This window comes from Podarcis tiliguerta (assembly GCF_965153285.1).
Source record: "Podarcis tiliguerta genome assembly, chromosome: 12".
Taxonomy (NCBI): Eukaryota; Metazoa; Chordata; class Lepidosauria; order Squamata; family Lacertidae; genus Podarcis; species Podarcis tiliguerta.
Genome location: NC_139545.1, coordinates 11,725,760 through 11,797,848, shown reverse-complemented (window position 1 = coordinate 11,797,848; position 72,089 = coordinate 11,725,760).

Genomic DNA, 72,089 nt, shown 5'->3' with positions numbered 1-72,089 from the left:
GTGCCTGGCCTGCTCTGGTCCAGGGGGTCACGAAGAGTCAGACACGACTAAACGACTAAACAGCAACAACCCCTGGCCATTAGGTCCAGTCGCAAATGACTCTGGGGTTGTGGTGCTCATCTCGCTCTATAAGCCAAGGGAGCCAGTGTTTGTCCGCAGACAGCTTCCGGGTCCTGTGGCCAGCATGACTAAGCCGCTTCTGATGAACCAGAGCAGCGCACGGAAATGCCGTTTACCTTCCCGCTGCAGCGGTACCTATTTATCTACTTGCACTTTGACGTGCTTTCGAACTGCTAGGTTGGCAGGAGCAGGGACCGAGCAATGGGAGCTCACCCCATCGTGGGGATTCAAACCTCCAACCTTCTGATTGGCAAGCCCTAGGCTCAGTGGTTCAGACCACAGCGCCACCTGCATCCCTAAAGTACTGAAGTGTTAATAAAAAACCATCTAGTACAAGCATTGATGCCACTAGCTGTTTTTTGGGGGTGGGTGGGGGATAGTTTCGCATACTACCGGACTAAGGAAAGCATCTAGCCATTGACAAATATAGTAGGATTATGAATTTTGCTTTCAATTACTCTTCATAGTACAAGAAAGTGTTTTTCTTATCATAGGATTGGTCTTTGGTCAATGGTTTTATGCCTTTTTCAAAGTACCTGTTTTCCTCCCAAAACGAATACAGTACATGGGAGTTGTTAATATGATGTAATGTAGTCATTATTTGATTCTTTTAATTGTATTTGATACATTCTACACAATTAAATTGCACCGCAGCCTGCAAGAGTTCTTCCAATTCAGTTGGACACGAGAGTTTAGGAGAAATGGTTATGATTCCTACTACATACACAAAGAACTGGCGAACAAAGAACATTGAAGAAAATCACCCAGACAAGAACTTAAGCCAGATTCACACCCACTCATCTGTTGCTTAACTTAAATCAGTCTGAAAGCAATTCAGTTTGTAAGACAGTGACATATTAAAGCCAGTGAAATTGGTGTGAGTGGTCTGTCATAACAAAACACATTGAAGAAATATGACCTTGTGTACTCTCCCATTTTGGCATGAGTTCAATAGGCTTCCCCGGCAGCACTGTGAACTGAAGGCCACCCGCTAACAAGATCCTGATAGAAAGAAAAGAAAATGGAACGAATTCTTTCAGCAGCTGATCAATAGCATTGACTTGAAGGTGTTAAACGAATGGTGCAAAGCCAGCTCATGTCACACCTAATTGCCGTGGCACCCTATCAAGACTGATCTATGCAATTCAAAGTAAAGCATATATTAAGCTGCCATTGATTGGAATAAAAGTGCGATCTCCTAAGCATGGCCTGCTAAAAGTACATAATGTATAACCCCAGCCACATGGAGAGCAACTGAAATAATAATAATAATAATAATAATAATAATAATGATAATAATAATAATGATAATAATAATAATAATAATAATAATAATAATAATAATAATAATAATAATATTTTTTTATTTATACCCCGCTCATCTCGCTGGGCCTCCCCAGCCACTCGGAGCGGCTTCCAACAGAATATTAAAATACAATAGTCTATTAAACATTAAAAGCTTCCCTAAACAGGGCTGCCTTCAGAATTAGCTTATGCTTGGCACTGTCTCCATGCTGTGGCACATAGTTCTACACATGGACTGCCAACGCAACTGGAGGGTGTCTTTCACACCACTACCGGAAGCCGTATTGGTGATCTAGACAATGCAGAAGATTTTCAGGGTGATCCGTACCATACTTTACTTGTAGAGCAAGAATGGGGAAATGGTGGCCTCCAAATCTCATAAGCCTCACCCACACAGGCGGCAGAGGAACCAACCCCAACCGCAGGTTGCCAGGAACAGATATGACAAGAAAAGTCCTAACCATCTGCTTTTTATTCAATATTTACAGAGAGACTTGAGAATGTAGCTTCTTGGAATAACGGCGTTGTCCCGAGTAAATCTCCACCTCCCTTTTCTCCCACTTCCTCATTCGTCAACAGCACCACCACCCCTATGGTTGCCACTTAGGGCCATCTGTCTTCAAGCTCTTTGCTCTCCTACTTTTAAGGCTCACCGGGTTCTGAGAGATGGTGGGTCTGGAATGCTTTCTAATGATAACTGGCTCCTCCTCTCCCATTATTTCCCAACTTTCCCCTCATCTTCCTCTGAGCTGTGACCTCCCTCAAACCCCTATTGTAATTCTGAACTATCTTCTTCTCTGCAAGGGTCAGGCTGGGGAGGTGGTCTCCACCATTCCTCCTCTGCCCAGTCCCTGACACCATCACACCCAAGGAGAGTTCTACTTCAGCAACTTATGGAGAGCCACCAGGTAGCCATTCCTGGTGAAAGCATGGAGAAGTCACCATGTAGAAACTATGTCAATCAGCCTAACTGCAGAGTCTACCATTTCCTAGAAGAACTACAGCTTTAGCTGTGGCAGAGGCTGGTAAAAGAGAGCGAGTGACTGAGGTAGCAAAGCTGAGTTGCCTACTGCCTAAGCACCAGCTCCCCAGCTCAGCATCTTACCTTAAATGTTACATTTCTGTTCTGCTTAGAGATGGAATTAGTGACTCTGTGAGAAAAGTAAGGTTTCTTCCTTTCGAGGGGTGTTGGGTGTTTGAGAACAAACAATTCAGGGCAAATGCAAGCAGGGGATCAACTGGGAGAAGGAATCTTGAAAGGACAAACTATTTGCTGGGGGGGGGGGGATCTGTGAGGGATTGCTTGAGAAACGATATCCAACAATAACATGCTCATTTTGGATGGCATTTGAACTTCAGAAAAACTTAATTGCAGGTTGGAGGAGGGGGGCACTTAAGTACATGGAAGGCCCCTTGACATTACGTCAAAGATTTCTATTGAAGCAGAGCTCCTATTAAAACATCATGGTTAGGTCTTAGGAGCTCCAGAAAAGAAACCATTGATCCTCAGTAACAGCCTTCATATTTACCCAAAAGGGGTCTCATAATTATACCTTCCTAGGTCTGAGAGCACATGAGACCATTGCCATGCAGAAGCTAAGTCAGAGTCTAGATTGGTCGTTGCCTAGGACAGAGGCGGAGTTAGCCACCGTGGGGGCGGGGCTAGCCACCCGCTGTGAGCGGTGAGCATCCTGGGGGGGGGGTGTGTCTGTGATGGGCCACCCCCACTGCAACCACCTTCCTCCACCACTGGCCTAGGAACCAGTGGCGTAGCGTGGGGGGTGCAGGGGGGGCCGGCCGCACCGGGCGCAACATCTGGGGCGCGCGCTCGCACTCGCAGCTCTCTGCCCCTACCTGGCTCACTCACTCTCTCTCACTGCAGTGCTGGCTGTGTGTATCCGATCCGAGCCGCCGGGTCGCCGCCCACTGTGGAGGGGAGGGTGCCAGGCGTGCGGTGCAGTGCGGAGAGAGAGCGAGGGACTATCTGGGGGAGGGACAGTGCAGCGGGGGCGGGGCGCAAATTACTTGCCTTTCCCCAGGTTAGGGGGCGCAAATTACTTGCCTTGCCCCGGGTGCTGACAACCCACACTACGCCACTGCTAGGAACTACAAGTCTTTTTTTTAAAAAAATATTTTTTTATTAGGAATTTTAGCATAACAATTTATCAAAAACAAATCATCCCCATTTCCCCCCCTTTCCCCCTCCCCCCAAAAAAACCCACCCACCCCCACCCCGACTTCCCTCAGCTCCTCTCTGGTTTTTCAGCATATGTTATTCTCTGCATGTTATAAAATTGTAAAGCTCCTTAATTTATCTATCTGTATGTTATCAATAATAAATTTGTTTATGTTTATTCAAAACCTGCCATGGAGTCCAGTTCATTTTGTTGCTTCTTTAAGTACTTGGTAAAAGGTTCCCATTCTTCTTTAAAGTCACAGTTGTCCTTATCACGTAGTTTGTACGTCAATTTCTCCAGTTCCAGGAACCACAAGTCTTCTGCAAGGTTCCTGATGAAAGAGAGACAGAATATAAGGCAATAATACATATAAAAATAACGTTGGGGAAGAATGTCCTGAACCTTTCTCAGGACTCAGAAGAACATCTGCCTTCCCTTCTAGGGTAAGAAACAGAAGGTCCCATATGGCTTCTCCCTCCTTACTTGATAGCTGAATGTCAAGAGGAGATAGAACATTTTGTTTTCTCTGATCTCTCCTTTTCACTCTGGAAATGCATATATTCTGTAAGTAGTGACGAGAGAGAGAGAGAGAGAGAGAGAGAGAGAGAATAACTAGTACTTGCAGATTCTGTTTCATGATGTTGCTAAAGATCAGCCACCCCCCAGGATTTAATAAAGATGTTCTAAGGCTGCAGTCTTATATACACCTAACTGTGGAAGTTAATCACAACGGGACTTAATTTTGTGTAGACATGCATAGGATTGCACTGAATGTGACTTCTCCATTTCTCCTTAGATATGCAATATAAGAAAGCTGCATCCTGGCTTAGGATCTTAGATGAAGTCAGGGGTGGCCCATCCCAATTTGCCACCTGAAGCAAGATGCCTCCACGCCTGGCCAAAGCCTCACTTTCTGGGGTCGGCTCTGGAGAAATGAGAAGAAGCAGTGGTGGTGATGAAATCTTGTGAGAGGCCCACAAGATCTCACCGGATGTGAGATCTGTTATTTCTGCTGTTACTTCTCCTCATTTTTCAAGGGGTGGTGGCGGGGGCAGGCAGGGCATGCATGGAGGCGCTGCCCCTTGGCATTCTGCCACCCGAAGCGACTGCCTCAGTTCGCCTCATGGGTGGGCCAGCCCTGTATGAAGTAGACTACCAAGTACGCTGGATGTAGGAGAGAATGCTTTCTTTTTGCTGCAGGATAGCTCTGAGCCTCTAATCCATAAAAAGAGGGGAGAAGTTTAAGAAAAAAAACTATATTAAGTGCCTGGGAATCTTGCTCAATGCCAGGTTGGTTTATTTGTTCATCTGTTGTTGTTGTTTAGTCGTTTAGTCATGTCCGACTCTTTGTGACCCCATGGACTAGAGCACGCCAGGCACTCCTGTCCTCCACCGCCTCCCGCAGTTTAGTCAAACTCATGCTGGTAGCTTCGAGAACACTGTCCAACCATCAGGTCCTCTGTCGTCCCCTTCTCCTTGTGCCCTCCATCTTTCCCAACATCAGGGTCTTTTCCAGGGAGTCTTCTCTTCTCATGAGGTGGCCAAAGTATTGGAGCCTCAGCTTCAGGATCTGTCCTTCCAGTGAGCACTCAGGGCTGATTTCCTTATTTGTTCATCTACACAATATTAAATCTATTCTGATTGGAGTCACTTGTACTGGCTCGTATTGGCTCTCCAGCAGAGGTCTTTGTCATCACCATGACCTAAACATGGAAATGCCAGGGACTGAGACCAGGCCTTTTGTGCTGCCAAACCTTCAGCTCCACCACTGAGCTGTGGAGGAGACCAGGCAGATAACATTTGCTTCTGGGCAGGAAACATAAGCATGTTTTAATTTCTGTGAATAGTCATACCGTAGAGTCGCAAGCTGCAATCACGCAGTTTAATGGCACTGGAGATATTGGAATGTTAAGGCATTTCTTCTGGGCATCATTTACATTTACTTTTATTCTCACCATAATTCTGCTCCTTTACTAGGCTGTCACAAAGTCCCTTGTGAAACAATAATAAGCTGAGCAAACTGTAGAGCCATTTCTTTTTGCAGTGGCTCAGGTGGTTACAAAAGAAGTCAGATCTTGGGGGTGGAAGTTTGGGTGAAAACAACCTAAGTTTGCTTTATCGTTTACCCTCTTTCTAGAGGTTTCAGTTGTCTTGGCTACTCTGGCAAGGCATAGCTGGGATAGCTCTTAATCTGAGGGTCATGGGTTCCAGCCCTACACTGGACAAAAACCCCCTGAATTGCAGCGGGTTCGATTATATGACCCAAAAGGTCCCTTCCAACTCTACAATTCTGTGATTCTGTGATAGCTGTGGATTATTGTTGGAAGAAGAAGAAGAGTTTGGATTTGATATCCCGCCTTTCACTCCCTTTAAGGAGTCTCAAAGCGGCTAACATTCTCCTTTCCCTTCCTCCCCCACAACAAACACTCTGTGAGGTGAGTGGGGCTGAGAGACTTCAAAGAAGTGTGACTAGCCCAAGGTCACCCAGCAGCTGCATGTGGAGGAGCGGAGACTCGAACCTGGTTTCCCAGATTACGAGACTACCGCTCTTAACCACAACACCACACTGGCTCCCAGAGCCAGCAGGTACAGAAGGAAGAAGGGAACTGCAGTCAGTTTAAGCTGGGGAAACTTGCAGAACTGTCCAGATTGGATGCCATTTTGAATCAAGATGGCAGACAGAACCTTTCAAATCCACACTGATTTTAACTACTGATTTCAAAGCTGCACTATTTTTGGGGTTTCTCAGAATTCGCAAGCAATGCCAGGACTGCTAGTTATAAATACACCTTTGTTAAATCTATTCCATATTTTGCCTGCCTTCTTTGGTCCAAATGCATCGGTTAATTTAGCATTAACAACTTATTTGTGCATTTGAATCTCCCATTCTTGTACCTTAGCTATTGCTTTTACCCTCCAATACTGAGCATATCCTGCATGATAACATTTATTTATGTTTTCACCTAAGTCAATAAAAAATTAGCAATAGTTCCAGGCTCACTGCCATTCTAGTTATTCTAGCAATTGCTCTATTTAAATTGGTGCAATATTTTTGAGCCCATAGGCGGTCCCACTATAAACTCTTAAAGGAATACTGGGTACTGTAAATTACCACTTTCAACTTACAGTTCCAAGCCACCCTTAACAAACAGACCCCTGTAAGTGAGGCTTTTTCCAGATGTGGAGGCAGAGGCAGGAAAGCAGCCAAAATTGTACCCTCCAGTTTTTTGGGACAAACACATCATCCCTGACAATTGTCCATGTTATCTCAGGCTGAATGCACACCTGGAGGTTATCAGGTTGGCCTATGCAATGAAAATGATCAACTCCCACCCGGAAACCTGTGTCCCCACTGTGGAAGGATGTGTGGATCCAGAACTGGCCTCCACAGTTACTTACGGACTCACTGTTAAGACCATGTTTTGGAAGACAATGTTACTCGGCTATGAGTTTATCACCAAAGAAGATTGGATCCTTGGGAGGACTAGTTCCCCACTCCTGCCTAGATGAAGTGACAACGGAAATCTTACTTTCTTGTGATCAAGCAAAATCAAGGAACACAGTAGGGCTCACTTCACAGTAAGCATGCATGGGTTTGTATCAGGGACCGGCAATGTGCGGCCCATGGGCTGGATGCGGCCCACGAAGACCGTTTTACCGGCCCACGAGCCGCCCCTGAACCGAGCTGCCCACTCGGTGAGTTCCCCACACGCTGCACTAAACTGGCACAGAGTGGTGCGGTAACTCGCCGAGCAGTGCTGGAAATCATGTCTGCGCATGCGCAGATACTAGAAATTGCATCTGCGCATGTCCAGACGCCGAAAATCGCTTCTGCACAGGTGTGGTTTTTGGCATCTGGGCATGCGCAGAAGCAATTTCCGGCACCACAGACATGCACAGACGTGATTTCCGGCATCGCGCTGTGCCAGTCCGGCCCACGGACGATCTCCGTGGGACTGATCCGGCCCATGGCCAGTAAACCTTGCTGACCCCTGGTTTATGTCTTAACCCTATTAACAACATGGAGGGAAGAGAAACTAGACAAAATTCACCCCTTTGCCTCTAAGTGGCTGTTGTAGAGTTCACATGCGCTTCAATAGGGAAATACAACAAAATTTGTAATAGGCAACAAATGATACTCCTAACACTGTAAGTTCTCTGTGTGTCTACACAACAGAACTGTGCTTAATACTGGAGACTGATGCTCTTCCTTTTAAGAAAAGAAAATCACAGACCCTGAGAGATAGGACGCCTATTGACATTGTGATGCATGGGTCAATTATTTCAAAATATTCAATTTATTAGAGGAGGTTCACAAAAGGTGTGACAGTGCCTAGGCACAATATTCAGAACAATCCTATGCATGTTGACTCAGAAGTAAGGCCTATTGAGTTCCATGGGACTTCCTTCCAAGGAAGTGTGTGTAAAAGGTAATGGGACCCCTGACCATTAGGTCCAGTCATGGCCAACTCTGGGGTTGCGGCGCTCATCTACCTTTACTGGCCGAGGGAGCCGGCGTACAGCTTCTGGGTCATGTGGCCAGCAGTGCATGGAAACGCCGTTTACCTTCCCGCCAGAGCGGTACCTATTTATCTACTTGCACTTTGACATGCTTTCGAACTGCTACGTTGGTAGGAGCAGGGACTAAGCAATGGGAGCTCACCCCGTCGAGGGGATTCAAACCGCCAACCTTCTGATTGACAAGTCCTAGGCTCTGTGGTTTAACCCACAGCGCCACCCGCGTCCCCGAAGTGTGTGTAGTAATACTCTAATATTGCAGCCTTCGAATGAGTCTTGGCAATAGAATCTTGGATGGCACTGAACAAAACGACTCCATGTATATTGGTTATATTTCTTCTTCTTCTTCTGGTATATATTGCTTTAATCTTTCCGCAAATCTTGGCACAATCGCTGGTAAAGAGAATGTTTTATGACAGGATTTTTATTTGCTATAAAGCAAAAATGCAGGACTGAGAGAATGGTGCTCCAGCTCATGTATCAGGGGAGGTAAATGCTTGAAAACAAATGAATTTTTTAAAACTTGGGTTTTCTCAACAGCTATCTTGAGATCAGAGCAGGCAGTTTTGGACCTAATTAGGTTTACAGAATAAAATGAGTGTGTGTGTGTGTGTTAAAAGATGAAAACAAAACAACAATGTTCATTAAAACTAATAAGGCACCAAGGCAGGCCGCTGTGACTGGGGACATTAATGCTATATAAAGAGTTGTCTTTATTGGGGGAAATTTCCTGTTTCATCTTGGACAGCCCTTATCTGATGCCCACCATTTTGCCAAATGCCCATGCCATAGGTAACTCGCAAACAGGGATGGGGTGGAAATCTGATACCGTTCACATTTAAAGGTGAACGTTCCTAAGTCAGACTTTCTAAAACACTATGTCATTTATGTCCATTAATTTTTATGGGTCTACTCTTGAGTAGGACTAGTATTGACTACCACCCAGTATATTTTAGTCCTTGGCACACCTTGTTTTTTGTTGGTGTTTAATGCTATTTTCGAATGATTTTTGAAGCTTGCATTGATACTATTATCCTACAATATTTTAACTGTGGGGTGGCAGTTGGCGTACTGGTTCTGAAGGAGGGGAGGACAGGTGACCCCACCTAGGCCCGAAGTCACCCCCCCCTAAAGCAGGCTCAAAGCTTCTCAAAGCTTTTCAAAATCATTTCTCAGCAGCTAAGCTTCTGCTCATTTGCTCTGCTGTGGCAAAGCCAAAATGTTACCTTTATCAGTACGAGAAGGCTTCAAAAAGCTAATGAATAGACTCTGTCAGAGCAAGCCTGAGAACTGACTTTTATCTCATTCAGTTGCAACATCTTGGACATGCTGAACTGCAAGGCTCCTCGACCCCCTTGGCTTCTCACCCCCTTTCCTGGGAAGAGTCCAAAAGAGTCCCAAGACAGGAGCTTTCTGTTCATGCTCAGAGGAAACTCAACATGGGGCAGGACTCTTGAAGAAGAGGAGAAAGGGGAGGGAACTGGAAGGGGAATATATGCTCTGTGCAAATGACTGTGAACCCACGCTTGTTTTGTGAATCTATCACACTTGCTCCTTCTACCAGTTCATGGATGGTAGAAATAAAGCTTTTTCTCTGAAACTATTCCTTGAGTGTCTGTTGACTCCCATCTCCCTCTCCCGGGCGCAAAGCTCTTCTCACCCGAGGCTAAAAAGGCTACAGTTCAGGAAACATGAATTAGACAAACTCAATGAATTCCTTGCCCCATACTTATATGGGTCAGCTATAGGCCTACATCTTAGTCGCTTTTTATGTTAGGTTTTGCCTTGCCTCAGTCATAGATTTTTAAAGAATTTGCAACAAGATACTACTTTGGTTTGTGACCCGCAGTGAATTTCAAGGGATTCTGTAATGTTAAATCATATAAGATATAATGTAATGTTGCCTTAGTACAATTTTCGGTGTCTTGAGTAAAGTTTGCATTTTTCCATGCACTGAGGGAGGAGGTTAGGAAGTGGGAAGAGACATTGGGGAAGAATACAATGTTCTTACAAAAGCATGCCTATGGCACAGAAGGGAAAAAAGCGATAGGTATTTCTTTTACAAATGCAGATTAATTCTATATAGCTTACTGTTCTCAGTGGAGGAGAATGAACAAGCGCCAATCACAGTGGTAGATTTCCCAAGGGGAAAAGATGAATATGACAGTTTGCCAAAGGAACTCAGAGTCACAGTCAAAAATATTGCCAAGCTTCAGAAGATCGAATGGATCGGCTAAAATGAACTCATTCCCACAGATGAAAAAGAAATGAAATGAGATTCACTCCTGTATTGATAAACTATAAAGGAACTCTGGACAAAGCAAGAACGAAACTTACAAAAACTTACAAAATGTCTAAGGGGGTATAGAGAAAGAACTCATTAGTTACTGAAAAAAGTGTTCAATATTGCAGGTGAGGGGTAGATGTTAGGAGCGTGAGATTCAGATCGGAAGATGTATTCTGCTCTGGTCAGACCTCACCTGGAGTACTGTGTCCAGTTCTGGGCACCACAGTTCAAGAAGGACACTGACAAACTGAAACGTGTCCAGAGGAGGGCAACCAAAATGGTCAAAGGCCTGGAAACGATGCCTTATGAGGAACGGCTAAGGGAGCTGGGCATGTTTAGCCTGGAGAAGAGGAGGTTAAGGGGTGATATGATAGCCATGTTCAAAAGGATGTCACATAGAGGAGGGAGAAAGGTTGTTTTCTGCTGCTCCAGAGAAGCGGACACGGAGCAATGGATCCAAACTACAAGAAAGAAGATTCCACCTAAACATTAGGAAGAACTTCCTGACAGTAAGAGCTCTTCGACAGTGGAATTTGCTGCCAAGGAGTGTGGTGGAGTCTCCTTCTTTGGAGGTCTTTAAGCAGAGGCTTGACAACCATATGTCAGGAGTGCTCTGATGGTGTTTCCTGCTTGGCAGGGGGTTGGACTCGATGGCCCTTGTGGTCTCTTCCAACTCGATGATTCTATGATTTTCTTGATATGGGGTCAAGTGTTCATTTACTGTGGGGCATCTGCATTTGCCAGCCTCTCGCATGAAACCTGGGGGTGTGGGGAGAGAGAAAGCACACATTACTTACATTTCTTTGGGGGCAACTTCCTATGTATTAGCAGCCATGCCTTTTGTTATGTATTGGGTTTAACACGTTTTATGTTACAAGGAGCATTCTAACCAATCGTAGAGCGTTGGCAGACGAATGTTCTAATGGCAAGTAAGCGCATTCTCTTTCAACTGTCAATGGTCAGTTCATGCTTGGGATTATTATCGTGTTGTCCAGTCAGTTTGGTTCTTGTGTTCCTATGAGTGAGCTGTTGTCACTGACAAATGTTGAATAAACTTAGTTGAGGAACTTATACTGCCTTCGGCTTCTGACTTTTCCTGAACATTTAACACCATTCTACATACAGGCCACTCTCCATGCAAACAGATAAATGGATGCAAATATGACGTCAGAAACAGCAGCATTCTGAAACCAGTGGGTAGACATTTCCAGCTCTCCAGATCACCCTGTTATTGATAAATTGATCACCGCTGAAGAAAGGAGATACCAGCATGAATCACCACTGAACTTATTAGGAAGTTCCATTCTATCACCCAAGGAATGGAGATATGGTGTTAATTGGCTAAATGTGACCTTTTCTACATGGAACATGCCCACATTTCATTGGATGTCTCACTTCCATTCTGAACAGGTTGAGAGAACTTCTGACTGTGATCAAGTGCAGCAGGAGAGGCCAATATAGGTGCCCTTTCCCCCATTTGTGGAGCATGCCTGCAGCACTTTGTGGCCCTGTCTTTTTCCCTGCTCTTTTAGAGGTGGCAGCCATTTTGTGTTATGCCATATCACAACGTCAGCCATTTTGTAATCAGAGCTCCCAACCCTTTATGAGCATGCTAAATGTGCCTACCGGCACAAAAGATTAGTGGTCTCTGCTTCACAGAGCCACGCCGTATTTTCATGCTTCCTCTGTTTCTATTTTTGTGGCCCTTGGGGGAGAATGGAATAATATTTTCTTCACCACACCGTGCTAAATAGCAAACAAGTGATGGATTTACATTTCCCCATATTTTCATGTTCAGGTGCATTGCCATAAAAGGAGCAGGGGCAAGGAGAAATCCTGTATCCTTTGACACAAGGACTGTCTTAAGTAGAAATGATTTCTTTCTTGTTTACTTTCCTTTCTTTCTGGCCATCGACAGGTCTCTTCTTTCTCAATTTGCTACTTTCTCACAGTATCTTGAAACCAAAAGGTACCCTTTAAGGTTTGTTCCTTCATCTTCTTTTAAACTCAAAAGGTATGAAAGTGATTGAAAGTTGGAGATTGCATATCTAACTGTGTACACACACAGGAGAGGAATGGTTTGTTTTTTTTTTTGGCTTCTGGACAGATATAGAAAGCTATTCTCAAGTTTCTTTTGTTTCCTTGGGGAATTGATTGTGTCCACCTCTTGTCACATAGTGTGCAACCTTATTCCTTTCTTTGCTCAACCAAGTTGAGAAGTTCCGTTACTAATAGGGATGTAAGACATTGTTTTCCATTCCGCTCTGTATCCGTTGCATGCACCACTGCTTCCATTCCACTGCAGTTCATCTTCTGCCAAAAACTACATCATGCACCTTGCTGTGCACTGCGTTGAAATGACGCCATTTATGTAATAAATTACGTTATTACTTTATTCCAACCCCATTCATTTCGGTGCAAAGGAAATGTAGTGCAAACGGAGGCAGGGAATTTAATCAATTACATATTGGTGATAAACAGAACCTCCAGGGTCAGTAGCAGTATGGCTTTGAAAACCAGGTCCTATGGGTTAAATAGTGCCCAGAATAATTGGTCTGGACATTAATGGAAACAAGAGGATTGAACAAAGCATCCTCAAGCATTTCAGTTTGCCTGTTTGAACAATCCCCCGTCTCCTCCTCATATGCCGACAAGGTTTGTTGGGTGAATTCCGCCCTATAAATATTTACGTTTCTCAGTAGCTATATACAAAAGAAAGAGTCGCGAAGCAACTGGACAAGATTAAGCAGAGTTCTTATGAGTCTTTCCCACACTAGTGCTGATTTGGGAAGTCTATGGCACCTTCTGATCTCAGATCTTTCTTGTTATGTATTCAGTGGTCCGTAGTGTCTTGCCTCGAATGCGTCGTGGGAACCCACCTACACTTCATTTCTTACCCACAGAATTGAAATCGACAGAAGCATGAATATGAAATTAATGCAAACACTGAAGCATTAGCTTGCCAGTAACACTACTGAGAGGAGGACTTAATTTAGAATTATGCATTCAGCCTGGTTTGGTGCATTTTACTTTTATGTTTTTCCACTTACTCATGCTTCCCTGAAGGAGATATGAGAGTGGTATCACTTGGTCACACACACAACCCCACACACATCAAGCAGAATAATTTCTGGGAAATGTGACACCATTTTTGTTTGGAGAAAGATAGCAATTAGATGAATAAAAGTAAGGTGTCAACTGCCGAATTTGATGAAATCCGCTCAAACAAGGTTTGGGATGAGGAAAGTTAAGCAGGATATTTTTTTAAACTGTCCCAAATAATAAGCTATAAAATGGAAGAGTGATTTGGGCTGTCAACTTATACGGTTGTAGCCTTGGATCCCAAACACCTTGTGAGTCGAACATTCTGGCTCCTGAATGCCGCAAACCCGGAAGTGAGTGTTCCATTTTACAGACGTTATTTGGAAACCGAACACCCGATGAAGCTTCTGCAGCTTCTGATTGGCTACAGGAGCTTCCTGCAGCCAATCGGCAGCCGCGCCTTGGTTTCCAAATGTTTTGGAAGTCGAACGGATTTGCGGAACAGATTCCATTCGACTTCGTACCACTCTATATACTTACCTGAGAATGGAACTTGCTTCTAAGGAGACACATCTAGGATTGTGCTGACATTGAGGCAACCATGTGTCCTAATTTACAGGGAACAGACCCCTGTTTGGAGGAGTCTTCTATCTGAAGGCCTATCTGGTTTAAGTCCACTTTAAAAGATAAAGGAACCATAAGAAGGGAGAGATGGAGGGGATGGAAGTTGCCTTTGACAGCAGACTGAGTAAGCACACAGGTCGCCTGTTCTCAGTGTTCCCCACTATGGGGAGAGGTATTGTCTTTCTATTTAAATTACAGTAATTATTTCTCAATTTGCATCTCTCTATATAAATCAACACACGAACACTTTATGCAAGCTACTTTCCTTCCTTCCTTCCTTCCTTCCTTCCTTCCTTCCTTCCTTCCTTCCTCCTTTTAGGACCAAAAACTAGGTCTGAAGAACTGTGGTCACACAAGCCAAACGAAGCCCATGGTGGCTTACCAGGGCTGGGCGGGAGGACATTCTCTGGAGCTACATGCAGTATTTGGCACAATACATGACTGGCTGGCTGATTTTAGCATGGGGAGGGGGATCGGATGCTGAGGAAGCAGGAGTGGGAAACACCACCAAAAGATTATAAGCATAGATCTAGTGAGCGATAGAGAGCAGCTGCAGAAGTGGGAGAATTGTACCAATTAGGAAAGGAAGAAATGCTAAAAGGAGAGGAGCTTGTAGAAGTGTGTTGAGAGGATTGAAAAGTGACGAGTGTCACCAGGCCTGTCTGTGCAATATACATTTAAGGCAGTATCATGTCACTTCAAAAAGTCATGCCTTCAGTCAAAGAATCCTGGGGATTGTAGTTCGTCAAGGGTCCTGGTAGTTTTAAAAAAAGATAAAGGACCCCTGACAGTTAAGTCCAGTCGCAAACGACTCTGGGGTTGTGGCACTCATCTCACTTTACTGGCTGAGGGAGCCGGCGTTTGTCCGCAGACAGTTTTCCCTGGTCATGTGGCCAGCATGACTAAGCCACTTCTGGTGAAACCAGAGCAGCACACGGAAATGGAGTCACAGTTCTCATGGCGCTTTAACAGTCAATCCCTCTTCCCAAGGAAGTCTGGGAATTATAGCAGAACAACTAATATAAAGCTGAATGATGTGCAGATGATCCAATAGAAACTCAACACTTACACACTATTATTGCATCAACGGCATGTTGCAGAAGACACCCGCCAGAAAACCCCACCAGCTTGGAGGGGCCCCAAGTCAAATTCTGCTGCTTTCGGTGAAAATGAAAATTTGTGCATGTGGGAAAGGGGAATACTGATGGTGTATTCCACAGATTATCCTCAACTTCCTCTGGCAACTGACTCTTGCTTCTTTCCTGACAGGAAACTCGCTCTATTATTCCACATGAGTATACCCTACGTGAACTCCATGGAAACATTCTGGGAGTTTAATTCCACCAGCTGTGCTGCATCGTTAATGCTCAATTCCCTGTGAAGTCAATTAAAAAAAGCAAGACTTTGCTAATAGGCTATGACTGTGTCAACAGAATGGCATGCTTTTGCTTTCTGTTTCACTGGCCCTCAAGTGCACTGAGGAATTTTCTGTGGGACTCTCGGAGGACAACAGGAAAGGTCTTCTGCACCTGGCGATGCCAGGGCTGGTGGGAATGCTGTAGCAAAAACCAGGGAAGCACCACCGAGCATTTATTAACCTGATCCTAAAGAAACAGGGTGGCCTTGTGTCCTCCTTTACGAGGCAAGTCCTCCATTTGAAGCAATGGCGCTGCCTTTTCCCCAGGGCCGTGTGACGTCAGCACGTCGTGTTTGCAAACCCTGTGGCATGTGCGCATGACGTCAGCACACCCCATGGCATGCGTGAGTGATATCAGCATGCCCTGTGGCATACTCGCGGTGCGCACCCATGCCCCACAGTGTATTGATGTTACTCGCCCATGCCACGGGGCATACTGAAGTGTCGTGTGGATCCCCCTTGGTGTGCATTCGCAGCTGCTGCAGAACTTGGGGGGGGGGGCAGCCCTTTCATGAGAAATATTGAAGGGGCTGTGGCTCCTGGCCCCTGCCCACCTGGCACCTATGATTTGAAGGGTTGTCTCATCTGAGTCCAGGTTAAAAATCCAGTGGTATCTTGGGTTAAGAACTTACTGTATTTTTTGCTCTATAAGACTCATTTTTTCCCTCCTAAAAAGTAAGGGGAAATGTGTGTGCGTCTTATGGAGCGAATGCAGGCTGCACAGCTATCCCAAAAGCCAGAACATCAAGAGGGATTGCTGCTTTCACTGCGCAGCAATCCCTCTTGCTGTTCTGGCTTCTGAGATTCAGAATATTTTTTTTCTTTGTTTTCCTCCTCCAAAAACTAGGTGCGTCTTGTGGTCTGGTGCGTCTTATAGAGTGAAAAATACGGTAATTCGTTCCAGAGGTCCGTTCTTAACCTGAAACAGTTCTTAACCTGAGGTACCACTTTAGCTAATGGGGCCTTCTGCTGCCACTGCGCTGCTGGTGCGCAATTTCCGTTCTCTCTCTCTCTAATTTTTTAAACATATAAATTCCAAAAATCATTTAACATAACTTCTTATCTTATATAATATTTTCGACTTCTGTCAACAACCTCTGAAGATTTTCCATTCTTTATCACTTGTTCTGAATTTCTTAATTTCTCTATTACTTTTAATTGTCCTTAACTAATAATTCTTTTCAAAGTCTTTCTTGCAATATTTCACAAGTCCTCCTTACAGAACTTCTTGCAGTCCTACTAGCATAATCTGTTTATCACAATTGCTTTTCAAATAGTTCAAATATTTACTCCAGTCCTCTAAGAATTTCTGACCCCACAGGTTTCAAATCCTTCCTGTTAATTTATCTAATTCTGCATAGTCTATTAATTGCGCGGTTTCCATTCTTATCCTGGGGCAAAGTTCTTAACCCGGAGTAACCACTTCCTGGTTAGCGGAGTTTGTAACTCGAAGCGTCTGTAACCTGAGGTACCACTGTAAAGATTTTTAAGAACCGTTACATGGTCAGCATTCTTTGGCATAGAGTCAGAGTTCTTTTGCCAGGGACTAGATGCTGTGAGAGCCATGCGAATGAGTGCCACAGTCATCTCTGCTTATGTATTATGGAGACTATATGGCAGCAATGTGCTTGTAAAATATAAAAACACTAACTTTCTACAAAAAGCCTGGATTCTAAATAGACTTTTCTCCAATTCAAATCAAAGAGAAATGGTATTCAACTAATGGTTTATGAGGACGTTTGCATATAAAACCTGAGTTAAACATGAGTTTAGACAAACTAAAAGCTGGTCAAATGTTTGGCAAGTTCATAAATTGCCTGAAAACGGTAAATAACTTGTGAAAAATAACAAAATGTCACTCTGCTGTAAAAATATGCATTGGTTCAGCAAAAAACATTATAAACCCGAGGAAAGATTATTGATTGTCCCAAACACGGTCTCAGCTTCCTTGTTAATAATTGGTAGATTGTTGAAATTATGAGCTCTTCAGAAAGTAAAGTTTACTGCAGGTTTTAATCTTTTTTTATTATTATAACCACTGCATTTAAAGACCATTGGGGGACTTGTCTGCTGTTTGTTATATGGTCCTGAGCAGATATAATGTTTGAACTTGGAGCCCATAGGAAGAAGATATGGGGTGGGGGTGGAGATTTGATTCAGATCACAATGAAAGGAGAACCTTCCTAATCCACACTTTTCCAGACAATATGCAGCTGAAAACACAGCCATCCTTTAAGATTTGCACACCTCCAAATTTTCAGTGTTGTTCTCCAGGTAAAGCAATGTGTACAAAAATACCTATTGTTGCAAGCCACCCCAATCTCTGAGTGGTGCAAGTTTCCAGGTGTTCTAGGCACACTTACCCAGGGTCTGTGATTCTTTTAGGAAATGAGGCACAGTGGAGACTGTGGTGTCTTTATGATATATGATTTATTTACACTGAGCCTGCGATGGAGGGAGTCACTGCATTAATAATCCAAGATTATATTAGAGGCATTTGCTTTGCAAAAATATTATTATGCATATATTAGGCAAAATTTACATTAACTACTGGTGATTTTTCACGAGAACCTTTTTTTTAAAAAAAAATATATGCAAACTTATGTGGAAAGAACTGAAGACTAGTGAAATGGGAAATTAGGAGAAACCAAAACTGTCAGATTCACTCATTCCTAGTAGGAAGATCTCCATACTTTTATCTGTTTTAGTATTTTAACTTTTGTATGTTTTAAAGTATGGTTGCAAATTTTCATCAGTTTATTGTTTTATCTGCATGGAGGTGTTTTTTCTTCTTTTTTTCAATCAAGAGGTGTATACTTTTTAAAAAATAAATACATATGTACACTAGCAATGACTTGCAGAGTTCCCAAACATTGTGGAAACCATGATATCTGACAAATTATACCTCTTTTCAGGAAGCTAAATTTATTCCTTCCTATGAGAACTGGAATCTAGTTGCACAGAATTCTGCATGAATTCTACTTGGGTTCCATGCTAACTTTGGTGAAAAGTCTCTTCCTCTACAACCAGTGTGGAAATTCAGCAGTCTGGCAGAAAGGAATGGATTGCTCTGTGCTCCTTGCACTAGCCTAGTTGGGTGAAGACAAGTATTTTTTTACTAACCTGCTAAGAGGTAGGAGCCAGCATTTCTGCACTGGCTGTTGAAGAAGGGATGCCCCTCCTCTGCAGACAGCATTCAAATAAATTTATAAGACCCTTAAGGTAAAGGGACCCCTGACCATTAGGTCCAGTTGTGGCTGACTCTGGGGTTGCGGCGCTCATCTCGCTTTATTGGCCAAGGGAGCCGGCGTACAGCTTCCGGGTCATGTGGCCAGCATGACTAAGCCACTTCTGGAGAACCAGAGCAGCGCATGGAAACGCCGTTTACCTTCCCGCTGGAGCGGTACCTATTTATCTACTTGCACTTTGACGTGCTTTCGAACCGCTAGGTTGGCAGGAGCAGGGACCGAGCAACGGGAGCTCACCCCGTCGCGGGGATTCGAACCGCCGAACTGATCAGCAAGTCCTAGGCTCTGTGGTTTAACCCACAGCGCCACCTGCGTCCCATAAGACCCTCAGGAGGCTAGTAAATGTTTTTGGGTGTTGTTAACTTTTGTTTGCAAGGTTCTGCTGATGGTTTAGTGTTTGAACCAGCTTGAGGGAAGGGGAAATTTTCAAGCAAAAATATCATACCTGCTCCTGTTCACAGCCTAGGTTTTAATTTGAGGGAAGAGAATGAGATGAATAAGGGGTCTGCACTTCCTTCAAAGAAAGGCATGGCCCAAATTATTTGTGATGTGGTGCTCCAGAAAAAAAGTTGGCTAGACTTCTGAGCACGTTCTTGGTTCCTGTGCAGGGACCATGAGGCCAAACTGGCCTGATTCAAACTGCCCCACACAAACTGAATGGATATTCTAGAACATTCTGCAACTTCATGGAATTTGCACAACAGAAAAGTCGTCAAGGAAAGAGTTCCCTCCGGACAGAAATTTGAAAAACTTTGGCCTAGAACGGTCTACACCATAAGGTCTTAATGACATTCCTCTGTCTTGTTTTTGTCATCTATTACAATATTCGCCAAAAATTAGAGCTTCAAAACACGAATAAAGATTAGGTCTCTTTCTGCTCATTATGTAAACAAACACTAGTTAAGGCTCTCTATGCCCAAGAGAATATTTGTTTTAGACATTTACGAGAACATAATGCCATTACCAGCAGATGGTTATGGTCCATATGTCACAGCTGCAAAAGGGGGAAAATATATATAAAACAAGTTGAACATTGTAAAAGTTTCTCTCTCATTTGCAAGCAAGGTCAAAAAAACAAGGCTCAGGGGAACAGCTATTGTGAGGGACTAGTTTGCAAATTAGGTAGAATGATTTTGTGGGGGTAACACATTCCTTAATTTCCACTCAAAAACGAGCCCAAAATCAATTTAGTTCCGTAACAATGGCACCCCCCTGCCCTCAAGCTCTACAATTAGTGCGTTGCAAGAGACAGTTGCTAAAACCCTTGTTCATAAAGGTAACTGAAATATACTCAGAGTCGCAAAGTGATTTCATGCTCTTTATTCAGCTCATAGTGGTGAGGAGGGAATGGAAGTCCCCTCAAAGTATCTGCTTTATATACATTATTTACACAGTGGGCTGCACATGATTGGCTAATTCCGGAATTCTCCTGTAGGCCAATCAGGTTGTGGATTCACTTCTATCTGGAGCTGGATTGGGTGGCTCCTGCCGACCAATCATACTGCTGCATTGTTCTAGGACCAATCAGACTGCTGCATTCTGAATCCTATTGTTCTAGGACCAATCAGACTGCTGCATTTTGGATCCTATTGTTCTAGGACCAATCAGACTGCTGCAGTTTGGATCCTATTCAAGTCAGTACATAACAGTAACGTAGACAAGAGACTCTCTCACTCACTTGCCCACTTCACATGGTTGTTATATATAAATATATACAGTGGTACATTGGGTTAAGTACTTAATTCGTTCCGGAGGTCTGTTCTTAACCTGAAACTGTTCTTAACCTGAAGCACCACTTTAGCTAATGGGGCCTCCTGCTGCTGCCGTGCTGCCGGAGCACGATTTCTGTTCTCATCCTGAAGCAAAGTTCTTAACCCGAGGTACTATTTCTGGGTTAGCGGAGTCTGTAACCTGAAGAGTCTGTAACCCGAGGTACCACTGTACATGGTAGCAGATCACTTCTTAGGTGGAAAAGCTTTAAAATGCTAGTGCATTCTAGTATAGCTCTGTTTTTTTTTGGGGGGGGGGGTATATTATTCGTGTTCACAAGTCTAACAACTGGCCTATTGTTTCTTATGTTTCAGTGACACAGTGCATCACTGCATATTAATATCTGTCCTGGAGGTCTGAGCTGTGCTGTGGGGGCCCAGATGATAATGATGATGATTCATTATTTATACCCCACCCATCTGACTGGGTTTCCCCAGCCACTCTAAGCGGCTCCCAACAGAATACTAAAAACATTAAAAACTTCCCTAAACTGGGCTGCTTTCAGGTGTCTTCTAAAAGTCAGATAGTTGTTTATTTCTTTAACATCAGGGGGGTGTACCTGTCTGCCCACATGTTGCCTCAAATCAATTTCGGGGCAGCAGGGGTGTTTAATTAGGTGGATTTAAATATATAGGGAGTATAGACATCACCTTGCCAACAAAGGTCCGTATAGTAAAAGCTATGGTTTTCCCAGTAGTGATGTATGGAAGTGAGAGCTGGACCATAAAGAAGGCTGATCGCCAAAGAATTGATGCTTTTGAATTATGGTGCTGGAGGAGACTCTTGAGAGTCCCATGGACTGCAAGAAGATCAAACGCATCCATTCTTAAGGAAATCAGCCCTGAGTGCTCACTGGAAGGACAGATCGTGAAGCTGAGGCTCCAATACTTTGGTCACCTCATGAGAAGAGAAGACTCCCTGGAAAAGGCCCTGATGTTGGGAAAGATGGAGGGCACAAGGAGAAGGGGACGACAGAGGATGAGATGGTTGGACAGTATTCTCGAAGCTACCAGCATGAGTTTGACCGAACTGCGGGAGGCAGTGGAAGAGAGGAATGCCTGGCGTGCTCTGGTCCATGGGGTCACGAAGAGTCGGACATGACTAAACGACTAAACAACAACAAAATATATAGGGAACACAATTGTGAAGCAGAGCCCTGCAGCCTTCCCACCCGACGACCCATTTCCTGACAGATTTCCTGTCACTACCGGTGGCCTGGCCTAACCCAGGACAATCTGGAAGTGCCTTGGCCCAACTTGGCCCAAGTCTAGCTCTCCCTGAATCAGTTCAATTTGGATCAGGATTCAGCCAAATATGGTGCATTCAAATACAGTGGTACCTCTGGTTAAGCACTTAATTTGTTCTGGAGGTCTGTTCTTAACCTGAAACTGTTCTTAACTTGAAGCACCACTTTAGCTAATGGGGCCCCTGCTGCTGCTGCTGCTCCACCACTGCACAATTTCTGTTCTCATCATGAAGCAAAGTTCTTAACCCGACGTACTATTTCTGGGTTAGCGGAGTCTGTAACCTGAAGCGTATGTAACCCGAGGTACCACTGTACAATCATACCTTGGGATAAATACGCTTCAGGATAAGTATTTTCGGGTTGAGCTCTGTGGCGATCCAGAAGTAACAGAGTGTGTTACTTCCGGGTTTCGCCGCTCACGCATGCGCAGATGGTCAAAATGACATCACACGCAGGTGCGGAAGCGACGAAACACGACTAGCGCACGCGCAGACACGCAGTCGCGTCTTACGTTCTGTTCAGGATGCGGATGGGGCTCCGGAACGGATCCCATTCACATCCCAAGGTACCACTGTACAACATTTCACCTGAATTTCGTTTTCTGCAAATATGGGTAGCAAGGCCCACTCCACCCTGTGGAAAACCCTAGGTCAGGTGAAAGCAAGAGAGGTTGCTGATGGCCCTGGAATTATGCGATGGTTATGGATGATACTAATGGGAAAATTGCCTTTGGCCACCATCACGTAACCTGGCGAGAGCTTGGTTGTCTGGCAACATCTGTATCACAGTTGATCCTCTGGTGTAAAAGGCAGAGGAGAAATGGACTTACTTGCCTGTTGTGGCTGAGGTGAGGAGGTGACCCCAAACCCTTCCCACTGAGTGAGTGCCAAGGTTGTGACTATACAGTTCTTGCTCTTATTTGGCTCCCAAATTCAATTCATGGGCGTTGGGCTGGGGGCTGGGTGTGCACTGGGATAAAAGAATGCAATTGGCTGTAATGATAATGCTGATGATCATGATCACAAAATTTTCCCAGTCTGTATATAAAATAGTAGCTATAATGAAACCTGCCACTTTATAAATGATCGATGGTTTATGTAATTCTTCACAATTGTATAAGAGTGCAGATCTAATGGCTATGATTCCTCCGACAATAGCATGTGCTCATTCAGTTATGACACATTCTATTATAGTCATCTTCGTTTAGTTCTGCTTTTCTAAATGAAAGCAGGATGCAAACCTAGATCTGTCACAGCTGATGAACTTATTATTGGGCATATAAATTTCTGCATTTAATTTCTCGCTGTATGTATTGGTTCCTCTTTTTTTTGCATACATTTGCCCTGTCGTTATGAGAAAGATTAAGAAAGGACCATCAGTACCAGAAGCTGTGAGTGTTGCTGGACTTGTTCTTGCTTTTTTGTGTTAAGGGGTGGCGCTGTGGGTTAAATCACAGAGCCTAGGACTTGCCAATCAGAAGGTTGGGGTTCAAATTCCCACTACGGGGTGAGCTCTCGTTGCTCAGTCCCAGCTCCTGCCAACCTAGCAGTTCGAAAGCATGTCAAAGTGCAAGTAGATAAATAGGTACCGCTCCGGCGGGAAGTTAAACGGCATTTCTGTGCGCTGCTGTGGTTCGCCAGAAGTGGCTTAGTCATGCTGGCCACATGACCAGCTGTACGCCGGATCCCTCGGCCAGTAAAGCGAGATGAGCGCCGCAACCCCAGAGTCGTTTGCGACTGGACCTAATGGTCAGGGGTCCCTTTATCTCTACCTCTGACCTCTTTTTCTTTGCCTTTATCATTGATTTGCTTTGATGTCATAGTGATCCTAGTTATGCAGATTTGTCATAGACCCACCTCTGAATGCCATTGGTTTATATGCTCTGATGTCATAAAGCGGTTTATCAACTTTGAGCAGTTGCACATGGTGGCTAATGAACTTCTGAGAGGGCCCTGAATACTAGGGTCCATGAGCAACTTATAGGAATGAACATCCTCATCTCCGTATTAATATCCAAAGTGCCTTTAAAGGTCACTTTGGAGATATTCAATAGTTCTGACATATTTTGATGAAAATAAGACAGTTTGGAGACTTCAGCTGGAGCAGAATTTGGTGACCACATTGAGTGTTCTTTCACCGATCCTGGTCCAACTGCACTGGCTGCCAATTAGTTTCTGGGCCCAATTCAAAGCGCTGGTTTTGACCTATAAAAACCTTAAACAGCTCAGAACCATAATACCTCACGGACCACCTCTCTCCATCTGAACTGATCCAGACCCTGCGATCATCATGAGGCCTTTCTTCATGTGCCTCCTCCACAAGAGGTTCAGCGGGTGACAAGATCAAGCCTTTTCTGAGGTGGCTCCCCAGGGAAGCTCAACTGGTGCCTTTATTACATATCTTTAAGTGCCAAGTGAATATGTTTCTCTTCAATCAGATGCCCAGCTGATTCTATGGCATTCTAAACATGTTTGTGGCAGGGGTGTTTGGGGTTGTTGTTATTATTATTATTATTATTATTATTATTATTATTATTATTATTATATTTTGTATTCTCATTTTGTATTTTTCTGTTGTGAGCCACCCTGGGATCTTCAGATGAAGGGTGGTATAAAATTTGTTTTTATATACGCTGGAAGCCACCCAGAGTGGCTGTGGCAACCCAGTCAGATGGGCAGGGTACAATTATTATTATTATTATTATTATTATTATTGAAATAATTTTTATTTGATTTTACAAGTGTAGAGTTATAACAATACTAAACACATATCCATATTTAGAGATTTCTCTGAATCTCCAGATTTCCCACCCTCCCCTCCATGTCAACATTTTTCAACATTTTCAACCGCATATTATGTCATAAACCATATTTTATGTCTCTCCATATTGTCCATAATATTTGTTGCATTACAAGTGTTATTTGAATCCTGCTAATGTTTTCATCTGCTTAAAGTGGTCTCCTAAATAAATTACAAATTTCCCCCATTTTTTCATGAAGTTTTGTTCTCTTGATTCCTACGTTTTCCAGTCAGTTTTGCCATTTTGGCATTGTCCAACAGCCTGGTTTGCCATTCCTCTCCAGCATGTATGTTTTGACCTGGATGATTCACTTGAACAAGAGAGGTGTCTCTTTGGAAAGGGTTAATGTGTGAATCAGACTTGCACTCTCCCCAAAATATTTTGTTGTTTCCTTTGCTCTTTGCCCCTCTGCCCTCCCCCTATGCTGACACTAGAACCACTCCTGGTCTCCTTAGATGTGAGTCAAATCAGCAGAATGAACCTCAGTGAATGAAGTGTTGCTTAAATTCTGCTATCAATATCCCCCCCCCCCCCCCCGTTTAAGAAAAGGATGATTTATGAGCTGTGTGACATTTGGTGACAGATTGCCTCTCTTTGCTTTTTAACGAAATCTTTTATTGCTTCCCAAGGATACTTCAGTGACCAAGTTATCACTCTTATATTTTATCCCTAGAGTTGCTCATAGTTGAATTCATTATTCCCTAGGGAACTCATTATAGCAGAGGGGTGTTTTTTTCTGGTTGGAGGAAGCAAAGTGGCCACTGTTCATTCTGCTCTTTCACATGTGTTGCATTGCAGCAGAAAAAATACTGCAGTATTGCAAATGGAAACTGAGCAATGAGACATATTGGATGGTTACTGAAGCCCAAAGATCTGAAAAAGGAATTTGTTTCAAACAGCCTGTATTATGAGCCTTTTTACATATACAATAAGCTAGATATAATTCAGTCTTGTCTGTATTAGGCTGCAATCACATGCACATTCACCTTGGAGTAAATCCCATTAAATTCGGCTGGACTTGCTTCTGAGTAGGCATGCCTAAGATACTGCTTTCAGTTAAAAAGAACAAATTCAGTTCCAGCGCTCACAGAAGAAAATGTATTTTTAAGGCTGCAATCCTTTGCACAGTTATCCGGGGAATAAGTCCCACTAGACTCAATAGGACTTAATTCTGAGTAATTTGATTCAGTTCCCATTTAAAAGCAAATCTATCTAATTCGTACTCGCTGAAACAATACACGAATTGAAACACAGCCATCCTTTGAAATCCCCACTTCTTTGAATTTTGCTCCAGCTAAGTAATGTGTACAAAGATACATATACTATCGTTAAGTGGTGAATTTTCTTGAGGACTTTAACAAACAATAGTAAACTGATGTGGAAATGCAGAGAACTGATTTTAAGACTGGAAAAATGAGAAACTGGGAGAAACTGAAATGGACAGATTCGCCTATCTCGGCTTCTGAGTAAACATATAGGGAGAGAAAGAAACGTTGCTATTATTTTTCTAAAAGGAAAGGAAACCTATCCTTTTCTGCTCCGAAACTGCCAGGGGCTCTGAAGTGAAGCCGAACTGAGTGAATAGATTTCAGAGAGAGAGAGAGAGAGAGAGAGAGAGAGAGCACACCTCTAAGCTTTTGAGAATAACTGTTCCCTTTTGTAGTTTCCATTGTTTTCCAAGACAACCGTGATAAAACACACAGTAGGGGTTTTAAAAGAAAAATATATAATTTGTGATTGCATAAAACGGTTCCTCTGTATTAAATATTTTCCCCTTTTTCGAAGTCGGTGCATTAGCTTCTTGAAAGAATATGCAATGCATGCATAAACCGAAACCTGATATTCCCAGAGTGGATGCTGCTAGCAGCCTGCATGCCAATCTGCGCACTGTTCCATTAATATTAAAGACTTTTTGGCATAGATTTTCAAGTCTCAGCTTACATGCCAGCTAAACACACAGGCACTCCTGCTGGGTGTAAACAGAAACAACAATGTTTGTTTGCTTTCCAGATATATATCACTTCAGTACAGGGTTAGGAAACTACAGCCAAAGTGCAGCACCTGCTCCTCTGCCCAATTTCATGTAGGTGGGATGGAAGGAGAAGCAAGAGAGAGGGAAGATGGAACCAGAAAGTGGGAGGGAGAGAGAGGGGTATATGTGAATGTAATGAACCAGCCCTTCCTCGACCATCTGGCCAGTATTCAAATTGGGTTTCTTCCAATGTAGATGCATTCAGCCCTAACTTAGATGAGTTGCATTCAGATCAAAGCAATGCAGATAAGTTGTGTTCTTCAAGTTCATCCCATCTATTGCCTCGGGGTTTCCTTTAGGTACATTGCAGGGGGGGCGGGGAGAAATCTGGTTCAGTGCACACTGGTGGGCCAATCTACCTAATTCATTCTTTCTGAAACGATTCGCGAAACAAAGCCCAACCTTTCCTTCAAAATTTGCACCTCTCTGAATTTTGCCGTGCAGTTCTCCTGAAAAGTAATGCGTACAAAAATTCATATACTAGGGTAAAGTGTGAAAATTAGTGAACAAAGCATAAAAATAATTGTATAAGGGTTTTTTTCTTTTTTCAAAAATGTGTATATTAGGCAAAATGCGTACAATGGTATTAGGAGAAATTCACACTAAAATGATGCTGAATTTTCATGTAGACTTGGTTTGGTTTTGTTTTTTAAAATCATGTGAGGGCAAATATCATTTTGTTTCAAAATTAGTAAATTAATATTTGCTGTGACTGTTTTAGCTATGGGATCACAAAATCAGTGTTGGGTGGGGGAGGGCACACAATTTTAAGCTGATCTAACTTGGACAGGACACTTGACAATGTGAGTATCTTTGCATAATGGTGATCAATATGCTAACATTTGCTTTGTTCTCAAGCATGAGATATGTATTGATATAGGACTGTCATAAACGATGGATGATGGGTCGCAGGATTAAAGAGCTAAGGTAAAGTATCCAGGTCTTAGGTTTGTTCCTTGCTTTGATCAATTGTCCTACATGATGAATGGGAAAGTTCAATAGTAAAGCACATCTATATTCTATAGTAATATTGTTGGGATAATTTAGTTACACAAGTAGATGGGCTGGTTTACTGGTTTTTTTTTCAGGGTCGGAGGCTGGTTTACTTTAATCATTCTGGTTATTCACTTTAGTATATAACTCGAAAGAACCATTTTATTCAACATTCTACATGGAACTAGTTGAAATAAGATTACATGCTTGGGTTAAGAACTTAATTCATTCTGGAGGTCCGTTCTTAACCTGAACTGTTCTTAACCTCAAGCACTGCTTTAGCTAATGGGGCCTCCTGCTGCCACCGCGCCACTGCTGCATGATTTCTGTTCTCATCCTGAAGCAAAGTTCTTAACCCGAGGTACTATTTCTGGGTTAGCAGAGTCTGTAACCTGAAGCGTCTGTAACCCGAGGTACCACTGTACTTGAAAGTATTTCATAACATTTGAAAATGTTCATTGACCATGGTCTGTGGCAAAAACAGAGGCCACATTTACATGGAAATAAGTTTTAAATGTGCACCAAATAATTCAACATTAACAGCAAATGTAAACATAATCACAAAAGCCATTCAAATATTCACCCATCATCATCATCATCATAATTTATTTATACCCCGCCCATCTGGCTGGGTTTTCCCAGCCACTCTGGGCAGCTTCCAACATAATATTAAAAACACCATCAAACATTAAAAACTTCCCTAGACCGAACTGCCTTCAGATGTCTTCTAAAAGTCAGATAGTTGTTTATTTCTTTGACAGCTGATGGGAGGGTGTTCAACAGAGCGGGCGCCACTTTGGTACCCATAGGAAGTCTTTGTGTGTATAAACACTATCGTGGGGTGAAGGAAAGCATGAAAAGGATTGTGGAGATCTCCCAGGGAGAGGAAGCCACTACAGAGAATGCCCTGCTATGTGTCTCAACCAACTTCATATCCAAGAAAGACAGAACATGGAGCAAGGCCTCCCTATCTGATCTGAGGGTGTCAGAAGGATGCTGGACAGTGTAGCATTAAGTCACGTGGAGATATTTAGTCATACAGAATAGACATATACTCGCTGTGGGATCGCATTCACCCAGTGCTATACCAGCTGCTCTGGCTCCCAGTGGAGTACAGGATCAGGTTTAAGGTACGGGACCGCCTCTACTGGTATGTCCCACGGAGGACCTTACCGTCTTCAAATAAAAACATCTTGGAGATCCTGGGCCACAGGGAGGTTAAGCTGGCCTCAACCAGAGCCAGGGCTTTTTCAGCCGTGGCCCCGATCTGGTGGAATGCTCTGTCACAAGAGACTAGGGCCCTGTGGGACTTGACATCTTTCCGCAGGGCCTGCAAGACAGAGCTGTTCCATCATAGAAATCTGGCCCAATGGTTGCCATTAATTTGACTCTGAATTGATTTTAGAATGAATTGATTTTAGAATGTATTTCAATTAATTGATTGTGATTTTATGTAAACTGTGTTATTTTTATTGTTGTTTAGCTGCTCTGAGCCCGGCTTTGGCTGGGGAGGGCGGGGTATAAATAAAATTATTATTATTATTATTATTATTATTATTATTATTATTATTATTATTATTTCCTCCCTCCCTCCTCCCTGCAATATAGAACATAGGAAACTGCCTTACACTGACTAAGACTGAGCAATATCAGCTTTTCAACATTGTGATGCATCACCAGCCAAACATCACAATATAGCGATACATTGGAATGTTGAAAAGCAGATATTGCCCAGTCTTAGTCAGTGTAAGGTGCATCAACCCTGCAAGGCACTGAGGTGAACCTGCTCCAAGTCCCATGGCAGGAGCAGCAGCAATTTCACACTGGCAGCTCACGGGGCCGGGGTTGATGCAGCTTGTTCCTTCCTCTGCCCATCAGGTGCTGGTGGAGGAGAGACTCAGAAGTGATGGCAGTTTCAGCCGCAACATTCAACCGGGTGAAGGCGCCATTGTGCTCTGGCCGTTAGGCCGGTCCTGGGCAACGTATCAATACATCACCCAGGCCTAATACTGATTGAGGTCATTGGTCCATCTAGTTCACTACTGTCTACACTCGTGGTGGAGAACTTTCTCCATCTTGAAGGCCACAACCTTCTGAAGACCATTTGCCAGGGGTGGGCAGGACTAGAGGCAAAAGCAAGGAAAGCAACAAAATCAGATTTTACCTTTGTATAGCCGGCCACCTTCTACATACTCTCACACACTCTGCTCCATCCTCCAGCCAGACAAGAAAGAGGCAGAGAATTATGAGAGCTCAAGGACACATTCCAGCTAGACAAAAATGAGGTGTGTGGCCTAGGGAGAATTTTGGGGGCCAGAGAGAGGGGCTTCGAGGGTTGCATTTGGCTCCCTGGTCTGTGGTCTCTCCCCCCCCCCATTCTACACTGCCTGGCAGCAGCTCTCCGTGGTTTCAACTCTGTTTGGAGATGCCAGAATTGAATCTGAGACCTTCTGCATTCAAAGGAGATGGTTTATCACTGAGCTGCAGCCCTTTCTCCGTGTGGAAAAGGGCATGTTAGGAACATCATTCATATTATTTCCTTCCATAATTTTGTGACACACCCACATAATTGTCAGGAGCTTGTCCTACTCTCGAGTAGGACCCTGGCAGAGACACATGCCCGACTGGCATGTTCTCTCCCTCCTGGTCGATCGTTCGGGAACTTCAAAAGCTTTCTTCAGCCTGAACATCACAGCAACCGATGCCAACCAACACGGGCACACTTGGGGATCTGCAGAGTCTTCGCAGCTTGCATAACAGACCTCAGCAACTCAGCATTTTGGCTAATCTACTTTATTTACATATAAACACACACGCAGCACTGCAACACGGTTTCCTCTCTCTCTAGCATCAGACAGCAAAGAGAGAAAGGACAAAGGACAACAGTCCCACTTCACGGAACACAGTAACACAAACTTCCTGTCTTCCCACTTCCCACTCTGTGGAGTCAAAACATACACTGTCATGTGAAAGACAACAATCCCATGACTGCAATCACGGAGCAGGAATTCTAACAATAATATTCTTTTGGAGGTCAGAATGATGCCCACTGTGAAGAGGTTGATGGTCAGCAGAAAGGAAGGCAAGAAATGCATGGAAGAATATAAGCATGAGGATTTATTTGGTTGCCCTCCCTTGGGCCCCCATGTTTACATGGGGGCTGCTTAGCAGGAGTGTAGCTCAGCAGCTACACGCGGGGACACCTAAGTAATCTGGAGAACTGGGAACGATCAAGTGATCTGGAGAATTGGGAATGATCAAGTCTGTCGCTGCATCCCTTCCCTGATGATAAATCCTGAAATTGGCAACATTGAACTGCTTTCTCTTTCCTCACAGCTATGGCACCCACCAGCACCGAAAGAACATTTGAGGCATAGTGGCCAAAATATTACACCATTAGACTAGCATAGATGGTACTATAACAGAGAGTTTATAGGCTCAAATCTCTGTTGGGGATTATTTCCTCTTTGTTTAGCATGGCAAATCTAACCATAACTATTTCTGAATATTTGAGCATCTCTTGTCTAGGCAAAAATGATATATAGCTTCCTTCTCTGTTTCATTTTCTTACTATTGTGTTTTACCTGCAATTTTATTTTCATTTTTATTGCTTACAGATTATTATCTTACTTATCTTTTTTTAAAAAAACAGAAACAAAACAGCTTTATTAACTTTATTAAATTTTAAAGAGTTTGCAGAGTAAAAGGAGGCATTAAAAAAGAGAGAGAGAGAGAGAGAGAGAGAGAGAGAGAGCGCTATTTACTTTAAACGGGAGCCATCAAAGCATGGCTAGTTTTCCCCTTAGTTGTAACTATATTTCAAATTTAGAGAAATGCGTCCTTCATCATGTTTACAGAGCAAGATACATTCTAGGGAACAACGACTATCGGGGGAAACAAATAAGACATAAAGAACAGGGGAAAGAACATAACAAGCACGTAAAAGTTTCGTTCTTAAGTGATAATTTTTACCTGCCAGAGCTGTAGAAATCAGTTTCACCTGCACTATACTTTTAAAGCAGCATAACACCACTTTAAGCGGTTGTGGCTTTCAAAAAAATAATAATCCTGGGAACTGTGTTATGACTGCTGAGAGTTGTTGGAAGACCCCTGTTCCCTTTACAGAGCTGCAATTCTCAGTGTTCCCTGAGAATTGTGCTTTGATAGTTAAACCTGAGGCTTTTTTTCCAGGTGGAACTTTCCGGAACTCAGTTCCGGCTCCTCTCAGGTGGGCACTATTGCCATTCTAAGAGAAAGAGGGAGGCATTCCTGGTGAGTTCTGGCACCTCTTCTTCTAGAAAAATAGCACTGGCTAAGCACCTCCCACATTGCAGTGTCTGAGATGAGCCCAAAGTAGGATACAGTCATACCTCATGTTACGTCCGCTTCATGTTACATTCTTTCAGGTTACGTCCCGCGGCAACCCAGAAGTACTGGAAAGGGTTACTTCTGGGTTTCGCTGCTCGCGCATGCACAGACGCGCAAAATGACGTCACGCGCATGCGCAGAAGTGGCGAATCGCAACCTGCGCGTGCACAGGTGCTCCGCTGCGGGTTGCGCTCTTTTCAGGTTGCGAACAGGCCTCCGGAACAGATCCCGTTTGCAACCAGAGGTACCACTGTACACCTTCATTGAAGGTTCCCTATGTCATGAAGGGAGGGAGACTTCTGTCTCAAGACAGGGAGAAACCAGCTCCTTTAAGTAGTCTGGGAAATCCCAGTATTTGGGGAACCAAGTTTCTGAAGCTAAGCAGCCTGAACAGATCACCATTGGCCTTTCCATGTGTGAGTAGGATATGTATATAAACACATATTCCACATCCTCCAGCATTTTAATGATGACATTAGATTAATTAATGGTATCTTCAACCTGGCTAGAAGGAAAGCCGTGCACTGGTGAGCCAGAGGTGTAGACTCCCCACTTTCTGATTAGGTCGGCGGTTTGAATCCCCGCAACGGGGTGAGCTCCTGTTGCTCTGTCCCAGCTCCTGCCAACCTAGCAGTTTGAAAGCACGCCAGTGCAAGTAGATAAATAGGCGGGAAGCTAAATGGCGTTTCTGTCATGGTGTTCCGTTGCGCCAGAAGCAGTTTAGTCCTGCTGGCCACATGAGCTGGAAAGCTGTCTGTGGACAAACGCCGGCTTCCTTGGCCTGAAAGCGAGATGAGTGCCACAACCCCATAGTTGCCTTTGACTGGACTTAACCGTCCGGGGTCCTTTACCTTTTTAGAGTCCTCACAGAGCTACAATTCCCAGAATTTCTTGAGAAGAGGGATTGATTGTTAAAACACTTTGGGAACTGTAGCTTGGGTAGGGAGGTAAACAGGGGTTCTCCTAATAACTCTCAGCATGCTTAACAAACCACAGCTCCCAGAATTCTTTGGAGGAAGCCATGGTATCTCAGTGCATTAAATGTATGGTGTGAACACGCCCTAAGAGTCTCTTTGGCTAAAGCTGCAATCCTATGCATATTTACCTGGGAATAAACTCCACTATAAACTCAGTGGGATTTACTTTTGGAAATCTGTAGGACTCTGCTGTAAAAATTGACGTGGTCTACTTCTGTTTCCTCTTTAGGAGCAGTACTGGGCAAATTTCCCTTTTTTGTTGTTTTAACAGGGACGGCTATTATTCCACAGTATCACAGATTTACAATACACGGTGTCATCTTCCAAACACTGATGTCTGCAGTTTGAGCGGTCTGACAAACACCAGTTCCAATTCATGACCCCAAGATGTATTGTTGGTCACCAGTTTGGATGACATTGAAAGGAGTTCAGACAAGGAGCTCCTGAAGGATAGTTCCATTGGTGAATGCTAGCACAATTGCTATGTTCTACTCAGGTCGAAAGGGAGAAATGTGCTAAGAGGAAGGCATGCTTGGCAAACCCTCACCATGATCAACTCCCACCCAGAAATGTATGTCACCACTGTAGAAGGACATGTGGATCCAGAATTGGCCTCCACGGTCACTTACGGACTCACTTTTAAAACCGTGTTCACGGAAGACAATCTTACTTGGTTACAAGTGATCGCCAAAGAAGAAAGAAGATATAAATAAATTGTTGTTGTTGTTGTCACTACCACCACCACTACTATCGTCCAGCTGGTCTTGTCTTATGCTCAGTGTAGAAAATCTCCCTTTTAAGATTGGGATCCAAATGACTAAGATGACTAAAACATAAGTTTTCTTACTGATTTCTCTGCCAGCATCGAGATAATACTTACCACTTCGATTTCATGATTAATGCCTGGCTGCCTTCTTTTTTTTCTTTTTTCATTAATACATGCATTTATGGAATACAGAAAGCCAAAAAGAGAATAAAGCGAGGAATAACACACAAAACCCCGCCATATATACATAAAGTGCTTGGCAAGGATAAATCCTTTTGTATTATTGTTCTCATATATTGCCTATAGCAAGACCTGCTGAATTCTAAGAACTTCTCCCCAGAATGATTGCATTCTTAACCATAAACAGGACCACAGCAAGTCTAAAATGGCAAGGCAATAATACCTGTCTATCAAATGACAAATTCTGCGTGGCACAGCTTAGCAGCAGGAAAACAGAAGCAATTCTCTGGGGCCTCAGCGCTCTCCTGATGGCCTTGACAAACACAAATATTCAGTAATAGATTTGCTGTCTCATCCTATTACACTAAATTTTGCTTGACAGCTTCTGAATTTAAGAATGTTCACCTGCCGCACTCGTAGAAGGAAGAACATATCTGAAGGGTCATAGCAGAAAGAAGCAAGGTGTATTTCATATGGCTCTGATCTTTGGCCAAACTCTTCATTGGTTTAAGATACAATATTACCGAGACCTAGCTTGCAGGTCTAGTGCTAACCTCAAATCCATATACAACCATAAAGCATGTTAAGGGAGTCAATGAGATACAGCAGCTAGAGCAGGCGTGGGGAACCTGTAGCTCTGCATACGTTTTTGGAGTTCCATCAGCCCCTGCCAGAATGGCCAATAGTCATGGATGATCAGAGTTGTAGTCTAGAAACATCTGAAGGGCCACAGGTTTCTAACTACTGGGTTAGAGTGTCAAACTAGGACCTGGGAAACGAATGTTAAAATCCCCATTCAGCCATTAAGCTCACTTGGGCCTGTCAGTCATGCACTCTCAGCCTATCCTACATCATAGCGCTGATGCAAGAATAAAATGGGAAGAGGCAGTGGTGTAGCGTGGGTTGCAGGCACCCAGGGCAGGGCAAATGTTGTGGCCCCCTGGTGGACTGTGCAGCTGGGGTTGAGGAGGCATGGGCGGCATGCACAGAGCCCGTGTGGAGGGTGAACGAAGCCTGCCTCCAACAGGCCCCTTGTGCGCTTCCTCCATCCACCTGCACACTAGGCCAACCCCCTGCTGCCAGGGCTCTGTGCCTGTCATGGGGGGTGCCTGATCGCAGCCCCTCCAAATCGTGCACCTGGAGCCATGGCCCCCCCCTGCCCCTGTTACACCGCTGGGAAGAGGGGCAAATGTGTGTGGCACCTTGAGCTCACTGAAGAGCTGGTGAGATATAAAATAAATGAACAAAACCTCTTTGTGTTTGAGGGAATCGTGTCCTCATACCTCATTTGCTAAAGATGGTCCTGAGAGCGTGAACACTCACAGCGAGACAATCTTTCAAGTGAATGAGAACCTGCGTAAGTAAATTATGGTGCAAATGGTCTCTGTTCACTCAGATCCTTCTGCTGCAAGAAAAGGCTGGGAGGGAAAGGAACATTCAGTTGTAGGTATGGAAGAAGAGGAAGAGTTTGGATTTGATATCCCGCTTTATCACTACCCGAAGGAGTCTCAAAGCGGTTAACATTCTCCTTTCCCTTCCTCCCCCAAAACAAACACTCTGAGGTGAGTGGGGCTGAGAGACTTCAAAAAAGTGTGACTAGCCCAAGGTCACCCAGCAGCTGCATGTGGAGGAGCGGGGAAGCGAACCCGGTTCGCCAGATTACGAGACCACCGCTCTTAACCACTACACCACATTGGACCGTAGTTCACACCAAAAGCAATTGCACCATCAGGAAAGAAAACCATTCTAAATCAAAGTCTAAAATGTGCTGGAAATGTAAAGAAAAAAAGGGTACTTTTTATCATATGAGGTGGTCATGTAAGATGATAAAAGACTTCTGGGAAATGATATATAATGAACTGGGGGGAAAGGCGAAAATAACTTTCCCAAAGAAACCAGAAGCTTTTCTTTTAGGTATTATAGGACCAGAGATCCCGATGGACCAGACAAAAACTATTTATGTACACGACCACGGCTGCGTGGACTCTCTTAGCCCAGAAATGGAAAGATGGTACAACTCTGACCAAGGAAGAGTGGCAGACAAAATGGATGAACTATGCCGAGATGGCAAAACTTATAGGAAGAATTAGAAATCAGGAAGAGGAGGTCTTTAATAAAGAATGGGGGAAAGTTTATAATTTATTTGAAAAGCTATTGTAAACAACTACATACATTGGTAGGATTGACAGAAAACCTGTAGTAAAAATGTGAACTATGGATTGATAAAGGATTTATAAAAATATAGTTATGACAGAGATGCAGAGAAGAAAATCATTACATCAAAATCCACAGTTGGGGGGGGGGAGTCAGAGGGGAATCAGAAGGAACTATATGTCATTTCTGGTAACTGGTATTCCAAAGTATATTGCCTCTGAGAGTAGAACTAAATTGTTGTTGTTTAGTCGTTCAGTCGTGTCCGACTCTTCGTGACCCCATGGACCAGAGCACGCCAGGCACTCCTGTCTTCCACTGCCACCCGCAGTTTGGCCAGATTCATGTTTGTAGCTTCGAGAACACTGTCCAACCATCTCGTCCTCTGTCGTCCCCTTCTCCTTGCACCCTCCATCTTTCCCAACATCAGGGTCTTTTCCAGGGAGTCTTCTCTTCTCATGAGGTGGCCAAAGTATTGGAGCCTCAGCTTCAGGATCTGTCCTTCCAGTGAGCACTCAGGGCTGATTTCCTTCAGAATGGATAGGTTTGATCTTCTTGCAGTCCATGGGACTCTCAAGAGTCTTCTCCAGCACCATAATTCAAAAGCGTCAATTCTTCGGCGATCAGCCTTCTTTATGGTCCAGCTCTCACTTCCATACATCACTACTGGGAAAACCATAGCTTTTACTATACGGACCTTTGTTGGCAAGGTGATGTCTCTACTTTTTAAAATGCTGCCTAGGTTTGCCATTGCTTTCCTCCCAAGAAGCAGGCGTCTCTTAATTTCGTGGCTGCTGTCACCATCTGCAGTGATCATGGAGCCCAAGAAAGTAAAATCTCTCACTGCCTCCATTTCCTCCCCTTCTATTTCCGGCTAGGGATTCATCCAGCCCAGCCTTTCGCATGATGAATTACAAATGAGACTGTTAATGTACAGTCACAATGAATTAATCCCCTTCTGTAAATTAGCATAACAGACTTACAGCACAAACCTCACAATTCTTTCTGAAACATAAATCCTATTGAATTCAATGGGGCTTACTCTTAGCATTAGGATTGCAGCCTCAGTCAAATTTGCTGGTTTTTGAACTATTTCCTGGAAAGTTTGTCTAAATTTGAGTTTAAGCAATGTTTTCTTCTTCTTCTTCATCAGGGGGTACTCAATGGTACACAGTAGTGGCACCTCTTTTTTGTTGTTAAAAAGTGTGGCACTTACTATAACAACTTCATGGTGAGTACCGGTACTAATTTTCCTAGGGAAAAAAGCACTGGGTTTAAGTATGCTGACTTAAAAATATATATTCATATTCACACTGTGGCCTTGGGTTGGTTGTATATTAATGCCTTTGATCTGCTGGGTTTCTTAGCATTTGCTCTTGTCATGCAATCTGTCTGCTTACATTAGCATTTTCTGTTGTCTTTGTTCAGGTCTTGGGATAATTCAGTTGCGGTAGTTTGACATTTTCTGTTCTTGTTTTCATTTAGACTAGTTGAAATCATGGCTCAGAACAACTTTGCTTTGGCTAAAATGATTTCCTTTTGCAGCTTTGATCTGGCTTAGTTTTGTTTTGTTTTAATCAAAAAGAAGAGCTTCAGTGTGGGTAACAAAGTTTGTTCTATGTGAATCACAAATTCATAGCCAGCTTGTGTTTGGATTTCCCCGAGTACACAAGATGCTTGGAAATGGACTGTAATATTATGAAGCAATGGACCATCATATTATGAAGACATATAACTTTTGGATTAAAACAAAACATAAAAGTTAGCTTTCAAAAATGTTTCTACTGCTTTTTGTTAACATAAATAAGGGTTTAAATGCTGATACCACAAACTAATAATAACTAAGGCTGCAATCCTAATCCCACTTACCTGGAAGTAAGTCCCACTGAATTTAATAAGACTTACGGTACTTCTGTGTTGACACTGTGAGGATTACAACTTTGCTTGCCCTAAAAAAAAAGAAAAAAGGAGTTAAGCAGGCTAATAGAGTTGTCAGGGGCTTCTTGAAGGAAGGATAAAAGATCAGTAAAGCAAGGGAGACCTGTAGCGAAATGTTCTATTCAGATGTTCAGGTAGTAACTCATAAGCTGTGTGAGTGGCTAAAAAACATTGTTTCCAATGAGACCTGCGTACTGTCAAATATTTCTCCAAAACTTCCCTATACAAGGCTGCCTTCAAATGTCTTCTAAAGGTTGCATAGTGACTTATCTCCTTGGCTTGCAGGTTGCATAACTCCATACCCTCCAACATTTCTCCAATGAAAATAGGGACATCCTAAGGAAAAGCAGGACATTCTGGGACCAAATCAGAAACCAAGGATGGCTTCTGTAAATCTGGGACTGTCTCTGGAAAACAGGGACGTTTGGAGGGTATGTTATATTATAGGTGTTCTTCTGTTCAGGGCTCTAGTCAACCTGGAACAGGAGCCCCAGATGTGGAGTTTCGGAAGGGAAGGGAAGGGGAAGGGGAAGGGGAAGGGGAAGGGAAGGGAAGAAGAAAAGAAAAGAAAAGAAAAGAAAAGAAAAGAAAAGAAAAGAAAAGAAAAGAAAAGAAAAGAAAAGAAAAGAAAAGAAACAGTAAATGTCATCCTCAGCTGTGCTATCTAACTTCATACATGGCAGGTGAAGGGAGTTCCTGGGGAAAGGACAGGGCCCTCCTGTTCATGAGGCAGACTGAAGCAGCTGCCTCAGGTGGCAGAATCTAAGGGGTGGCTGCAGCAGCTTCCAGGTTCTGGTGAGATCTCCTGAGCCCCATGAGATTGTGAGGAGGACTCTGAGAGATCCTGCCGGAAGTTGCAGCCGCATGACCCCAGTAAGCGAGGCTTTGGCAGGAATGGGTTCTGAGAACACAGGGCAGCAACTTCCCATTTCACCTCAGGTGGCAAAACGGGCTAGCCCCGCCCTGGAAAGGGAAGCAGACCCTTTTCCATTTCCTTCCATCTTCTTTATAATGCAGGAAGAGTGGCATATCTGAAGGAGCGTCTCCACCCCCATCGTCTACCCGGACACTGAGGTCCAGCGCTGAGGGCCTTCTGGCGGTTCCCTCACTGTGAGAAGCCAAGCTACAGGGAACCAGGCAGAGGGCCTTCTTGGTAGTGGCGTCCTCTCTGTGGAACACCCTCCCACTAGATGTCAAAGAGAAGAACAACTACCAGACTTTTAGAAGACATCTGAAGGCAGCCTTGTTTAGGGAAGTTTTTACTGTTTAATAGACTATTGTATTTTAATATACTGTTGGAAGCCACTCAGAGTGGCTGGGGAAGCCCAGCCAGATGGGCGGGGTATAAATAATAAATTATTATTATTATTATTATTATTATTATTATTATTATTATTAGTTTGTTTTTTACACTACTGATATATATCCCCAGTGCTATTTTTCCAGAAAAAGAATTTACCATGAACGCCTCCCTTGTTCTTTTATAATGACAATGCTGCCCACCTGAGAGGTGCCGGAACTGAGTTCCAGCAAGTTCCGGTTAAAAAACAGCAACATATGCCCCAAACCCTGACTTTCCCCTTCAAATTTAATTTATTGAGAGACTGAGAAGATCAATTAATTCCTCCCTCCCCTCTCCTCCTATTTTTTTCTACCACCTTTAAATTCCACTTATTGTAGAAGCTTACAGGTCCCGTCAGATTGGGGAGGAGGCGTTTAAAATGCCTTAATTTACAGCCCTATGCTTCCTTATAGCCAGGGAACCCCCTAATTATTCAGAAACCACTATCTTATTTTTGGACAGTCCTGTTTTGCTTCCCAACCCATAGGAACTCAGCCACCTGAGTTCAATGTTAGAGGGACTGTTGCTAGCAATAAATTCATAAGGAATCGCAAATGCCAGCCTCAGATGTGCAGACACATTGCCAAATTACTCGTATCTTTTAAAGTCAAGCTCAAACAGTGAGAGACAAATGAGGCCTGGAAAGTCCAGTAGTTTCCTTTGAATGCAGGCAGGTATAGTTTTCCAGACTCATCGCGTGCTCCGTACAGTATCTTTTCGCACAGCATCAAGCAATTATGTGCTTTAAAAAACAACAACCGTTGAATGATTTGTCCTGGTTTCATAATGTTATTTGGAATAATTGCTTGCCAGTGCAATGCAATAGTATATTGAGCATCTGTCTGTTAATATCTTATTAAACGATGGCCTGACTTACACAACCATTCTTCATATAGCTGCTGTTTTCTGTGATGTTTCATTGAACTATTTTGGGGAGAATGATCGTGGGAATAGAACAGGGCAGGGAACGTTACAGGACAAACTGGAAGTGTGAAGTCCTTATAGGTTTTCTCGGAGGCTTTTTACATCTTAATCCAGAAAAGTCCCTCCCATCTGCATTGAATCAGCCTTAACCCAGTTGTGTCATTTTATCACTGTCGAGCTACCAAAAGAGGAAGAAAAATGGAGCTGTCTGGGAAAAGGGAAACCACGCTACTGAAAACCTCCACAAAACTACTTCAATTGTGTGACATTTGCAGACAGAAGACTCACAGAATTGTAGCGTTGGAAGGGACCCTGAGGATAATCTAGTCCAGGGGTCTGCAACCTTTAAGACAAAAAGAGCCACTTGGACCCGTTTCCAAAGAAAAAAAACTGGGAGCCGCAAAACTCGTCATTATAAAAATAACTTTTTTGTCACTTTTTTATTATTTCTTTGTTTGACCCCTCAGAATTACTCCTCCTCATAGAAATAAACGTTAAATTAACAAGTTACCTTTTTGTGTGTGTGTGTTCTTCACTCCCCTTCAAAACAGTGACCAGCGTACATGCCCCCTTTCAATGCAGTGACCAGCGTACATGCCCCTTACAATGTAGCGGGCGGGCGGGAAGGTGACGTCGGGACGGTGCGTGACTAACGCACGCACCGCCCACATGTGATGTCACAGCCAGTACAGCGCCCGCCACAGTGGGGAGTGTCGGGGCACACAATGCACCTCCTCCCCTCGCTAGTATCCGCCCAGGAGCCACAGCAAAGGTGTAAAAGAGCCACATGCGGCTCCAGAGCCGCGGGTTGCAGACCCCTGATCTAGTCCAACCTCCTGCAATACAGGAATATGCAGCTGTCCCTCGCAGGAATCAAACCTGCAACCTTGGTGTTATCAGCGCCATGCTCTAACCAACTGAGCTATCATGACAATGTTATTTTATAACTGTTTTTTATTTTTATTTTCTCCTGCACTGCTTCATTAGCTTTGGGTTGTGCTTTATAAATCTGCAAATATGTAAAACAAAACAACCCACTGTTCTTGAAAGGAGGACCTTTCCTGATCAGCACTGTGAATTCCCCCTCCTCATCTTTTACATACCCATATAAATATCTATCATAAATCTCTTTGGTTCACGGGAATACATCTTTTAGTTCTCCTAGAAACTTGCAGAAATGCTATCTCTTATTCCACATAGGGCTGCTTGCGCATGAATTGCGGGTGGGGGTGGTAAATGAAGAGAAGTCTGCATATTTCATTCATTTATTCATTTATTCGTTCATTAAATTTATATCCTGCCTTTCCTCCCAAAGGCACTCAGGGAAGCAAACGCAATGTAGTTAACAAAGCACAAATGGCAACAAAATAAAAACACATTTTAACTACAGTCGTGCCTCGGTTTTCAAACGCCTTGGTTCTCAAACGCCTTGGTTCCCAAACACCAAAAACCCGGAACTAAGTGTTCCAGTTTTTTAATGTTTCTCGGAAGCCAAACATCCAATGCAGTTGTCGGCTGTGGTTTCTGGGGCGCCTGGACCAATCAGAAGCTGCGCCTTGGTTTTTGTACATTTTGGAAGTCAAATGGACTTCTGGAACGGATTAATTTGGGTGCTTTTGTTTTTGCTATTTATTTAGCGTTTTGGTTTTTGAGGCTTTTCGGTTAATTTGTTTTTGTGACTGTGTGATTGATTGATTGATTGATTGACTGCGGAAATGGATAAAAGCCCCCCCATCCAAACAATGACGATCATCAGTGCAGGTAAGAAAAAAAATTAATTTTTATTTTTATCATCTACAATACTGTCTTATTTATTTCATAGTACAGCACATTGATTATTGCTTTCATTTTATGGATCAATGGTCTCATTAGATAGCAAAAATCATGTTAAATTGCTGTTTTAGGGGTTGTTTTTAAAAGTTGGAACAGATTAATCTGCTTTGCATTACTTTCTATGGGAAAACGTGCCTTTGTTTTGGAACACACTTCCAGTACAGATTAAGTTTGAGAACCAAGGTAAAGGGACCCTTGACCGTTAGGGCCAGTCGTGGCCGACTCTGGGGTTGCGGCGTAGTTGTTCAGAGCAGTGGACTTGTAATCTGGTGAACCAGGTTCGCTTCCTCGCTCCTCCACATGCAGCTGCTGGGTGACCTTGGGCTAGTCACACTTCTCTGAAGTCTCTCAGCCCCACTCACCTCACAGACTGTTTGTTGTGGGGGAGGAAGGGAAAGGAGAATGTTAGTCGCTTTGAGACTCCTTCGGGTAGTGATAAAGCGGGATATCAAATCCAAACTCTTTATTGGCTGAGGGAGCCGGCGTACAGCTTCTGGGTCATGTGGCCAGCATGACTAAGCCGCTTCTGGTGAACCAGAGCAGCGCACGGAAACGCCATTTACCTTCCTGCCGGAGCGGTGCCTATTTATCTACTTGCACTTTGATGTGCTTTTGAACTGCTAGGTGGGCAGGAGCAGGGACCGAGCAACGGGAGCTCACCCCATCGCGGGGATTCGAACTGCCGACCTTCTGATCGGCAAGCCTTAGGCTCTGTGGTTTAACCCACAGCGCCACCCGCGTCCCCAGGTCCAATGTACTATTGTATTAAAAACATCTAAAAACAAACAACCAGACCCCTGCAGTTAATTAGAATCATATGAACATTAAAGAGTCTGCTGAATCAGGCCAGTGGCCCAGCTTCCTTTTGTCACACTGGCCAACTACGTGAGCCTGTGGGGAACCCGCAAGCAGGCTCTGAGTTCGAGAGCAGCTCTCCCCTCCTGTGTTTTCCAGCAACTGGTGTTCAGAAGCTTTACTGCCTCTGTGGAAACTTCTCCTTGCTATGCATAATCCATAATGTTATAAACTTCCACAGTGTCACCTTTTAACTGGTCTTTCCTCTAAATGGAAAAGTCCCAAATTATGCAACCTTTCCACCCACTTCATCGTTTGGGCTGCCCCTTTTCAGCATGTTTCTTGCTGATGCCCACATTTTTTTTGGGGGGGTGGAAACGTGGCAAAGACTACATTCACCCCGTCGACTGTCAAAGAGCACAAAGAGAACAGAAAAAGCTGGATTTAAAGGATAGGAGAGCAATCGTGGACTCGGAGAAAGGAACAGCAACAAGCTACGCATCTATCTGTTGAAGACAAAGCCAGCTAGATGTCTGCCCCTTCTCTCTTTCATGCCCAGCGGCCTTTATCAATTAATGTTTTAAAAGTCTCATTGAGACCTCGCTAAATAATTGAGCATGGGAGGTGATCTTCCTTTATATTTTGCTAGTAAATATTTCATGGGCTTGCTTGGATTCTGGGAGAAACTGAGAGAAGGAGAGAAAAAATAAAGAAAATGCTGTTTGTTTTTTTACCAGCAGTACTGCTTCTTTGAGATACTCGGCCCATACGTCTCTCATGACAGTACTATGAAAAAGAATAAATTTTCCAGAGCTAGAATTTCCTATTAGACCTATTTTTCTAGCTATCTTGGGTTTGCTCTGTAGTGAGGTCTAGGCTTGAAAATCTTTCAACAAGTTTTCTGCAGAGTTGTGTGCCAGAACAGTATTGTGGTGTGTCTTTCTCATGTGCAGTTAAAAGGAATAACATAGATCAAGCACCTGGCTCTTCCACAGTACCTTTTGCAAGAGATTTCCATCTTGTTTCCCCAAAGGTAGCTCAGTTTGCCTAGAGTTATCCAGACACATAAAACAGATTTGCTAAAAGCTTTTCACTGAACTCTGGTGAGCAGTCCCTCTGAAATCTCCCCAACACGCTCTCCTTTTTGCCAAGAATGCACATTGATGCTGTTTAAATTGTATACCATTTCAGGGTTCATGAAACAGATGGAAACATTAGCCTTTGTGTACATGAATTGAGAATGGCCCATTTATAGGACCACAGGCCTTCCAAGTTCATTCGACTTCCCAAATGTTCAGAAACCAAAGCACAGCTTCTGATTGGCTGCAGGAAGCTCCCACAGCCAATCAGAAGCCGCAGAAGCCCCGTCGGATGTTCGGATTCCAAAGAACGTTCACAAACCAGAATACTCACTTCCGGGTTTGCAGCGTTCAGGAGCCAAAACGTTCGAGTTGCAAGGCGTTCGGGATCCGAGGTACGACTGTACTGGATTTCTGGCAGAAACTGTCAACAAGCTGGGTGAGTGGTTTAAATTTTTTTTTTATGAGGCCTGGGAGCCTGCTCAGAGCAGTAACAAACCTTTCCAACCAAGCCACACTTCTGACTCAGTTCTCCAGGAGATGATTGTTTTTTCTTAAAGGGCCTAAATATTCAGTGGATAATGCAATTTAATACAATTCTGACACCTTTGGTTTTCATTCTTTCTGTGCTTTTTTTGGCATTGTCTTTTATGAAATTATTTGGAGGTGCCTGGGGCAAGTTTATAAAAGTTGGGATGTAGGTGTCAACCTGGTGCCTTCTGGGTGTTTTGGACTACAACTTCCATCGACCTTAGCCAGCGTAGCTTTGCCGGTTGAGGCTGATGTGAGTTGCACTACAAGAAAAATCTGGTGGGCACCAGGTTGGCAAAAGTTGTTTCAAATAAGCAAACAAATGAACAAATGTGTCTGTAAGATCCTTTCGGGGCATGTGCAGCCATAAAACTGAGAGAGAATGGCAAGTGGAATGAAAATTCAAGAATAGAGTGGGAGAAGGAGAAATATACCGTATTTTTTGCTCTATAAGACGCACCAGAACATAAGACGCACCTAGTTTTTGGAGGAGGAAAAGAAGAAAAAAAATATTCTGAATCCCAGAAGCCAGAACAGCAAGAGGGATCTGGCTTCTGGGATACCCTCTTGCTGTTCTGGCTTCTGGGATAGCCACACGAAGCCTCTTCAGGGCAACGGAATGAAGGCTCCCCCAAGAGCCATGCTTCCTTTAAAGAGCATGCGGAGCGTGTGTGTGGTTCTTGGGGGCTTTTCCCCGAGGAGGGAGAAGGGCAGCCCTTCTCAGGGAAAAGCCCCCACGAGCTGCACACACGCTCCACATGGCTCTTTAAAGGGAGAGCTGAGCAGAGCCTCCCGCCTGCATTTGCTCCATAAGACGCACACACATTTCCCCTTAGTTTTTAGGAGGGGGGAAGTACATATTATAGAGCGAAAAATACGGTAGTTGGACAATATGGTACAGTTTTATTCAGTAAAGCCACAAGCTGGCAGAGTGCCACCTACAGCATATGCCAGGTTGTGGCTAGCGTGACATACAGAAGGAGAGAAACAACTGGGGCATTTGGATCCCAGATCTCTGTTCCAAGTACCTATGGCAAACAACATAAATAACTGACAGTATCACTTAATGAATCATTGATCTCAATATCCTAAAGGCACAGATATGTCGCTGTGAATGTATCACCCAACCTACATCAGGAAGTTGACTTCAAGAGGCAATTATTTCTGTGCTTGATACAGTAAGAAGATGCTATTCTCAGTTAAGCTGAGCAAAAAAAGACAGTTTTGGTTCGTTTTATTTTATATAGGTGCATAAATACTGCAAGCATTATTAAGTCCCTTTTGAATTTTAAATGCATCTGCTTGAAAATGAGTTATAATTAAGGGGGGGGGGGAATGAAACAGCCCCTTCCCCAAGGAATAGAGGGTGAGGGGGGGCAAAGGACACAGGAGAAATTTTCCCACCGTCTACTAATAGCGTTTATATAACACATATTTCAAGACTCTTCACATAAATTATCTTGTTATAACGAATGCACACTAGCAGATTTCGTTTCAGCTGCCATCTCCTTGAGATGCACAGAGAATTACCATTCTGATTTATTCACAAGGAGGAGGAAAATCAGAGGCTCTAGTGCAATCCAAGGTGTGTTGTGAGGGTGTCACTTAGATGATGCCTTCTTGTCTCCACACTTCCTGAGAATTTGGCTGCTTCGTCGCATTTCCAGATATATGAAAAAAAGATTTGGACAAACCTATAGCTCTCCGGGGCCCATAGCTGATCTATGATACATGCTGGAGCATTAATGACAAGTTAGATGGTTGCAACACAGTGGCAATATTATTTTTAAAAATCCATATCTTTATTTACTCCTTTCCTATGCTTCCATTCCTTTCCATGCTTCTGTTTAGACCTTTATTTCTATTCCATTGTTAGAGCTGTGGCATTACATGCCGAATGACAATTGCGCAGCCATTCTGACTGCTCTGTTTGTTTCCTCCCTTATTCTGTCTGTGTTCTGATATGGTTAGTTTAATTTCCAATGCTCTGTTTTGAATGGACAAGCAGCATGAAATCTGGCTTTTAGAGCAGCCTTGCATTTAGTGGCTCACCAGATCGCCACAGGTGACCAGAAATCCCATGCAGACACATTTCTCCTCCAGCAGCTGTTTCCGCTAGCTGTAGAACAAAAAAGAGCCTCTTCCTCCACAACCAGTATGGAAATGTTAGAATTCCTGCTCCGTGACTGCAGTCATGGGATTTTTGTCTACCACATGACAGTGTGTTTTGACTCCGCAGAGTGGAAAGTGATGGAGACAGGATGTCTGTGTTACTGTGTTCCGCGAAGTGGGACTATTGTCCTTTGTTCTTTCTCTCTTTGCTGTCTGATGCTAGAGAGAGAGGGAGCCATGTTGCAGTGCTCTCTGTGTGTTTATATGTAAATAAAGTAGATTAGCCAAAATGCTGAGTTGCTGCAGTCTGTCACGCGATTGCTGCGCAAACTCTGCAGATCCCTAAGTGTGCCGGTGTCTGTTGACATCAGTCACTATGATGTTTGGGCTGAAGAAAGCTTTTGAAGCTCCCAAAAGAACGACCAGGAGGGAGAGAACATGCCAGTTGGGCATGTGTCTCTGCCAGGGTCCTACTCGAGAGTAGGACAAGCTCCTAACAGGAAATACATCAGGATGGCTTGGTGCGATAAAGTAAATGGGGATGGAGGAAGAATCACTTTATCCCCTAGCCCACTAGGTCAACGAAAGTAACATGGCGCCCTCCAGATGTTTTGGACTACCACTCCCATCATCTTTGACCACTGGCCATGCTATTTTGAGCTGATGGGAGTTGTAGTCCCCAGCATCTGGAGGGCATTGTGTCTGCACACACCCTACTGAAAAGCTAGAAACCTGTTTTTTTAATACTAGCTGCAAAGCAGGGTCTTCCCCTCCTCTGTGGCCAGCATGGAAATGCAGGCTATTCTCCTCTAAGCTACTAAGGTAAAAGGCAAAGGACCCCTGGATGGTTATGTCCAGTCAAAGGCGACTATGGGGTTGTGGCGTTCATCTCGCTTTGAGGCTGAGGGAGCCGGCGTTTGTCCACAGACAGCTTCCAGGTCATGTGGCCAGCAGGACCAAACTGCTTTTGACACAATGGGACGCTGTGAAGGAAACCAGATCATACAAAAATGCTGTTTACCTTCCCGCCAGAGTGGTACCTATTTATCTACTTGCACTTTGACGTGCTTTTGAACTGCTAGGTTGGCAGGAGCAGGGACCGAGCAGTGGAACCTCACCCTGTCGTGGGGATTCGAATCACCGACCTTCCGATTGGCAAGCCCAAGAGGCTCAGTGGTTTAGACCACAGCGCCACCTGCTAGTGTTCTCTGGGTGGGTCAGGACCCACTAACACTTCACAGCCTGATCCAATGTGTATCCTGATCCATGTTTGGGTTAAAAGTAGGTCCTGGGTCTGAAAAGGTTGAAGACTATTGCTGTAAGAAGGTAAGAAAAAAAAAAAATGCAGACTAGTAATTTTTTGTGGGCTCATTAAAGGCTGCTTTATTTATTTTTTACCTGCTAGGCTTCTCCTCCTTAACATTTTCAAAATAGTATTTAAGATGTTCAAATCCCTTGACATAAATCTCTCTCTCTTGTCATTACAACAACTCAGGAAGGTAGGTCAGTATTCTTTTATGCCCATGTTGCAGATGGAAGGCTGACTTAATAATGGCTTTCTTGAGGTCACACAAGAAGCTGATGCCTGGCTCATCCATCCATTAGGTTGCAATCTTAGGCATGCTTACCTAGGAGTCAGCCCCATTGAATACAGTGGCACTTACTTCCAGGTAGTATTTGTGGCCTGCCTTCCATTTCCAAATATTTAAAGGCTGAAATTATTCCCAGCTGTCTCATGCAAATGTAAACATGATCTTCCCTCTTTCTTCTCTAGTCCTTCAGATCTTTCCCCCTTCCATGTATATTTTTGATGAGGCCTTTCAACCTGTGACCTCTCCAGAGACTGTCAACACATTTTGGTAGATTTGAACTGCTATGTCAACAGCCTTAGCTATCTAAACCCGATAGCGAGGTGGCTGCTTGCGAGATCTGACCACAATGTCTTCTTGTCACGGTGGGATGTTCTATAAATTGGTGAGCAATGGCTTTTGCATTCTGACCCCAAAAACACGGTTTCTGGGGGCAGTTGACTGGAAGGTTTTCTCATATCGCCTTTCAGAGATGTGCAGCAGGTTTTGTATTCCAAATAAGAGCAAGCAAACAGAGCGAAAGGGAGATTCAGACATTAATCCATTCAGTAGACACATGGCATTGCTGCCCCTTCCCTCAGAATATGGGACAAAATGTATAATGGATTTGCTTCTCAAAATAGTCAATAAATACCAGAATCGTCAAATTACCTAAAACCACAAATCATGACATAGCAATTTAAACAAAGAAAATACGTTACATCCCACATAGGTCAAGCTTCACAATAGCATTGTAAGGCAAATTGCTACAGCTCCAATTTTATTGAGGGCCAATTCAAATCTAGTCTAGTCAGTTCGTTTCGATGCAAAGAGTGCTCTGTGGTTTGTTAAGGGTAGTCCATTTGTTAAGCGTGCTGAGAATTGACAGTAGACCCCTATTCCTCTCAAATTTCAATAGAATTTTCTTTCCTATTTCAACTCTTGGCTTATAGCGTCTTCAGACACAACATTGAAATGAACAGGAAATGAACGTTCCTCACACATCCTGTTTCCCCTTACTGACATTAACTGAAATATCCCGCTCCCCATCCTTTTTCTTCCAAACCATAGTAGTAGGACTGGCCCCACCATTAGGCAGAGTAAGGCAACTGCCTCAAGTGGCAGATGTTGAGGGAGCAGCAGTCCCACCGCCAACCAGTATCTCCTTAGCCTCCAGACAATGGTTGGCCATCAAAGCTATGTGAACCACAGGACTGTCATGCATCCGCTAAACTAGCCCGCTGCCCCCAAATTCCCTGAAAAATGCTTTCCTATTGCCCGTGTTGAAGGAAAAGACAACAACTAGTTCATTCATGGAATGGGCAGGACATCATGTTATCTGCTAGGGTTGCCATATTTTGAAGAGCAAAAAAGAGGACGCTATGATGACTCTCATTTTAAAAACCCTACTGGATGTAGGCTATAGGAGCTGTGGTATATTGCTGAGGAAGGCAGGAGAAAAGAAGAGGAAAGTATTCAGCCACCAGTTATGTCTATGTCTAATCCAGAAAGCATGTTGTTTAGTCGTTTAGTTGTGTCCGACTCTTCGTGACCCCATGGACCAGAGCACGCCAGGCACTTCTGTCTTCCACTGCCTCCCGCAGTTTGGTCAAACTCATGCTAGTAGCTTCGAGAACACTATCCAACCATCTCGTCCTCTGTCGTCTCCTTCTCCTTGTGCCCTCCATCTTTCCCAACATCAGGGTCTTTTCCAGGGAGTCTTCTCTTCTCATGAGGTGGCCAAAGTATTGGAGCCTCAGCTTCACGATCTGTGCTTCCAGTGAGCACTCAGGGCTGATTTCCTTCAGAATGGAGAGGTTTGATCTTCTTGCAGTCAGTCCATGGGACTCTCAAGAGTCTTCTCCAGCACCATAATTCAAAAGCATCCATTCTTCGGCGATCAGCCTTCTTTATGATCCAGCTCTCACTTCCATACATCACTACTGGGAAAACCAGAGCTTTTACTATATGGACCTTTGTTGGCAAGGTGTTTGTTGGCAGAAAGCATAGTCAGAGACAGTTTGGCAAATTTTAAAAATCCACCTGGACATAAATTTTACCCATGAAAAAGAGGACGTGTCCTGAAAAAAGAGGACACATGGCAACCCTAAAAATTGTCTTGGGCTGGTCCTGTAGGTAGATATGGAAGCTGTCTCTGCATTGACAATTTATCAATTTCTTGGTGATGAGAGGGTGCAAATTGAGGTTGTTGAGGGTGTTGGGAATTGTAGCTCTGTAGACATAAACTACAGTTCCTGGGATTCTTTGAAGGGAAGTGCTTTCGGTGTGCATTATTATTATTATTATTATTAATAATAATATTATTAAAACCTGGACCCGCAGGTTTTTCCTTAACCTACGTCTTAAATGGTTCATTTAATGCAGACACATTCAAGGGCTGGGTACCAAAGAGTGTTCTTCAAGTATTAATAAATATCAGTCTTAATATTTCATGACAAAAAGCATCTCTTTAGCTATGATTAAATAAACCCACTCCTTACCTATTAGTTACTGACATAAAGACCGTGAGCTACAGACTATGCTGTTCCAACAGCCAAGGATATGTCCCAATAGCTGTCATGAGGTCATCAATCCTCAGTAATTGCATTCATCTTTTTCATTGAGATATTTTTCTGTCTGGTTTACAAAATGATGCCCCAGGTGGAGAGTTAAGCACTGATTCCCGCCCCCACTCTGGGAATGAGCCCTTCAAAAGTAGTTCTATTAAGGAGACTATGCGCAACTTCATAATCCTATGAGTGATCATTGCAGAATGCGTCTTCAAGTTAAATTACCAGCATGGCAAAAATTATTTATGTGAGTTTTAAAAATACATAACAAACGCATTCTTAAAAAAAGAAGAAGTGGAAATATACCAGAAATTTAAACTTAATAACAGAACCTACTGATTGATTTGCATGACCTTTAGCTTTTATTGCCAAAACTCATTCGAAGGCTGCAATTTTAGAGTATTACTACACACACTTCGGGGACGCGGGTGGCGCTGTGGGTTAAAGCACAGAGCCTAGGACTTGTCGATCAGAAGGTTGGCGGTTTGAATCCCCTTGACGGGGTGAGCTCCCATTGCTTAGTCCCTACTCCTACCAACGTAGCAGTTCGAAAGCATGTCAAAGTGCAAGTAGATAAATAGGTACCACTCCGGCGGGAAGGTAAACGGCGTTTCTGTGTGCTGCTCTGGTTCGCCAGAAGCAGCTTAGTTATGCTGGCCACATAACCCGGGAAAACTGTCTGCGGACAAACATTGGCTCCCTTGGCCAGTAAAGCGAGATGATCGCCGCAACCCCAAAGTCATTCACAACTGGACTTAACTGTCAGGAGTCCTCTACCTTTTATTATTTCCTTTTAACTTCACTATGGATATGTTTGTTATTGGATCAAGAGGGAACACTGATCATCACATGGATTTAACTGCTAAACTTAAGGAAGATACTAGAAAGTCTCAACCACATTTTCCATGCGCACAAAACGTATTTGGTGGGTTTCCCCTCCTGCCTACCTAAATGTAGCATTTTACAAATAAAATGTGAGTTTCATTTATGCTATATAGATATGGGAAGAAGAGAAATATTTAGCCTGGTAAGTCCATTTTTGATGGAGAAGCACATAAACAGCTTTCGGAAAACCAAAGAATTTAAATTTCACCTTCTGAAAATGTCAGGTAATGCTAAACAACAAACAAACACACAACTGCAAGTACTGGGCAATCATTTTAATTATTTCTCTGCTATTTTACACACTTTTTACCTACCAAGCAAAACTAAATGATATTAATTTAACCAAAATATATTTTGAATACCCAAGTCATGTTACAACTGTTTAGCACCCCTCAGTTCTGGAATTTTGAAAGTTGCCAAATTCAACATGCCCTAACTTTGGTGCCTAGGAGAATGGTACTGATCACAACTGCGGCATAAAGGGAAAATATAACCCTCCTTCCTTTATGCCATCATCAAAATCCTGGCCACCCCCCCCCCAACGCGACTGTTAAGGAAAACCCAATTGTATCAAATGCATTCACATATTTAAAGTCTTGTTTGGCCCTAAATCAAGGAGGACAGAAGAAAGTGTCAGAGATGGGGGGGGGGGAATCCATGGTATCAGTCCTTGCTCTGCCTCAGGGATGACATTAGTCAGGATTGTGGGGTACAGGGTGGTAGAATTAAGGAATTAATTGAGATTCACCATCCCTTTTCCATTTATCAAGCTTAATGGGTATTTTGCTAGTAAAAAAATAACAATGCTTTGCTTGCTTCTGCTCAAATCATTGGGGCATTAATATGTTGGATATGACTGTTTCATACCCTGTTTTTCAGTAGGGTCTATTTGTCTGTTTTTCCCATCTGCCCCGTGATGTTTTTGTGTCGCAGCTGCTCTTCTTGTCCTTGGTTTGATGCAATGAGAGAATATTTTAAGGCTGCCCACTGTGGAATCTGGAGAAGCGGAGCGATGACACAGCACCAAACAATTTAATTAAAAACCATCCTGAAATAGCCAACCGCCAAATTTAAGAAGAAAGAAGAAATGATGGGTAAGAAGAGCCACGGATCTATTTCTGGATACGAATCATTTCAAAATGTATTGACTCACGATGTTCTGAAGCCTTCTTCTGGCTATATGATATTGTGGTTTTCTGAAGTGAAGCACTGCTTTCATCCTTCATTATAAAATACGTTGAAACTTAACTTTACAAGGGCAGTCAAATAATACTTTTAGTTATGTCAACCATTGCTGGCAGATTTTCTCCTATGAGGACACTATGGTCTCCGCTCCTCCATATCCTTTAACCCTACTTACATATTGTGCTAGAAAGAGAGGCACCATTATAAGGCCTCTCTTTTCATCACTGTGGTAGAGAGCGGTTTCAATTTAACAGTCCTCCTGATACACAGCAACCGGCCTCCCTCATCGGTTGTGATGATCTCTTATTACCAGAAGGATCAGTTTGGACCTTCAGCACTAAATGGCTTGGACTGCTACTGCCTCCAGCCTTTGGATGATTAATGATTCCAGCAAGAGAGGAGGACAGCCAGGTTGCCCTGAACTTATCATAAAGTGAAATTCCAGGCCAATTTGGAGAGATCCTCACATCTCTGAGAATTGGGCTAGAGTGCAAAGAAGGCGGCGGCGGCGGGGGGGGGGGTCTTCTTGATTTCTTGACAAAAGGGATAAAAAGTTAACCAAAAGGAAAGGGTGGAGGTTCTGTTTTCCTATCCAACCACGTCATGCATGGAAAGCAAGAGTCATCTGACACTCAAGAATAAGACCCAAGAATCGGGAACAGAAGGAAAGTTTTGTGACGCAGTTTCAAATAGACTCGTCAAGACGGCCTGCCTACAGGAGGACGGGGGGAGGAGGACCGTGGTCATCGGAATGTGAATGTATGGAATGTCAATTTGACCCGGCAGGGCCCCCCCGAGATATAGTTTCGCAGGCCGGTGGAAATGACAGACAGACTGTAAGAATATTGTTTACAGAGGTGTGGAAATGGCGGCTGTCCTTTACGTGATATGGTTCCTGGAGAGTGTAAAATCCACACAGGACATGTTTGTTTTCAACCCTTGTGAAGATTATCAGAGATTTCAAAGAAAGGAATATATGATTACAACAAGAAGATGAGGAAAATAATAAGGAGACTATCTGGACAGAACTGGACAGAACTGTGAAATTTTGAAATTTTAAAAAATTTGGCTGTATAATTTGGAACTAATGTGATTTGGAATTAATGTGATTTGATTGGCCTGTTAATAAAAATTATATATATATATATATAAAAAGAATAAGACCCATGCAATGAAGATACATTCTAATTGGGGAAGGCTCTCAATTGTGCACCCCAGCACACAACATCCAAAGTGATGGGTCAGATTGCTCCTGTTCAGAAGCTGTTGTCCTGCTGACATCAAGGTCACCTCAATTTTTCTGCTCCTCCCCTATAATTCCCAGAGCGGTTTAACAACCAATCCCTCTTCCTGAGGGATTCTGGGAATTGCAGCTCTCTGTGGGGGGAATAAGCATCTCCTAACAATTCTCAGCTGTCTTAATAAAATACAGTTCCCAGCATACCTTGGGGGAAGAAGCCATGACTGTTTAAAGTGGTGTGATACTGCTTTAAATGAATGACTGGGCCTAAGGGTCTGTGCAATTTTAATATGAGCTTTACAAAAAACCTTTATAATGAGCTGTCATTTAATCACTGTTGGTTAACTGCTGTCAAGACATTATGATCTGTGCATGTTTTTACACCTCTGTTGAAGTTGTACTTTATCGCTGCTTTCTCAGTGCCTTTTATCATTGCTCATTTGTTGCACATTCTTTCTACAGCCAGGTGATGGACAGGTGGACCGGTGGACAGGGAATTTTGCCTGCTTTAAATTTTTTAGTTTAAAGCAATAGCGCTATTGAAAGTGCAACTCTTTGTGCAGAAATGAACCAGACAGAATTCCTCCCCCCCCCTTTAAAAATCGCCACTTCGCTTCAAGTATTTCATGTCTGAAACTTCAGACTCCGTTGGACTACTCCACATAAACTGTTCTAAAGGACACGACTAAGCAACAAAGGGCAAACCCCTGGCAGCTTTGAAAAAGAACAGCCCTCGCAGGAAAGGATGAATTTCTGTTAATGAGGACCAGAATCCCGCAGAGAGAAAGATATCACAGAAGAATGCTTAAAAGAATGTCCTTCAGTTATAAGCCATTTCCGCTACAGATTGAAAGATCAGTATTCCATCTCAAAACATATCTTAATTCTAGTGCAATGAAATCAGATTTGTGCTCTGAATGAATTTTCATCCACCTGGGACTCAGTTCTTTGGTAGGCAGTCTCAAGAGTTATGATCTTATTTTGTTACATGGCATAGGAGTTATGAAGGCAGCTGAGCCTAAATTTGATGGCGTGTTCAATGTGGTCCAAACGTTAGCATGTGCTTTCTCTGTGTTACGGTTCGTTCTTGTACGTCTGCATGGGCCTGTTATGAACCGACTTTTATATATTTTGATTTTTTTTAAGAAAAAACACCAACAACTTTGGATTTGTTCTTGGTTTGTGCTGTTGTGGGGTTTGGAGCCTTAGGAGTCTCCTGTAACTAGGATATTTAATCAAGTAGCCCTTGTACATCTGCTCTGTGAATTGTTGTTGAACCACCACCACCTTCCATGAGGGAAAATGATCAGTTGCTCCATTGTCACATTTCTGCTTTGCAAATTTTTGCTCAGCATATTTTGAAGTCTCTGGTGCTGCCCTATGAGACGGTAAGCTAGTGGGTCTCTCTTTGGGGGCATCCTAAATGAATGAGGCTGTTATGGCCCACTTAACTGGACACTCTAGGGAGCATTACCACATTTCTGGAAAGACTGTGGTCTCCAGTGCTTCCTTTCTTTTCTTTTTAAAATATTTTTATTAGGAATTTCAACAAGACATTTTATCAAAAAACATATCATCCTTAATTTCACCCCCTCCCCCCCATAAAATAAACCCTCCCCTCCCCCCCCGACTTCCCTCAGCTCCTCTCTCTGGTTTATCAACAAATGTTATTCTCTGCGTGTTACAAAATTATATATAGATCCTTAATTTATCTAACTAGCTGTTATCAATAAAAGTTTGCGAGTGTTTATTCAAAACCTGCCAAGGGGTCCAGTTCATTTCGTTGCTTCTTTAAGTACTTTGTACTGGGTTCCTATTCATCTTTAAAGTCACAGTTATCCTTGTCCCGTAGTTTGTGTGTCAATTTTGCCAATTCTGCATAATCCACCAGTTTTTCTTGCCATAGTTCTTTAGTCGGGATTTCCTCATTCTTCCATCCTTGTGCTGTTAAGACTCTTGCTCCGTTGTTGCATACATGAAAATATATTTCAATTTCCTTGGCAGGTCTTTCCCTACAATCCCTAACAAAAATGCTTCAGGTTTTTTAACAAATGTTAGATGGAACATTTTCTTCAATTCATTGTATATCATTTCCCAAAAGGTCTCCAGTGCTTTCTATCATTCTGCAATGTCCGGAAACTTAATCTTATGCCTTTGTCTTTCTGCACATTGTGACTTCTTGGCCCCAGTTTCAGGCTGGTTTAATATTATTTGCCTTGAAGTTTTAGTTGCTTATATGTTCCACTCTGTTTCTCTTTTAGCTGCTCCTTGGTTAGTTGACACTAGGTGGGCAAACGTTTTTGATGTCCATGTTAAGTACAATCGTTTAATTGACACTGAAATGAAGAATGATTAAATGTGCATTGCTAACTCTGGTTTTTTCCATGGCTGCATACTGGATTTTAACTAGCTGATAATGAACTGTGAATATTCTCTGCTCTAATGCTGAATATTTACCTTTGAACATGGGACAAAGGAATTTGGTTGCAAATCTCCACTTTGAAAGGGAGTAAGTAGACTCATGAGAAGAGAAGACTCCCTGGAAAAGACCCTGATGTTGGGAAAGATGGAGGGCACAAGGAGAAGGGGACGACAGAGGACGAGATGGTTGGACAGTGTTCTCGAAGCTACCAGCATGAGTTTGACCAAACTGCGGGAGGCAGTGGAAGACAGGAGTGCCTGGCGTGCTCTGGTCCATGGGGTCACGTAGAGTCAGACATGACAAAACGACTAAACAACAACAAGAACAACAAGTAGCCTTTGGTTTTTCTTCCCAGGCTCTGTGGAGTGAGGATGTATAAATGACTCTCTTGAAGGGAGAAAAATCACTCTCGGTTTGGCATGGTTCTCTCTCAGCCTTACTAAGAGATGTCGTGAGCTTTGGATGGATGAAACAGTATTTGATCCACGTCTTATGCACATGAGCAGACAGGCAAGTCCATTCCATGTTCATGCAGGTTTTTGAGGGACCCCCCCCAAAAAAAATCCACATGCTTTCAACTGATATGAATACCAGTGGTGGAGCAAGCCGATTGGGCACCTGGGGTGGCGCGCATGCCCTGCGCCCAGGGGTGGGGCCAGCAGCCCGTGGGGGCGAGCGAGGGCAGGACGCTCCATGGGGCCTCTTAGGAGCCTGCCTGCCTCTGTTCCCTCAGCCGTCCTACAGCTGAGGGGAGGCGGTGGGCAGACCATTTGGGCACCACGGAGCCTGTATGCACCCAAGCCACAGCATCTCTCCCAGGAGAAACATGTGACTCAGGCACACTGTGGGCCCTGGGGTGAGTGCTGCCTGGCATTTTGTCACCCTCTCAGTGATGAAACCCAGTGGTTCACCTCAGTGGTGAAACCGAGGGTGGCCCACCCCCACCACACACCCCTTCCTCCGCCACGGAGAGTGAGAACATGGTGCAATGGAAACACCTGCCTAATATCCTTTTTAAAAAAAATAAACTAAATTTTTATTATTAAAATAATTCAACATTAATACATACATGTTACGAATATACAAACATACAAACATGCATGTTATGTACTGAGTTGAATAGGATCCAAACTGCAGCAGTCTGATTGGTCCTAGAACAATAGGATCCAAAAGGCAGCAGTCTGATTGGTCCTAGAACAATGCAGCAGTATGATTGGTTGGCAGGAACCACCGAATCATGCTCCAGATAGAAGTGAATCCACAACCTGATTGGCTTACAGTAGAATTCTGGAATTAGCCAATCGTGTGCAGCCCATTGTGTAAATAATGTATATAAAGCAGATACTTTGAGGGGACTTGCATTCATTCCTCCTCACCACTATGAGCTGAATAAAGCGCATGAAATCACTTTGCAACTCTGAGTATATTTCAATACATTTCATACAATCCTTTAAAAAAAGAAAAAGAAGTAGAAAGTTGGTTTAAAAGTGTGTGAAAGAAAGTAATAGAAGTGGAAAGAAATTGCAATTGAGTAGATTGGAAGTCTAACACAAGGGTGGGGTGAGGGGTGAGGGGTGAGGGATGGTGGTGGGAAAAGGAAGTATCTGTGGGATTGAGTGTGGGTATGTATGAATATTTTTAACACCTGCCTAATATCCATTGGCAGGGAGTTCCAAAAAATAGGTGGTCACGCTAAAATATTGATTCCTTGCAAGTGTGGAACCAGTATCATGTGGCATACAAATACAGCAAAATCTTTGAATAGAATAGCTTCTCTTCCATCCACCAACCTATTTTCTAGATATTAATCCAATTCTTTTGAAATGCTATTTTTACTGATTCATCAATCTGCTCTGTGTCAGCCATGCCATTGTTTCCGCATTCTACCTTTCTCCCCAGCCCAGTTATTCTTATTGTTTTTTCACTGTAATTTGGCCATGATGAAATGAAGACCCCCCCTTTGCTGAATTCAATTTCAATTAATGGTGACAATGTACAAGCTGTAATAATGTACCTTCTTAACCTAAAGGCAGCTGATTTCCACATTTTGACATTTTCATTATCCAAACTGCCAAGACTAATCTGGAAGGGAATAGAAAGTTATGATTGGGAAGGAACTACTCACCCCTCTTGTAATCTAATAATTCATGTTTCTTAGAACACACCATGATGACAATATATTTTATAATTATTTCATCTCTTGTTAACAAAGGCTAACAATGCTGAAAAATTAGGGCTAGTGTAAGGAACACTCAGGGAAAGGCTAGTGAAAGGGACGCGGGTGGCGCTGTGGGTTAAAGTCTCAGTGCCTAGGGCTTGCCGATCGAAAGGTCGGCGGTTCGAATCCCCGCGGCGGGGTGCGCTCCCGCTGTTCGGTCCCAGCGCCTGCCAACCTAGCAGTTCGAAAGTACTCCCGGGTGCAAGGAGATAAATAGGGACCGCTTACTAGCGGGAAGGTAAACGGCGTTTCCGTGTGCGGCTCTGGCTCGCCAGAGCAGCGATGTCACGCTGGCCACGTGACCCGGAAGTGTCTTCGGACAGCGCTGGCCCTTGGCCTCTTTGAGTGAGATGGGCGCACAACCCTAGAGTCTGTCAAGACTGGCCCGTACGGGCAGGGGTACCTTTACCTTTACCTTTAAGGAACACTCATTAAATGTCCCCATAGATCTAAAAGAGTTGGCAACCCCCAACTTTTGAATCAGTCTTCTTCACGTGTTTTATTTATGGGCAGTGGAACTGATGTCCAGAACAGACAAAAGAACATAATTCTTCACAGAGCATGTAATTATACTAAAATTTGGTGGATATAGTAAATATGCATATCTCTGATGAGGAGCCAATGCACCCTAGAGCGTTGGGAGTTTGGCTTATACCTGTGCTCCCCGAGGTTATTTATGTATGCTACTACTGTGGCACGTGTTTTGTTAGCCCCAAAATGGAAAACTTAAGTTGACAGAATGTGCACAACTCGCAGACTTAATCTATAGAATAAGAGAACAAGAACATACATTTAAAGAAGATTGGAAAACATCTATTGAATATATGGGAAACAATTGTGTACATCTGAAAATGCTGGCGGCATTAAGATAAATTCAACCATGTAAACAAGTTATGATGGATGCAATAATGGAATGCTGAATGTTTTTGTAAAATATGCAGGGATTTATGATATGCAAAATCAACCATGGAAAGAGAAGGGAACGCATTGATATCTTAAGGATGTAAAATGAGTATTTTAAATTGTAAACAGAAAACTTAATAAAATTATGTACAAAAAGAAAAGAAAAGAATGTGTAGAGTAATCAGCCTGATATAATCAGCATGCTTTAGTCTAATTAATACATGAAAGGGTTAAATGCCATAAAGTAAGTTGCCCTGCCAAGCTTAGCCTATGTCACTTCCCCTCACCTTGGGGGAAAATGGGCAACCAAGTCTTCTGTTGTACTCAGTCTACATGTGAATTCTGTGTCTGAGAAGCTCTAAACTGCTCCCTCCAGCTGCATGGCTTTTGTTCCAGATAAGAACAAAGTCTGAAACTAGTGTTTTCGTATGGTTTAGGAACTTTTACCATTTTGTAACCAAGCAACGTTTTACTGCCTGTGCACTTTTTTTGGACTGCCATATGGGAAAAGCACATGAATCTGACCTTTGAAGAGTTTTGTAAGTAAACCGTTTTATAATTTACCAGGTGTGTGGTCTGCCTTTGTGCTAGGGAAGCTAGCCCAACAGCTATTAAAGTAGGATACTTTGGAATTCACATTTTAAAGGTTTTACAGCCTATATTTACATGCCTTTATTTGCTGCATTTTTTGCAGTTTTAAATCTCCGCTGTGATTCACCCACAAAAGTGCCAGTGCCCTAAACCTGGGTCTTGGCTTCTAAGATTGCCAACAGAATGTTTTTAAAAACGGTGGTCTTCAGAACTTCAGGCTGAAGGTCCCCCAGTAAGCTTCATAGCTGGGTGGGGATCTGAACTCAGATCTTCCAGGTAGGACACTCTAACCATTTTGTCACACTGGCCCTGGATTTGAAAGTGATGCTGGTGTACCTGAGTTGGGCTCAGACTCTCTTTCAGTCCTGATTCTGGGAAAAGCAAGAGGGGGACACAGAGGGGCTGCCAATTTTGAAGCGACTGCCACATATTGATTTCCCATCTCCCTTTTGCGACAACAACGTCCCTGAAACTCCATTGTGTGCTGCTCCCATTTAGCCAAGACCCAAGCAGAGGGGCTGCATTCTTCTGTGGCCTTAGCCAGTCATCACAATGAAACCTTATTGAGCGGTGGAGAAATGGAATTAATGAACAGATTCCTCCTGCAGCACGAAGGGGCTGAAAATAGTATGCCTGCGCTGCAGAAGTTCTTCACGAGAGAACATTTCATTCCTACATTTAAAATCCGAGTTTAAAAAGAAAGGTTTCCACTTGCTTCTGTTCCAAAAATACAGGTTCAAAACTGCCCGTCCCCCGAAAATCGAATCGTATTGTTGTCAAACTCAGAACCAGCATGACTCATTTCAACAAGCATAGAGCTCTTCTTTAGAGAAGCCATGAGACGAGATTAAAAATTATAAACAACATTCCATAACTGTGCGTAACCGATGGCAATTATTATAACATATCCAATATATTTGGGGCCACTTTCGGACTGTCACTGAATGAAGGAATCTTTATTTGCGTCAGCCATCAGCCATAGCAATAAAACAGCAATATGATATACAAAGAATAGAAGTAAAAAGTCAATTATATAAAATACATTTTAGGGCTTTGAGTCAATAGTCAAATAGTGGATCTTATTCTGATTGCCCCAGCTAAAATCCTTGCAACCTTTCAAACTGTCACTGTTTTGGTGGTGGGACTCAACCCCACTCCTTTCAATCGTAGAAATAAACTGGAATTTCTTTTTTTTAAATGGTTTGTTGGTTTTCAAACATTTCCAAAGTGATAAAATAGAAAGGAATCAAAAAGTTGATTCTTGCAACATTGGTGGAATCTACGCACATGTTAAAAACATCGTTAAAATGCTTTAAAAAAATCGTTTTCAAAAAATGTTTTAAATTTTCTGTAGCTCACTGTGGCTGCCTAGTGTCACAATTTGTTTTATTTGCAGCTGTATAACTGAGTCCATTGGCACCCTTGAGAAAAACTGCATCTCTGCACTTTCCTAAATAATGCTTGTAATTCAACTATAGATTAAAATGAGATGGTTTTTAAGATTTTCGCATGTCAGTGTTTTGTTCTGTTATGACAAGATGAGTCACAGGTGGAAACATCCCTAATATTAGAGGGGGAAACTATTAACAGTATCTACCTCATGGTTTGTTTCCAACTGTTTTTTTGAAAGTTGCTAACTTATGAGTCTCTAGTTTATTTTTCTTCCAGCTATAAACTTTACCCTCTTAATCATCTCTAAAATCCCTCTGAATTTTTTTTTTAATTGTAGGCCTTTCATTCTGGTTAATTATTATATGACTCCTTGATGAGCTCATGTGGTTGATTAGATCTGCTGTTATATTATCCCTTTTTCTTTTAAGTTCTTTCTTAATCTCTTTAGTCCCCTTTTAATTTTTTTAATTGATTATAGAATTGTAAAGTTGGGGGACCCAGGGGTTATCTAGTCTAACCCCCTGGAATTCAGGAATCTCAACTAAAGCATCCATGACAAATGGCCAATCATTTGCTCAAAATTGCCATCCACTTATTTTTAAATTCCTCATTTAATGGAAACATGCCTTGTTCTTTTAGAAACCTCAAACCTCTTGGGATAAGATTCTTCTTGCAATAATCCCTCTGTGCTTCAGATTTCATATATATTTCATATATTTCATATATTTCATTCATATATTTCATATTTTCATTTTCATTTCATTAAGAGCTCATATTTATCTCAAAGAACTGATGCATTAGGTATGATCATTTGGATTGCTGTAATGTGTTCTGTGTGGGGCTGCCTTTGAAAGGTGCTCAGAAACTTCAACCGGTTCAAAGAGCTGCAGCCAGATTCTTAGCTGGGACTAGTTATATGACCCCCTTGTCGCAGCAGCCTCTCTGGCTGTCAGTCTGCTTTGGGACACAATTCAAAGTGCTGGTTATGACCTATAAAGGCCAACATGGCTTAGGTCCAAGATACCTGAAAGACCGTATTCCCTCAAACAACCCTGCCCGTGTTTTGAGATCTTTGAGATCTTCACGGGAATGCTTGGTGGGGATGCAGAACAGGGCCTTCTCGGTGGCTGCTCCCACACTTTCGAACTCCCTCCCTAGAAAGGCTAGACTGGCTCCCTCCTTGCTGTCCTTCTGCCAGCGAAGACGGTCTTCTTCCAACAGGCTTTGGGGAACTGACTGCTTTTAACGAATGGGCTGATGCTATGCTGTTTTTATTGTAATTCACTGTATGTTTTTAATAGACTCTCTCTCTCTCTTTTCAGGTCATGTATCCATAGCAGGAACCAGGCAAGGAATGACTGCTGTTAGGAGTGCAGAAAGAACAGATGTCAGCATAGCCAGACACCTCCATCTGCCCCAGCTGCAACAAAACATGTCTCTTCTGCATCAATCTCTACAGCCACAACTCTCCAAAAGTTTGACTTCACCCCATGAATCTGTCTGGGGAAAATCTGAACTTGTACAAAGATAATTATGAGAAATTATGGAATGAAATCAAGAGAGATTTGGAGATATGGTCAAATTTAAAATTGTCAATAATGGGCCGGATTTCAGTGGTTAAGATGAATGTGTTGCCACAGATGCTTTTTTTGTTTCAAGCCCTCCCAATTATAGACAGTGTGAAATGTTTTACAGAATGGAAGAAAGCTTTATCTAGATTTATCTGGTAGGGGGAAAAACCCAGAATTAAATATAAATTACTTACAGATTCTAAAGAAAGAGGGGGATTTTCCCTGCCAGACTTGAAAATCTATTTTGAAGCAGCAGTGCTTTGTTGGATTAAAGAGTGGATACAACTAGATAATACTGATGTATTAGATTTGGAGGGATTTGACAATGTGTTTGGATGGCATGCATATTTATGGTATGATAAGATAAGGTAAAGGCCCATAATGCATTTAAAAATCATGCAATTAGGAAATCGTTGTACAATGTTTGGATAAAATATAAAGACCTTTTAGAAAGGAAGACGCCCAGATGGCTTTCACCAATGGAGGCAAAGGCCCAGAAAAAGTTAAATATGGATACCAAATGGTTGAGATATTCAGATTTATTATTGGAGGATAAAGAAGGATACAAGCTAAAACCATTTGATCAAGTTAAAGATAAGTTAAATTGGTTACATTATTACCAAATTAATGAATTGTATAAATTAGATAAGAAAAACGGTTTTGCTTCTGAAAAATCTAAGTTGGAGACGGAGTTGTTGGATACTAAAGTTAAAAATCTGTCTAAAATGTATAAGTTACTGTTGGAGTGACATACAAAGGATGAACAAGTTAAATCAGTGAGGATAGATTGGGCAAGAGATGTATGACATAACATAATGTTTGAGGATTGGGAAAGATTGTGGAAGAAAGGGGTTAAGTTCACTGCATGCACAATGTTAAAGGAAAATATAATGAAAATGATGTATAGATGGTATTTGACTCCTGTTAAACTAGCAAAGATTTATCATAACTGTGATAATTTATGTTGGACATGTAAAGAAAAAGAAGGAACTTTTTATCACATGTGGTGGACCTGCCCCAAGGTGAAAGACTTCTGGGAAAAGATTTATAATGAATTGAAAAAAATGTTGAAATATACGTTTATTAAGAAACCAGAGGCCTTTCTTCTTGGAATAACAGGTTTGGAATTGCCCAAAAAAGATGTTAAATTATTTTTGTATGCCACAACTGTTGCCCGAATTTTACTAGCTAAGAAGTGGAAAATGCAAGAAATGCCAACTGTGGAAGACTGGCAGGTGAAGACAATAGATTTTTCGGAGCTAGCCAACCTGACTGGATGAGTCTGCGACCAGAACAAGGAGGAGTACCAGGAAGAATGGATGAAATTTAGTTAAATACGTTAAGTTAAATTAATCGGAAAAAGCTTGCAATTACCAGTTAGGCTTAGGATTTAAATAAGTTATGTGATAAATTAACATGTTTAATGCTGAATTGGGAAGATAGAATGATGTCAAGAGAATAAGTTAAGTTTATGAGAATTTTGATTTGGAAAACCGTTAAAATGATATGCATTGAAATTCAACTAGGGGGATACGAGGAAGTCACTCAACAATGTTATTAAGATTAGTTTTAATAAGGTTATGATTTTTGTTAGTTTGTTTGTTTTTGTTAGTGTGTTTATAATTTTGTGAAAATCAATAACAAAATTTGGGGGGAAAACACAAAAGTTTGACTTCACCCCTGAAGGCACACTCTTCCATTGTCTCCTGAGACAGACAGATACTACACAATTTTACACACGCGCACACACACACACACACACACACACACACATACTGTATATTTGTTGTTGTTGTTCTTTAGTCATTTAGTCGTGTCCGACTTTTCGTGATCCCATGGACCGGAGCACGCCAGGCACTCCTGTCTTCACTGTATATTTACGTAATATTTAATTCTATCAATATTTAATTGTGTTGTTTTTTCTTGCCCCCTGCCCATGTTTTTAGATGTTCTTTTATTTTTCTGTAAGACACATTGAATCCCTATCAGGGAAAAAGGGAGGGTATGTATAAATAAATAAATAAATAAATACATATGCTGTTGAAAAGGAGGAAGTATCTAAGAGTTGTGCTATCAGTTCTTCTGTGTAACTAAATGTATCTTTTTCATTGGCCATTAGGACCTTCCCAGGAAACCAACAATATAGGTTAAACATAAAAGTAAATATATCACATCAAACTGAAGACATGTGATTAAAAAGAAAAGATTGGGTTATAACTGTGGCTGGGGGCGTCAGAGAGACAGCAAACATCACATTTTTGCACACACAACAGCTAAAGAATTCCAGGATGTCAAGGGTAAAGTGTTAAAAACACAACCTACACCCACGTAAGTCAGATTTTTACTGACAGAATAGTTTCCGAATTTCAGAGTACCAATCCTGAAATGCATGTGAACATGTCAGATATTTACTGGTTGAATACCAAAATGGAGAAGGGATTTGGGGGGGCGATATTTTAAGGAGCAGCTGTTCCATTAGAACGGATAACATAACCCGGTCTCCCTCTTCAAAAAGGGTAGGAATCACTCTGATGGTGTGGAAGAAATACTCAAGGGGGCAATGTGAGTATACCTCTATACACAATCCATCTGGTTGGACCACAGTCATTGTTTCTGACATGCAATATGACTTTTGCTTTCATGCTTTCTCTATGATTATCCTAAATCTTCTATAGAACTCTATCAATATCAGTACCATGATAGTCCAAGGACGTAATTGGTCTCAGGTACGCTAGTGAAGTGCCTTTTGTAACTTTTCTATCCTTCCTTAATATGAACATTTCTTTGCAATGGCAGCCTGGTTAAGATTGATTTTCTTTTCCCTCTGTTGCTTATCTCAAGTTCATACGTTTGGCTTCTGTTATTGACTTTCATGTTGGCTCATATATCATCCCATTGAGAGCGCAGGCAAATCAATGTTTCTCACTAAACATATGCTGCTGAATTGCTTTTTACATGGAGAGCGTTTACCTGCATACAGGAACAGAAATCAGTAGGACTCATACTGACATTGTGTAACCAGCAGCTGTATTCTTAACTCCACTGAGGTCTGTGAAACTATTCCAGTGGCTGTAACTTAGCACAGACATCGCATCCTTTTCTTCTTTCTATTGAAAAAGAGAGCGTACCTTACTTTGATGAGGAAAAGAAGGCTTTTTGAGGCCAAGCGAAAAGCTCTCCTTGAATATTTCATCCCCAGCTGGTGTCAGTGAGCTCATAGCTTATGATATCAATGATTTTGTAGCTTTAGGGAAAAACATAGGTTTAGCAAGGTTCAGGGCAGATGATAGCTTCCCCTGCTTTCACCATGAGCTCATTTTGCAGGTTTTTATCGTGTTTAAAGAACCTGCTGGACTTGTTTGCCCAAAAGAAAACAGGGAATGAAAAGAAATGTGCATGCACAGAATGGAAAACGAGGCCTCTCTATAAACACAACCAACTATTTTGAAAGCTATTATCTCCAGAATTGTAAGAATTGTGATACCTTGCCAAATCACCACACACACACACACAGTTGTCAGTTGAAGTCGGCGTGTTTCTGCTTAGTTTTCTCCTGTTTCCAACAGACTACATTCATCTGGAAAAAGTGTGTGCACGCATACAGACAACACTCATGCGCACATAAGCTGCATTCTCACATAGTGATAAGCCAAACGATGGCTTTGCTCAAACGTGTGAACGTGTTGATTCCTGTGAAGGAGACTGCAGGTGTTTTGTCCATCTCCTCCCCAGGCTGTTTAGGTCAGTGTAGCAGCCAAGCCATGGTTTAGCTTAGCATGTCACCCAAACCTTGGATTGTGGTTAAGGTATCTGCTTCCACGATCTGCAGCCAAGGTTTCTCCCATGGTTATAGATTGTGGAGCAAAGACCTTAAATCAAGATCCCATGTTTGGATGACACACTAAACCAAACTATGGTTTAGCTACCATTCTGCACTCAGCTAAAAAGACTGGGGAGGAACAAAGCACTTGCAAACCTTTTGCTGAAAGCCAACACTCTCACACTCTCACGATAAGTCATACCGTGACTTATCGTGGCATGTGAACCAGACCACTATTTTATCTCCCTCCCTGAGCACAACACAGCCAAAGGGAGCTGATGAGCTGCCTGTGTGGACAAAAAAACCCAACTTGAATATTTGTGGAACAAAAAAAAGTGGCCATTTTTTATTGCAAAGAGGAAGAAGAAACACTTGAGTTTGTTGAAGGCACCGATGCTGGAATCTGCCAGTTGGTTAGCTTGGCTCTAGTTCAGCAGCATCCACAGTGTTCAGCTGCTGCCTCGATTGCCTCTGTTCTTCCACTGAGCGCTTAACCTCTCTGCTTCTGCAGCAGATGGGCTGAAATCTCTGTAGGGAACGTGTGTGATATTTACGGCCAGATTAGCTAGAATATAAGAACAGCCCAATCCATATGAGATAATCGATGGGTACCAGCAGATGTCATAGCACCACAGTAATTAGAAATGGAAAACTACTGACGCAACTTTAGTTATTGTGGGGAGAGGCAAATTAGAAAACCTGAAGCTTAAGGGCATTCTGTTTATTTACCAGAGACTTGACAACTGTATGTCATGCAATTGATGGGCCCTCCCTATACAAGAGTTTGCTGGTGACTAATTTTATCTGTGGTTGTAGATCTGTTTGGTTGTCAGGTAAGTACTTCTCTTCATGTCAGATAGTTTTAAGGAAGAGCAGGAAACACTCAGGGCCTGGGGCTCATGTGTGCCAGAATCTTTGACATGGAAACTCCGTCCTTACACGCCAGAAGCACAGCTTTTCATAAGAACACGAGAAAAACCCTGGAGGAGCAGGTCAGTAGTCCACCCAGACCAACATCCTATTCTCACAGTGACCAGACAGATACCTATGGGAAGCCAGCCACCAGAGAGTCGGAGTGCAACTGGGCAGAGTGCCTCCAGTTGTGAAGGTAGAACAAAGCCATAGCCTTTGTGGGAAATGGAGATGAGAGAGCTCAGTGCACATAGTTCAGTGCTCTCTCCCGCAACCAGCTTGGAGCTGCAGAGGAAGATACTGTTTTTTCACCGGTGCAGAAGTGATTAAGGGCCTAGGTCCCCATACCATGGAGCCTGCGCTTAAAGCGAAGACCTACTTGCAGCGAGCCTGCCAATCTGACAGCCAATCAAAATATGTCATGGAAATACCATCCAGCAACCCATGACATTGGTAGCGCTGTGGTCTAAACCACTGAGCCTCTTGGGCTTGCTGATCAGAAGGTTGGCTGTTTGAATCCCCATGATGGAGTAAGCTCCCGTTGCTCTGTCCCAGCTTCTGCCAACCTAGCAGTTCGAAAGCACACCAGTGCAAGTAGATAAATAGGTACCGCTCTGGCAGGAAGGTAAATGGCATTTCCATGCGTTCTGGCTTCTGTCCCGGTGTTCCATTGCGCCAGAAGTGGTTTAGTCCTGCTGGCCCCATGACCCGCAAAGCAGGCTGTGGACAAACGCCGGTTCCCTCAGCCTGAAAAGTGAGATGAGCGCCGCAACCCCATATCTGCCTTTGACTGGACTTAACCATCCAGGGGTCCTTTGCCTTTACCTTTTACCTGTCTGGAAAGGCTAGTGGAACCAGCCCAAAGAGTTATCATACAGTAGAGGTCAGAATGAACCAAACTCCGCTGTTACTGAGCTAAATGACTTCCAGTTAGGCAGTAGCATTAACAGATCTTTTCTGGCCCAGAACAATTTGATTTTGGGTGTGAGAAATACTCTGGGTTTTCTTCCTTAGTGATTTGGAAATCTCTCTTGATGTTCACTTCTGGCAGTCAAAAGATCCCTGCCACTCCACTCTGTTTCTCTTGAAATATCTGGTCCTTGGGAATCTCAATTCAATTCAAAAAAGTCTGAGGAACACACTACGGTACTTGGGCCCACAGCAGTCAGTACCAGGAGGCACCCCAAAGAAAAAAAGGCAATTTTGAATGCCATTTCCTGCCATTTGTAAGAAGACTATTCGTATTAACTTGGCATTCCCCAGCAGAATACTTTTTGGATTGCACAGTTCCTTTCAAGGCTGTTTCACTGATTTTCTATCCCCATCTGTTTGAATATAGAACTGCCAAATGGTAATAGGTCAGGAGGCGATTCAGTCTTCCCTGCTTCTGCCTGTTTTGCCTTCCACCCACCAGCCCACCACTTAAAAAATATATACAATTAATTCCTCAGTGTTTTCAAACAAGCCCAGCAAGAGGTGCATTGTGAATCAGTGCCTGCAAAGTGAATTTATTGTGTGGGTGATTTAAGCAGTGGTGGGCAACCTGTCACTCTCAGCCTAATTTCATGGGTGGAATTGTGGGCCTTGGAAGAAGATAAGGAAGGGGGAAATGGGAGGGGGGGGAAGTCAAAATGGATGGAGCAGTGGAAGGGAGAAAGTGGGAGCCCTCTCCAAGTGGCCAGTTCAGGCCTCTGCAATAGTGACTGGTCCTTCCTTTGGGAAAGAGGGAGGAAGGGAAGGAGGGAAGGAGGAAAGGGGAAGACAGTAAGTAGAGATGGATGAATCTGTCCATTTTGGTTCCTCCCAACCTGTCATGCTTCCAATTTTAAATCCAGTCCTCCACAGTTCTGCAGCAATTTGCCCCTTTTTTGTAAAAACAAACGAATAAACCATGCACAAAATCCTTATGGGAATCCATCTGCCTTGTGCCAATTTCTCCCAATAAACACATTTTTATCCGGAAAATATCTAGTATTTAGTGCCTAGTCACAATTAAGCAGGGGTGGGGTGGGGAAATGAGATTAAGGTTTTTTTCAAAGGTATATCAGTTGTTGCTGAAGTAACACAGCACTAGGAAGAGACACCAGGTGATCTTTCTTGCTTTCTTTTTAATTTGGGAAAGGCTCAACATTTTGAGCGGTGAAAACGTAGAAGGAACGCTGCTTTAAAAATGTCAATACAATTACGCTGGCTACCATGGAAGAGTAAAGTGACAAGCTAGACAGGGGGTGTCAAATGCTGCCCCTATAAGCAAAAGGAAGAAAATAGGAGTTGGGTGGTTGTTGTTTTTTCATTTATGGTTGGAATGCTAGACAGTAAGGAAATATTAGTGAATGGCTATAAAAAGATAAAGGGGTAAATGGACCCCTGACCATTAGGTCCAGTCATGGCTGACTCTGGGGTTGCAGTGCTCATCTCGCTTTATTGGCCGAGGGAGCCGGCGTACAGCTTCCGGGTCATGTGGCCAGCATCACTAAGCCGCTTCTGGCGAACTAGAGCAGCACACGGAAACGCTGTTTATCTTCCTGCCGGAGTGGTACCTATTTATCTACTTGCACTTTGCCATGCTTTCGAACTGCTAGGTTGGCAGGAGCAGGGACCGAGCAACGGGAGCTCACCCCGTCACGGAGGTTCGAAACACTGACCTTCTGATCGGCAAGTCCTAGGCTCTGTGGTTTAACCCATAGAGCCACATGCGTCCCATGTGAATGGCTAAAATTATAGTCAATTTTTTTTAACTCATAAATTTAGTTGTTGACCTACTATTGTGCCTTTTTAATTATACTGAAGGTTACTGGATCACTAGGAAAATTCAGGTGCAGACGGTACAACCTGTTTTGCAAGGAATCTTTATGCTAAATATTGGAAGATAGATTCTAAACCAGGCAACATAAAAGTAGGTGGCAAGTGGTAGGAACAAGCTAAGAAACACTGAGTTGATGTGATGAAAACACATGGCATATAAAGAAATAGGACAACTTCTAGTTAACTCATATTCAGAGTAAACCGACTGAAATAAATGGACTTAAGGAATTCACATTAATTCAGATGCTCTACTCTCACTTGATTGGCTATCACCCTTTTTAAGCAAATGGGATTCAGTAGTCCAATTTGTTGAAAAGAGTTATAGAATACTGGTATACAATAATATATGCTATTTTAAGCAGAGATATTTAAATATTTTAGATGTTTAAGATCTTTAGGGTACTTTAATAATACTTCTTATTCTTATTTTATTTATATGCAACACATCTGTCTGGGTTGCCCCAGCCACTCTGGGGTGGAATCTACACACATTTTAAAAAACCATTCTGAAAAAGCATTTTAAAAAATACATTAAATTTTCCACAAGGCTCACCACCGCCATCTAGTGTCACATTGTATATTGCACTTAAAACACACTTAAACCGTTTTATTTGTAGCTATATAGCTGAGTCCAAACAAAATATTAAAAACACAATGAAACATGTACAAAAACTATTGAAGATACTTAGGATGTTTAAGCAAGAAGTTTTAATAAGATTCACAAAATGTTTAGGGGTATGAGTACCCCTGCGTACCCCAGAAAAAATGTATGTTTATATGTTTATATGTATGGCTATTTTTGTAAATTGATCAGCTCCCTCCTTTTCTGGTTAAATAATAATAATGAACAGATTCTCCCCCCCACACACACAAAGAGAGAGAAATAACATTGATAGGCTAGGGAGTGTTGCCATATACAGCAAAGGACATTTTCATAAGGATTATTGATCATCATAGACAGCAGAAGGCAGGGGCGGCACATCCCATTTTGCTGCCTGAGGCAAAACAGGAAAGTGGTGTCCCACCACCACTGCCCTGCAGCCGAAGACTCCCTTACGTGGGTTGTGCAGCAGCACCCATGAAGCAATAAGGATAGGTTCTGTCAAGATCTCATGGCACATATGAGATCCCACAATATTTTGGCGACAGCTATGCAGAGATGAAATCTGTGGTCTGTAACGATCCAAAATATTTAAACATGCACTGTACACAGTGTCAGATTTACATATAAGCTAAACAAGCTATAGCTTAGAGCCCCACTCTCTTGGGGCCCCCCCAAAAAATTAAAGGGTAAAAAACTGGGTGTACATTTCCGCAATATAAGATAAAAAAACAAATAAAATAAAATAAAACCTACATACAGCAACAGTGTTTTGTTTTGTGTAGGCTCCTATGATGCAAGTAAAATACTTATTTTGTTATGTGCGAATGG